At 45.5% G+C, this 72,089-nt stretch overlaps 2 long non-coding RNA genes across 2 annotated transcripts; one reads left to right on the top strand and one right to left on the bottom strand.

Moving 5' to 3' along the window:
- Positions 1-48,272: 48,272 nt before the first annotated feature.
- On the bottom strand, positions 48,273-49,026 carry LOC146789619 (uncharacterized). The gene is made up of 3 exons (XR_014969834.1): positions 48,933-49,026; positions 48,772-48,828; positions 48,273-48,691 (listed from the first exon to the last, which is right to left on the bottom strand). It is a non-coding gene; the product is annotated as an uncharacterized LOC146789619 (long non-coding RNA).
- A 1,643-nt stretch (positions 49,027-50,669) lies between these two features.
- On the top strand, positions 50,670-51,414 carry LOC146789618 (uncharacterized). Its single transcript, XR_014969833.1, has 3 exons — positions 50,670-50,763; positions 50,868-50,924; positions 51,005-51,414. It is a non-coding gene; the product is annotated as an uncharacterized LOC146789618 (long non-coding RNA).
- The last annotated feature ends 20,675 nt before the right edge of the window (positions 51,415-72,089 follow it).

Genomic DNA, 72,089 nt, shown 5'->3' with positions numbered 1-72,089 from the left:
CTAGGTGCCGATTCCTGCGCCCGATACTGGTTGCAGGAAGCCTGACATCTGTCAACCTTCTAGTCTATTAAAAATTCGAACCGGCTTCTCCGGCAGAGACTCGTTCGTCTCAACACTAGTTTTGTTAATACATATTTCCTTCCGAGGACTTCTAAGTTTATGAAAAGAAAGTGCGAGGTGCTACTGTCACGGGTTCACGAGTATCCATTTCGAGGAGGAACATAAGCTAAGCATTATTTTTGCTGGCGACAATAGGTAACCCTTTATCAGTTTAGGCGATGTATTATTAGTGAATAAGGTCATCAGCTGTTTCGTTCGAAATACTCTGAGGCGGCTAGTATAGGGCTGGGGTTATCTTGGGAGAACGGGGTGCTTTAGACATTCTATTTCGGGGTAATTGGGCGGGGGTGATTCTGGGCGGTGGAGATGGTGTTGTTAAAGCTCTGAAAAAACGGAAACCACTGACATATAGTCCCCGTGATGAGGGCCAAATTGGAAGACATCAGTCGTCTTACCTGTCCTTTCTTTTCTCAGCCAATTAAGCTCAATATTTGTAGAAAGGAGAGGTAGTAACGTGGCAAAGTACGGTCGTTTTGTTTCAGTCAATTTGTTCGAACACCACCGTGCTCCAGGCCAATTATACACTTACCGAGGAGGTATGTGTCGTTAATTTATTCAAAAAGAAAGAGGGTAAGAAGGCTTTTTAGTGAGGGAGGGAGTGAGAGAGAGAGAGAGAGAGAGAGAGAGAGAGAGAGAGAGAGAGAGAGAGAGAGAGAGAGAGAGAGAGAGAATGGTAGGTGTGCATCAAGTAGGCTATTTGGCATACATACGACACAAAACGAGAGAGACATGGGTAAGATAATAGGCCACTTGGTGCACACACAACATGGAGTAGCATGGGTCTGTTCCATGTAAGAAAACACAAGCGGGGGAAAGACATAAGTTCGGTGATCACGTACACACAAATGCCGGATAGGGTGTGACAGTACATGCATCAAGCGCGGAAACTTAAGACGGAGACTCAGGGCTACGTTGAGTATGGGGACCTCTCCTTTCCTGTCCTCCTTTCCTATGCATGCTGCGTACTTTCAGTATTTTGTAGTTTATCCTAGGGGGTGTCGGACCCTTTATTCTCCTCCCTTTGATCGGTGGGCGAGCACTTCAATCATACAGTGACGCTCTCTTCAAGTGACCTAAGCATGAGATGCATACATATTCATACCGTGTAATCATAGCACACACGCACAATCATGCCATACAGTTTCTCATGTTCTCAATGGTGGTCTGCACTTCACGCACTATCTCACAACGTTTGTCTAAATTTTCCCTGATATTGAACTCGGTGCGGTCCATGTCCACTTCATTCTTCAGTCGGAGCTTCGTCGTGACCTATAGAGGGGAAAAAGAGGGGAGGGGATGTGCAGTATTCAAAGTACCCTAGCGCGCGCAGACACGAAAAAGTTCTACTTACCACGTACCAGGCTAGTCGCAGGAATGGGTGATACCACAGACCTATTATTCTTTTTCTCCGAGACAAAGATGCTCTAATTTATTTCATTTCCTAAATTCGGGTTCCCTTGTCATACATGCATTTCTCAATCGGTCGTGTGTTAAGGTGCAAGATACCATACCTTGCGTTCGGCATATACCCTGAGCTATGGTTGACCATTGTTTAACAACTCTTGGAAAAGATAGGTGTGATGGGTACAAATTCCGTTAATCAAAAAGATTCAGGCAAATGGGGACTGCATTATCTGTTTTCTATTGCTTGGGAGTAACAATCATTTATTTCAAAAGAGGAAATCTTTATCAACCTATGTGATTAGTCATGACACTGATTCCGTAATTCTTTCAAGAGGCCCTTTATTTAAAATAATGTCAGTATATAAGATACGGGCCTACAACCGTTCAGGCCGGCCACGGTGTGAGAGGCGTCGAGTGTCATGAGCAACGCTACTACGGCATAAAATCGGTTCCCTCCCCGCCCCTCCCCGACCATCATGTGTGGAAGCATCGCATATATATATATATATCTCTCTTTTTAACACAAATGACACGTGACTGGAACACCACAAGGGTTTGTAGGCCTCTCCTACATCGGCGCCATCTTGGGGCGAGGTCGGGCCAGAGTACAGTCTAAGTCTTTCCATGAATTAGCTGTTGGACCAGAATTCCTTTCAGTAGTTCGAGAACTTTCGTTAGCGTCAACTTTGCGTCAGCATGGCGTCACTGCGACCTTGTAGCAATGCCATGGTTCGTTCTTGGGGCGGGGCAGCAGGCGGGTTCTTCCGCCGACGCTTTGAACCAGTCTTTCTCACTGCACCAAGCGGAGGCAAGGTGGCTGCCGCCCGGGGCAAAGAGCAATGGCGGCGGTTTTGTCCTTACCAGAAGTCCGCGGGAGTCGAGTGTCAAATGACTCCAGCCGATTCTGCAAGGCTGAGGGGAGCATTTTGTCAAGGGTGGGGCCCACGCCCAAGCAGACAAGCTTTCGAGTCCAGAATTGTCTCACGGTGGGCTTAGGCCTGGATCCGGAGGAGCCGACCGCCGGAGTCAAAAGGCAGCAGCAGTAGCAGCTCTTCGGTACAGCCACCGGAGAGGAGCCAACAGCAGTAACAACGGCAGTTCGGATGGTACTGCCACCGGGGTGATTCCAGTAGCAGCGACGACAGCAGTTTGGATGGTATCGCCACCGGGGTGGGTCCCCGTTTACTTGGCTGCGGGGGCCCACTCCTCGCGTCGGGCGCTAGTGGCGATCCTGGTGAACCCGTGCTTGGGCGGTTGTCCGGTGGTCGCGTGCAGCGGCAGGGTGCAGCTTAGCTGGCCGGCGAGTCAAAGACGGTTGGGGTGCCCTCATCTGCTGGCGAGCCTTCACCTGGGGAGGTGGGGGAGGCCCGTCCGCGTCGCTTCCCCCGGCCAGGGCACCCCTCCGTTATTGAAGAAAGAAGAAAAGAATGGGAAGATCCGCACAGCGTGTCAGGGTGCAACTCAGCAGACCGATGAAAAAGACGGCTGGGGTGCCCTCATCTGCTGGTGAGCCTCCGCCTGGGGAGGCGGGGGAGGCCCGTCCGCGTCGCCTCCCCCCGTCAGAGCATCAGCCGTTATTGAAGAAAGAAGAAAGAAAACGGGAAGGTCCGCACAGCGTGGCGGACTCCGCCTTGGTGTTGCCAGAACTTCGGCGCTTCGTATAGCCTCCGGCCTATTCGCACAGTCGTCCGCCACTGATGTCAATGGATTTTTGCATGGCTTTTATAGCCCAAAGTCAACTAAAAAGAACCGCCCAAAACAGGCCAATGTTGCAATTTCGAGGAAGGAGAGGCGAGGACGGTGTCACGTGGACGTTAAGGCTTTGGGATGGAGGTTGCAGCAGACTGTCATGTAAATAGTTGTTTTAAAACGTGTTTTAACCTGTTTACCCTGTTGGTGTGTTTGTTATATCTTATAAGTTATTAAAATGTTATAACTATACTACTTCGTTGGAGTGTTTGTACATATTTGCAATCTGATGACGAGCACAAGGAGGTTACTGTGCAATCGGAAAAATAACATAGCCCAATTGTGCGCGATCTAGCCCTAGTTTGGTGACGTCGATGGTGGGTGTCAGCAGGCTTCCGTTTGTGCAGGATTTTGTCATGCTTATTGGGCGGGGTGGGCAGTAGGGCAGACATGTTTAGGTAGCGAGAGTAATGGAGTCGGGCTACCTCGTGGCCGTCTCGACCGTGAGCTTGGCTCCTTCCCTTGGTTTCATATGTCCCACAAAGGGCTAACTCCTAGCGTTACTTTAGTTTTTGTAAGGTCAAAAAGGATCCCACCAGTGCCTTTACTATTTTGTCGATTCCTGTTCGTTCATCGTTCGTTAGTCGATTCATTCTGGTGGACTCTTTCTTTCTCATCTCAGGGTCATCCAACGTTATTGCCGACGTTGTGTTCAGTACGGGAGGCTCGGCCGGCGCGGAGGCCGTGAGGACCGAGGCCCCTGTACTGCTTTCGCTCGTGTTTGGGGGTTGTGGGTGTTGCACTATTGATTGGGAGGGTGCGTATGGAGGGGGCATGTAAATGATGGGAGGACCTAATAGTAATTCATCATTCGTTCGCTGCTTAGAGGATAACTCAGGGTAGAGCAAAGAAGGGGTCCTAACAGCGTACTGGCCTGATGTTTCGGGCTCCTGTCTTAGTTTAGTTTCCCTTCTCTCCTTTATTTCTTCTTCTAACTTTCTAGCGGCAAGGTGAGCTGCTTTTCGTATTTCCTTTTCTGCTTTTACTTCTTCCCTCTTTTTCCGTTGCGTTGCTTCTTTGCGCCACATGCCGATACTGTCAAGCATAGTAGGCGTCGTCTTATTGCTACGCAGAGCTATTTCTAGCACTTCTATCTTATGGTCGTCGAAGGATCCCATCAGTGGCCACTGACTCTCGGGGTCCTTCTTTGTATATTTATGCCATAGCTTGGTATAAGCTACGGCGACTAGTCCATATTTAGTGAACATGTCCTTATTAGGGGTGCCTTCCAGTGGAGCCGGATGGTTCACCTCTAATAAGCGGTCCGGGCAGAACCAACTACCAATCAGTGGGGAGAAGATAGGCATGACGGGTTTCAACGGGGACAAAAGTCAGCACTACCTAGCTTTTCACTGCTTGCAAAGACTAGACAGAATATCTCTATTCCTCGTTATTTGTAAGCAGAGAATACCTCCAAAAGAACCAATATCGAACAACTAGTGTTCGGACAATCAATCAATCAATCAATGGGGAGATAAAGATAGGCACGACGGGTTACAACGGGGACAAAAGTCTGCGTTACCTACCCTTCACTATTTGCAAAGACTAGACAGAATATTTCTATTCTACGTTATTTGCAAACAGAGATAATCTCAAAGAGCACTATTCTTCAAAACAATCAATGTTCGGACAATCAATCAGTGGGGAGATAAAGATAGGCACGACGGGTTTCAACGGGGACAAAAGTCTGCGTTACCTACCCTTCACTATCTGCAAAGGGAGAGAGAGAGAGTATTTCTACTCCTCCCCGTTTGTAGACAGCGAATATCTCAAAGAAAACAATCAATGAGCACAATCAATGAGCAATACTAGTATTCCAAAGCTTCAAACAATCAATCAATTATTTCGCAATTTGTCGTGTATCACAACCTTACCCGGACCGCGTGGACAGTTTCTCGTCTTCCGCCTCCAGCGCCCGATCGTCCTCTACTCTCCGTATTTGCCGCGGCACTCCTGATGGTTCCCAGTCAGGACCGTAGATCACTCGAGAGAGGTCTGCTCGGAACCAGTGAAGTTCGGATGATCGGCTGCCAGACGAGGGTCTATTGGGCAGGAGCTCTCCCGATCGTTGCAGTCGTTCACTCTGTCGTCGGGACCTCTCCCACTGGATCCACGTGTCGCTGATGGGCCCCACGTTTGGGACGCCAATTGTTAAATGGTAGCGGCAGTTTCAGTTGATAACCTTTCAAGTATTGCCCGGCGGTAATCGCCTCTCATACCACTCGATAATTTACCAATGAAAGAGGCAGGCGCCGGAGACTGGAAGGCAGGAAACAAAGTTTTATTCCGTCGGAGCAGAACACATCAGATCAGACAGCAAGGTATCGTCACGAGGTGCTCTAACTGCATCTCTGAGACCTGGTCTCTTATACACGGGTTTATTGCTTTATTACATATGGTACATTCTTGTTGAGGCTTTGATGTTCGGAAAGACATTCCTTGGAACCCCCACTTCAAGCTCGTTCCCACACATATCTACAGTAGAAGTCCCCACCCCACCCACAGTAGGAGATGGCTATCACGCAGCTGGATATTCCGCCAATTCCCGGGGGTGTGTGCAACCGGCCGGGTCTCAGGGGGTAGGGGCTTTGATCCACCGTAATCCCTTTGATGTGGGGTGTTTCCCTTACAGTAGGAGCAATAAACTGCATCCGCAGGGCTAGGTGATGGCCTGGGATCGGTTCGGACAATGGGGCGCAGAGGATGGGGGTTTATCAAAGAGGGGCATGACCATGTATGGGATGTCGGTCAGGTGTGAGATGTGGTCCCATGGCAGGGTCGCGCTGAATGAGAGGGTTTATGGCCCGTGTATGAGAGAGCGGGGGTGGCCGGCGCGCGGGGTATGCTCGCAGCGCCAGGGGAAAGCGCTGGCGATCGAGAATGAGCGGGGAGAGAGTGGGGTGCCTAAAATGGCGGCCGTGCATTCGCTTTGCGTGGCGCTGGGGAGAGGCAAGATGGCGCAGATAATGTTCAGTTTGCAAGCTAAATTTCCACAGTCCTCCCTTTTAACATATCTCGCCAGCTTGCCTGGCCGACATTTATCTTCGTTAACCTTCAGCTATAATATCGTTAATGTCTTTCGTACATTCCTTAAAGATACAGAGTTTTTAGGGCAGGCAGGAGTAATCTGACACATTTGCTTATAGTTACATACAGGTGATAAAGTAGGCGAGGAGGTAGTACATACAGAGTTACATCAGCTGTGCCGCATGTCAGGCCCAGGGACAGGAGATGGGGAGTTTGTTTGAGCACAAATAGGATACTGTAAAGCAAACAGGGTGTTTCTGGCAAAACAAGGGATATTTCATACATTACTTAAGGCCCAGACTTCGTGTGGATCGAAAATAGTCAGTATAGTCGTGTACATGGCTGGTGTTGTATGAATGTCACTATACAAAGTTACATTTTCTTAACTTCTCAGTGTACAGTCGGAAGTGATTGATGCAACATCATGAAAACTTGATAGGAAGATAGTTAATATAAAAAGGTGGTTGGGAGAGGATTTTCAACTTTGACATGGGTTCTTCTTTCCAGTGTCCTTTTTTATAAAGAGCCATCACTGGTAAGCTCTTATTGTTGTTCTTCTTTCGTTGGCACTGTTGAGCACCGGCGGTGGAGCTAAGGTCCAGCTCAAATCCAATTTCTCACGTTGCAGGGTGTGACCATTCACTGTTCTCCGATCACAGCCCTGTTCCTTAACACAGTTCACCATAGGTACTTTGAGACAGGGTACCTGCTTTTTGTTCTTCTGTAGGTAAGTCAGATTCATAATCCATATAAAAGAGGGTGAGAGAGAGAAGGGTGTGACGTGCTTCGGGATGCCGAGGGAAGAGGGGGTGGAGTGGGGGTCGGATCAAAAATGTGGACCAAGGGGAGCAGAATCTTCCAGCACTGGGCCCATCAATCGGGCCTGACGGGTTGAGACTTCAGGCACGCTGGTCAGTGAGCAGGGGGGCCTCGATGTAGCCCTTCGCGCTTATCATCCTGAAAATGGTGTCTCGTCTCACGCCCTTTTTGCTTCGTAGCTTCCCCCTTGGTCGATGTCATAGATGTTCCATGGTCTGCAGCCAGGCTGTGCGTCACGTCCGACCCCTCTCTTCCGATGGCCGTAGGTTATCTTTGAATGGGTACAGGAAACAAAAATCTTAGAGAGTTTGGCAGGGAAGACATTCACATACTTCATCCTCTCTTCCAACCACCGAGTAGTTGCGGAGTAGTTGCGGACATGCTTTTATCGGTTGCGGTATGATTGGTGTCTATTAACTCTGATGTTAGTGTGTGCGTTACTAATCTATTAATCATTGCTGTGGTGCAAGTTTCTGTGGGTGTCCCTGTCCATCGTCTGGCCCTCTAGGTGCCGATTCCTGCACCCGATACTGGTTGCAGGAAGCCTGACATCTGTCAACCTTCTAGTCTATTAAAAATTCGAACCGGCTTCTCCGGCAGAGACTCGTTCGTCTCAACACTAGTTTTGTTAATACATATTTCCTTCCGAGGACTGCTAAGTTTATGAAAAGAAAGTGCGAGGTGCTACTGTCACGGGTTCACGAGTATCCATTTCGGGGAGGAACATAAGCTAAGCATTATTTTTGCTGGCGACAATAGGTAACCCTTTATCAGTTTAGGCGATGTATTATTAGTGAATAAGGTCATCAGCTGTTTCGTTCGAAATACTCTGAGGCGGCTAGTATAGGGCTGGGGTTATCTTGGGAGAACGGGGTGCTTTAGACATTCTATTTCGGGGTAATTGGGCGGGGGTGATTCTGGGCGGTGGAGATGGTGTTGTTAAAGCTCTGAAAAAACGGAAACCACTGACATATAGTCCCCGTGATGAGGGCCAAATTGGAAGACATCAGTCGTCTTACCTGTCCTTTCTTTTCTCAGCCAATTAAGCTCAATATTTGTAGAAAGGAGAGGTAGTAACGTGGCAAAGTACGGTCGTTTTGTTTCAGTCAATTTGTTCGAACACCACCGTGCTCCAGGCCAATTATACACTTACCGAGGAGGTATGTGTCGTTAATTTATTCAAAAAGAAAGAGGGTAAGAAGGCTTTTTAGTGAGGGAGGGAGTGAGAGAGAGAGAGAGAGAGAGAGAGAGAGAGAGAGAGAGAGAGAGAGAGAGAGAGAGAGAGAATGGTAGGTGTGCATCAAGTAGGCTATTTGGCATACATACGACACAAAACGAGAGAGACATGGGTAAGATAATAGGCCACTTGGTGCACACACAACATGGAGTAGCATGGGTCTGTTCCATGTAAGAAAACACAAGCGGGGGAAAGACATAAATTCGGTGATCACGTACACACAAATGCCGGATAGGGTGTGACAGTACATGCATCAAGCGCGGAAACTTAAGACGGAGACTCAGGGCTACGTTGAGTATGGGGACCTCTCCTTTCCTGTCCTCCTTTCCTATGCATGCTGCGTACTTTCAGTATTTTGTAGTTTATCCTAGGGGGTGTCGGACCCTTTATTCTCCTCCCTTTGATCGGTGGGCGAGCACTTCAATCATACAGTGACGCTCTCTTCAAGTGACCTAAGCATGACATGCATACATATTCATACCGTGTAATCATAGCACACACGCACAATCATGCCATACAGTTTCTCATGTTCTCAATGGTGGTCTGCACTTCACGCACTATCTCACAACGTTTGTCTAAATTTTCCCTGATATTGAACTCGGTGCGGTCCATGTCCACTTCATTCTTCAGTCGGAGCTTCGTCGTGACCTATAGAGGGGAAAAAGAGGGGAGGGGATGTGCAGTATTCAAAGTACCCTAGCGCGCGCAGACACGAAAAAGTTCTACTTACCACGTACCAGGCTAGTCGCAGGAATGGGTGATACCACAGACCTATTATTCTTTTTCTCCGAGACAAAGATGCTCTAATTTATTTCATTTCCTAAATTCGGGTTCCCTTGTCATACATGCATTTCTCAATCGGTCGTGTGTTAAGGTGCAAGATACCATACCTTGCGTTCGGCATATACCCTGAGCTATGGTTGACCATTGTTTAACAACTCTTGGAAAAGATAGGTGTGATGGGTACAAATTCCGTTAATCAAAAAGATTCAGGCAAATGGGGACTGCATTATCTGTTTTCTATTGCTTGGGAGTAACAATCATTTATTTCAAAAGAGGAAATCTTTATCAACCTATGTGATTAGTCATGACACTGATTCCGTAATTCTTTCAAGAGGCCCTTTATTTAAAATAATGTCAGTATATAAGATACGGGCCTACAACCGTTCAGGCCGGCCACGGTGTGAGAGGCGTCGAGTGTCATGAGCAACGCTACTACGGCATAAAATCGGTTCCCTCCCCGCCCCTCCCCGACCATCATGTGTGGAAGCATCGCATATATATATATATATATCTCTCTTTTTAACACAAATGACACGTGACTGGAACACCACAAGGGTTTGTAGGCCTCTCCTACATCGGCGCCATCTTGGGGCGAGGTCGGGCCAGAGTACAGTCTAAGTCTTTCCATGAATTAGCTGTTGGACCAGAATTCCTTTCAGTAGTTCGAGAACTTTCGTTAGCGTCAACTTTGCGTCAGCATGGCGTCACTGCGACCTTGTAGCAATGCCATGGTTCGTTCTTGGGGCGGGGCAGCAGGCGGGTTCTTCCGCCGACGCTTTGACCCAGTCTTTCTCACTGCAACAAGCGGAGGCAAGGTGGCTGCCGCCCGGGGCAAAGAGCAATGGCGGCGGTTTTGTCCTTACCAGAAGTCCGCGGGAGTCGAGTGTCAAATGACTCCAGCCGATTCTGCAAGGCTGAGGGGAGCATTTTGTCAAGGGTGGGGCCCACGCCCAAGCAGACAAGCTTTCGAGTCCAGAATTGTCTCACGGTGGGCTTAGGCCTGGATCCGGAGGAGCCGACCGCCGGAGTCAAAAGGCAGCAGCAGTAGCAGCTCTTCGGTACAGCCACCGGAGAGGAGCCAACAGCAGTAACAACGGCAGTTCGGATGGTACTGCCACCGGGGTGATTCCAGTAGCAGCGACGACAGCAGTTTGGATGGTATCGCCACCGGGGTGGGTCCCCGTTTACTTGGCTGCGGGGGCCCACTCCTCGCGTCGGGCGCTAGTGGCGATCCTGGTGAACCCGTGCTTGGGCGGTTGTCCGGTGGTCGCGTGCAGCGGCAGGGTGCAGCTTAGCTGGCCGGCGAGTCAAAGACGGTTGGGGTGCCCTCATCTGCTGGCGAGCCTTCACCTGGGGAGGTGGGGGAGGCCCGTCCGCGTCGCTTCCCCCGGCCAGGGCACCCCTCCGTTATTGAAGAAAGAAGAAAAGAATGGGAAGATCCGCACAGCGTGTCAGGGTGCAACTCAGCAGACCGATGAAAAAGACGGCTGGGGTGCCCTCATCTGCTGGTGAGCCTCCGCCTGGGGAGGCGGGGGAGGCCCGTCCGCGTCGCCTCCCCCCGTCAGGGCATCAGCCGTTATTGAAGAAAGAAGAAAGAAAACGGGAAGGTCCGCACAGCGTGGCGGACTCCGCCTTGGTGTTGCCAGAACTTCGGCGCTTCGTATAGCCTCCGGCCTATTCGCACAGTCGTCCGCCACTGATGTCAATGGATTTTTGCATGGCTTTTATAGCCCAAAGTCAACTAAAAAGAACCGCCCAAAACAGGCCAATGTTGCAATTTCGAGGAAGGAGAGGCGAGGACGGTGTCACGTGGACGTTAAGGCTTTGGGATGGAGGTTGCAGCAGACTGTCATGTAAATAGTTGTTTTAAAACGTGTTTTAACCTGTTTACCCTGTTGGTGTGTTTGTTATATCTTATAAGTTATTAAAATGTTATAACTATACTACTTCGTTGGAGTGTTTGTACATATTTGCAATCTGATGACGAGCACAAGGAGGTTACTGTGCAATCGGAAAAATAACATAGCCCAATTGTGCGCGATCTAGCCCTAGTTTGGTGACGTCGATGGTGGGTGTCAGCAGGCTTCCGTTTGTGCAGGATTTTGTCATGCTTATTTGGCGGGGTGGGCAGTAGGGCAGACATGTTTAGGTAGCGAGAGTAATGGAGTCGGGCTACCTCGTGGCCGTCTCGACCGTGAGCTTGGCTCCTTCCCTTGGTTTCATATGTCCCACAAAGGGCTAACTCCTAGCGTTACTTTAGTTTTTGTAAGGTCAAAAAGGATCCCACCAGTGCCTTTACTATTTTGTCGATTCCTGTTCGTTCATCCTTCGTTAGTCGATTCATTCTGGTGGACTCTTTCTTTCTCATCTCAGGGTCATCCAACGTTATTGCCGACGTTGTGTTCAGTACGGGAGGCTCGGCCGGCGCGGAGGCCGTGAGGACCGAGGCCCCTGTACTGCTTTCGCTCGTGTTTGGGGGTTGTGGGTGTTGCACTATTGATTGGGAGGGTGCGTATGGAGGGGGCATGTAAATGATCGGGGGACCTAATAGTAATTCATCATTCGTTCGCTGCTTAGAGGATAACTCAGGGTAGAGCAAAGAAGGGGTCCTAACAGCGTACTGGCCTGATGTTTCGGGCTCCTGTCTTAGTTTAGTTTCCCTTCTCTCCTTTATTTCTTCTTCTAACTTTCTAGCGGCAAGGTGAGCTGCTTTTCGTAATTCCTTTTCTGCTTTTACTTCTTCCCTCTTTTTCCGTTGCGTTGCTTCTTTGCGCCACATGCCGATACTGTCAAGCATAGTAGGCGTCGTCTTATTGCTACGCAGAGCTATTTCTAGCACTTCTATCTTATGGTCGTCGAAGGATCCCATCAGTGGCCACTGACTCTCGGGGTCCTTCTTTGTATATTTATGCCATAGCTTGGTATAAGCTACGGCGACTAGTCCATATTTAGTGAACATGTCCTTATTAGGGGTGCCTTCCAGTGGAGCCGGATGGTTCACCTCTAATAAGCGGTCCGGGCAGAACCAACTACCAATCAGTGGGGAGAAGATAGGCATGACGGGTTTCAACGGGGACAAAAGTCAGCACTACCTATCTTTTCACTGCTTGCAAAGACTAGACAGAATATCTCTATTCCTCGTTATTTGTAAGCAGAGAATACCTCCAAAAGAACCAATATCGAACAACTAGTGTTCGGACAATCAATCAATCAATCAATGGGGAGATAAAGATAGGCACGACGGGTTACAACGGGGACAAAAGTCTACGTTACCTACCCTTCACTATTTGCAAAGACTAGACAGAATATTTCTATTCTACGTTATTTGCAAACAGAGATAATCTCAAAGAGCACTATTCTTCAAAACAATCAATGTTCGGACAATCAATCAGTGGGGAGATAAAGATAGGCACGACGGGTTTCAACGGGGACAAAAGTCTGCGTTACCTACCCTTCACTATCTGCAAAGGGAGAGAGAGAGAGTATTTCTACTCCTCCCCGTTTGTAGACAGCGAATATCTCAAAGAGAACAATCAATGAGCACAATCAATGAGCAATACTAGTATTCCAAAGCTTCAAACAATCAATCAATTATTTCGCAATTTGTCGTGTATCACAACCTTACCCGGACCGCGTGGACAGTTTCTCGTCTTCCGCCTCCAGCGCCCGATCGTCCTCTACTCTCCGTATTTGCCGCGGCACTCCTGATGGTTCCCAGTCAGGACCGTAGATCACTCGAGAGAGGTCTGCTCGGAACCAGTGAAGTTCGGATGATCGGCTGCCAGACGAGGGTCTATTGGGCAGGAGCTCTCCCGATCGTTGCAGTCGTTCACTCTGTCGTCGGGACCTCTCCCACTGGATCCACGTGTCGCTGATGGGCCCCACGTTTGGGACGCCAATTGTTAAATGGTAGCGGCAGTTTCAGTTGATAACCTTTCAAGTATTGCCCGGCGGTAATCGCCTCTCATACCACTCGATAATTTACCAATGAAAGAGGCAGGCGCCGGAGACTGGAAGGCAGGAAACAAAGTTTTATTCCGTCGGAGCAGAACACATCAGATCAGACAGCAAGGTATCGTCACGAGGTGCTCTAACTGCATCTCTGAGACCTGGTCTCTTATACACGGGTTTATTGCTTTATTACATATGGTACATTCTTGTTGAGGCTTTTATGTTCGGAAAGACATTCCTTGGAACCCCCACTTTAAGCTCGTTCCCACACATATCTACAGTAGAAGTCCCCACCCCACCCACAGTAGGAGATGGCTATCACGCAGCTGGATATTCCGCCAATTCCCGGGGGTGTGTGCAACCGGCCGGGTCTCAGGGGGTAGGGGCTTTGATCCACCGTAATCCCTTTGATGTGGGGTGTTTCCCTTACAGTAGGAGCAATAAACTGCATCCGCAGGGCTAGGTGATGGCCTGGGATCGGTTCGGACAATGGGGCGCAGAGGATGGGGGTTTATCAAAGAGGGGCATGACCATGTATGGGATGTCAGTCAGGTGTGAGATGTGGTCCCATGGCAGGGTCGCGCTGAATGAGAGGGTTTATGGCCCGTGTATGAGAGAGCGGGGGTGGCCGGCGCGCGGGGGATGCTCGCAGCGCCAGGGGAAAGCGCTGGCGATCGAGAATGAGCGGGGAGAGAGTGGGGTGCCTAAAATGGCGGCCGTGCATTCGCTGTGCGTGGCGCTGGGGAGAGGCAAGATGGCGCAGATAATGTTCAGTTTGCAAGCTAAATTTCCACACACCTGTACCAAAAAGTTAGTGTTGGATGAGATCAGTCTAGCAGGCAAAAAAACACTTTGGTCTAGATCAGTGATACTCAAAGTATGGCCTGGGGCCACTTGCGGCCCTCCTGATCTGTACATGGGGCCCCTAGTCAGAAGCAGCACCGGGCTGGTGTTTACTTTACAGAGCACTAACATTTAGAAGGATGTTGAGTAGGCCTGGGCGAAGCACTACGCTACGCTCGCGTAGTTTGCGAAGTTCGCACTACTTCGCACTACGCGAACTGCACGTAGCACAGTGCGAACACGCGTAGCGTAGTGTTGCGTAGTGCTGCGGTCATTTTTTGCTTGCTCGCGGTCCTCAACGTCAAGTTGGCGACCGCGAGCAAGCAAAATGACATCCTGGCGAGACTTTTTCCTTGTTCGCGATCGCGAGCATGGAAAATAAACCTCCCGGCGAGATTCCCAACGCGAGAAGGTCAGGTTTCTCATTGCGAGGGGTCGCGTATGCTCGCGACCGCTCGCGATGAGAAACTACCAGTTTGCGTTGAGAAAGCTGCAGCTCGAGTAAAAATCTACTCGAGCAGCAGAAAACTACAGCTCGCACTGTGCAAGATGCCATTTTCAATGATTGCACAGTGCCGGTTGCTTGTCCGCACTGTGCAATCATTGAAAACAACATCTTGCACAGTGCGAACATGTTACTTCGCAGTTCGCGAAGTGCTACGCGTAGCTCGCGTAGTGCGAACTTCACTTTGCGTAGCTTCGCGAAGTGCTACTTCGCGAACTACGCCCACCCTTAATGTTGAGTAAACTGGCAAGCACTTTTTTTACATGTTACCTGCAGTTAAAAAAAGGAGAGTAACTAAGTTGTCCGGAACCATTTAACTTTAGGAACTCCTTCATTTTTAAAGACATCTTAGAAAAAACATTTAAAAAATAAAATAAAGTCTCTTCAAAATGTAAAAACGTGTATTTCATTAGCATGTAGCAGTGTTTTACCGTAGTAAATCAGATCAAATTGCTGATTTGAGAGGTTTTTAAATTTTTTGAAATGATAATTTTCAAACATGTATATAGAAACTTCTTGCTTCCACCCACCCAGACCACAATACCAAAGGGATCTAAGAGGCAAGTCAGTTGTCATGTGCATCCTGTGGTTGGCCTGGAGTGCTATTAAACATGGACAACATTATAAAGTACTAAAACTTAAGAGAAGGTTTTTTACTGCACATATCCTTAACTCATGTATTTTGAGGTTCTCTTAAATGTGATAATGAAGAAAAAGGAGGCAAAGTGAAAAATATAATTGCCAAGGATCACACAAATTGATCAAGTGGGAAAGCCAGGATTTCTAATTTAAAATTGGGCAATTCAGCCACTAGATGTGCATGCTTCGCTTCACCTACACCCACCTTACGCACATTCCTCACACCGACCTACACCTTGCTGGCATCAGTGGGCCCCTCAGTCACTTGAGACCATACTTGGTGGCTCTCAGAGAAATGTTTGTGAGGACCCATGGTCTAGATGGATCAAAGATTGTGCTGGGGGGCTAACTTGTCCATGATGATTTTGGTGAAGATTTTGTAGTCGCTATTCAGCAGGATGATTAAGGGATAGGAGCCTGGTTTGTCAGGAGCTTATCTTTTTTCAAGAAACTAGTAATCACTGCTTCCATAAATGAACTGGGTAGCTCACACCCTTCAAAAATTTCATTGCAGAGAATGACTAAAGACTTAGGGCCTAATTCTAAGTTTCGTGGTTCAATGGACTGCCAAACTAGTGGTGGTGGTGCGGCTACCGCTGCACCGGCAGTCCGACCACCATATTAAGATTTGGGAGGTAGGACTGCCATAGGACTGCTGCTACCAATAGGGATCTATGATCCGTGGTGGTCTTGCAGCAGTCCAAGGTAAACAATATGCTGGTGGTGTCGCTGCAGCACCACCAACCATAGAACCAGTTTCCTCACTGCCACAGTTTTCATGGCAGTGAGCCAGCCATGAAAAATGTGGCAGTGAGGAAACTAAGGGGGCCTTACACGGCCCCCTGTTGCCTCAGGGGATGCATGCAGGGGGGCACCCCCAGTTCCTGTATAGCATAGAATTAACAGTCCATGCTGTGCAGGAATGCTCTGTGACAGTCCCATGGCTCTGCCTTTCTAAGGTTCACATACAAGCCTTTAAAAGTCACTGCTCTGGGTCAGCTGCCGCTGGACCACCCAACCTGTATTCCAATCAGAATTCGGCAGGTGACCAGACTGCAGGTTTGGCAGTCTTGGAGCGGGGTACTGGCATGGTGGCCTGCTTAAAGACTGGCAAACTCGTAATCAGGCCTTTAGTCTCTAGGGCTTCGAATACCTTATAGGTATCGGCCAGTAGGCCATCCCATCCATAGGCTTTAGCATTGGGGGAAGATTTTATTGCATATTGTACTATAGCCAAAGGAATAGATGCTGTGGCAGTAGCTTTTAGCTTGCTGGATACAGCCGGTAGCCGAATGGAATGCAAATTATTCCCCAATACGTTCAGGAGAAAAACTGTCAGTTACAGCGTATTAGCTTGTATAGTGGTCAAGGAAACCTTTCCTATCAAATCTGGTTGAGATACCACTCGGCTCTCCGCTTCATCAAAGATTGCCTTCATAACCTTATTAATCCTTTTTAATTCTTGAGGCGGAGTTATAAAATTTCGAGAAACACATATACTCTCTCCCTTGAGTGTAGTCGACCCACCAAGGGTCCAATTAAGTGAAATCGATGCACAATGTAATCAACAAACGCAATGACCTTGGCATAATTTTCTGCTTTTTAGTTTGTGAGCAATCCAGTTTGATATCATGGATAATGTTGAAACCCAACCCTAATTCTACGAGTCCCCTGAGTGATCGCATAAGATTGTAGACTTCGCTAAGAGGAAAATCGTCATCTTCAATAGGACCATAATAACTCATAAGGTCGAAAAGCTGGTCGCAGAGCCTCAGGCTCACAAAATACACCATGCCCTAGGATCTCTTAGCAGCTGTTGCACCTCACAAGAGAGATCTTGTGAAAGCAGGACCACCACCCCCTTTATTGGAGCACTGGCAGATGCATAGCACGTGTGTGAAATAAATCCAGGGACACTTGGTTGTTTAGCCGAGGCATTAAGATGAGTCGTTTGAAAACGAATGATCTGCGGTTTTGATTATTTGAGCCACACCATAATGCACCTAAATTTGGTATGAATAATTATTCCATTAGCGTTACAGGATACAATCCTCAAGCACCTGGTATCTCTGGTTTCAGAACTCATTGGAAGCTTAATCTACCTTCCCCAAGACCTCCTATGGCCCCACATGGTGAAGAGCTCGCTACATCAATGCATCAATGGCACCTACAAGGAAAAAATTGTATGGACTTTTCTACCTGAATTGTTCTGATCTGCAGTGACCCTTGCCCTCCCACAAGGCCCTCCTACCTTCCTCCAGAGCCAAAGGACACGGGCTCCCTATGAAGCAGTTCCCCACGACCCATGATTGCCCTGAATCTCATCCCTGGAACACCCTTTCCATAGATGAGTGCCCTGACATGGCACCCAGGTGACTGCTACAGAGTATGGTCGGGGGCTGTCCCGCTTGCTGAATCGCCCTACCATCATGCCAAGGTGTCTTGCAAAACAGAGAGCTGCACCTGGACTAACATAAATGTGTAAATCTGAAGACATATTGAAAAAACAGGTATTCTTATACAACTGCCCAGGTCACCTATGCCCAACCCACCCCCCTTCCACATCAGACTTTTGGATAGATTGCAGGAATCCCTTTGCCTGTTCCACAGTGTGAAAGATCCGAAATTGGCCCTTGTAAAGGACCTTCAATTTTGACTGCTGGACAATCTCTTCTGGCGCCCCTTGACTCTTGAGGCTATCTATCATTAATTTGAACTCTTTGTGGTGCCGTGCTACGTATAAGGACATATCAGTAAAGGTTCTGAATGAGTAATTATCTTGTATACAGTAATCTTTGTCCCTTATTGCATTGGACGGAATCAGTTCTTTCACACAAAAATCATTTAAAAAAAAAAAAAAGTATTTTGAAAACTATAATGTAAATGCAAAAAACTTTAGGGGAGACTGATTCTCCAATCCACCTCTCAAACTTTATGGCTTCAAGCCATTCTTCTCTAAGGAGGTGTGTTTATTGTAGTATGAATATATCCATATTTAGGAATTTGAGATACTCAAACAATTTTTGTCGCCGCCCTCTCATTCTTAACCCGTTCACATTCCATGTCACTATTTTCAAGTCATACATTGGATTTACGCTTTCCCTGGTTTAGGCTTCGACCCTGGTTGCTATACCATTTACATATCGGACAAATATTTTTTTTTTGTTTTTTCCCTCTATGCTCCCCACCCAAAAATACAAACCAAATGTTTAAAAAAGAGAAAAAAAAATGTCCAAACTTGTGAATGTCCCCACCCTGGAGAATCCTCCCCATTGTCATGAGCAATCCTAGTTGCCCAGTTTGAGAATCGCAACCGAAGGCATGTTTAATTAGAAACAATTAGGCTCATTAAACTACTTTTCCGTATTGGTTTTCATGCGTTCCAAAAAAAGTCCACTTCTTTTGGGTCTCTTATATTGTAGGTTTTGTTGCACCACATTATGCGAAGAAGGGCTGGGAATTTCATCTGTACAGTGGCTCCTTCTGCCCTGAGGTCTTGCATATATTTTCCCAAGGCCCATTGCCTATCAGCCGTAGCCTTGGAGATATGCGAGCACATTTTATAGTTATACCCATCTTTGGACAGGATACTGGAATTTAAGGCCTTATTCAGGATACGTTCTTTTATTGAATAAGATTTAAAATTGACTAGGATTCTTCGCGGGTTTTTCCTATCCCTGTTGACTCTGAATGGATCTCTATGGGCCCTTTGTATATCTCCAAATCTTTTTCGTCCAAGTCAGGGACAAATTCTTTTAAGAGGTTTACTAAAAAGGACCTTATATTTTGCCCTTCTTGGGCTTCCGGGACGTTTAGCAGGCGCAGGTTGTTCCTCCTAGAGTTATTTTCTAGGATCTCAATTTTATCTCTAAGCTCTCTCTCTGCTGCCGAAGCTTTTTCGTTATTACTCTGGCAGAGCCTTACTTCATCCTTAATTTGTTCCAGGGTCGTTTCCACTATCACTACTCTATCTACAAGTATGTTGATTTTCGTCTCCAAAGTCTCGCAGGTGGCCTGAATTTTCTGCTGATTTTTCAGATTTGTCAAATCTCATTTTCATCTCCTTTAATAATGAGGCCACGAGGTCACCGATGTCACCCCCCAGGGGAATATCCGTATCTCAACCACTACATAGATCTGTGCAAGGGTTTTGGGATATTGAGGGCAGTGTATAGCCCACAGACTGTGGGGGCCCTTCTGACACCTTTTCCGTGGGAAGCTCGTTGTCTTCTCCCAACTCTTTTGACATGAGTGCTTGGTATTTATTGGGTGACTCCATTGTGGTCAACGAAATTGAAGATGAGGGTGAGGGTGAAAGCATTTCAATAGCTAAACCCCTCCCTGATGCTGGCTTCTCTTGTATTTTAAAGAAGGAACACAATAAAGGGGTAATTTTTATATTTGAACCCTTCTTTAGTTGCTCTTTTTTTGTTGTTTTTGCAGCCCTTATAGAGACCACCGCTGTAGTAACTCCTTTCGTTTTCTGAGCCCTCTGTCTTTTACTGATATGTTTGGCTAAACCCTTAGGCTGTGGTGTATCCAAATCCTCCTCTTGTTCCAGAGACAGCTCAGGAGTCTCATTAGACAGTACAAAAACTTCACCCCCTGACGCCAGGATCAACCCTTGAGCGCCATTTTCTAGGGTGCTAGAAGTACCATTAGCGTCAATAGGATCAATAGGGTCAGAATTAATAAGATTAATGGGGTTAGAATTCTTGTCCCCTGTGGGCAACACGGATGACTTAGATAAGGAGGGGCCCCTCTTCTTGCTGCGACCCTTTTTCCTAATTGAATTCATGCAGGCAACGCCCCTTAACTCATTGTCAAGATTAACGGGAAGGTATAAAAGTCAGCTGAAAGGGTATTTTTAAACCCTTTCAAAATATTCGAAATATCTCGGACTCGTTCACCCGGGGTGTAGTTTGGGTATCCCCAGAGATGTTCAGGAAGTTTATGAGGGGCCCCCTAAAAGTTTGCCTTGATGTTACCCCTCGCAACTGTTGGTAGGAGTTGGCCGCCTTTGCCCAGAAACCACCAGCTTTACTTTTTAATTGGTCTTTGCAGCCACTGTCACTAAGATGCCACCACGCAGCCAGGGGAAGCACGCTTCCAAATGTCCCACCGGGTGCCGGCCCGGCTACCACACTCCACTCGTCACGGCGACCTCGCACCGACCAGGACAAGTTTTCTCCCCCTCACCCCCCTGCTCACCCGCTCTCCAAATACCAATCGTGTAATACTAAGGGTGTTTCTATTATTATTGAAAAATCTCCACATTGTACATTGGTAGGACAAATCGTAGATTCAGGAGGAAGGTGGGCCATAGCAAACATAAAATACAGAGATAGTGTACTGTCGGTAGTGGGTTACTATGGTCCGAACACAGATGATCCCGCACCTCTTCAATACTTGTACGTGCAGTTGATATCACAACATACACCAATTATATTGGGAGGTGATTTTAATATCTTGTTAGATCCCAAAAAAGATCGACACCCCCTGGTAGAGTTCTTAACTTACCTAGAATGTGACAATGCTTAAATAGGCTTAAAGAGGACTTGAACCTAGTTGATATTTGGAATTCCAGAGGTGATCAAGTTAATAAATTCATCTATAGGAATTACAAATATGGTCATGCCTCAAGAATAGATTATTTTCTGGTCGATAAACTTTTAAGCAATAAAGTCAGGAGAGTTCAGCATATGCCTGCACACCTTTATGATCACTCTTTGGCCCAACTAAATATAAAGTATGAGACAGCTCAGAGTGAAAAAAGGTGAACTTTAGATCGGACACTCCTGTTAGACCAACAAGTTATCGATACCTTAAGATTAACAACTGAGAATTACTTTAAAGAAAATAGTGGGGGCGAAGTCTCAGATAAGATAGTGTGGGAGGCTTATAAACCAGTCATTAGAGGAATGTTAGTTGGCATAGCATCAGGCAAAAACAAACTGAAGCGACTCAAAATATCGCGATTAGAAACCGATTTACTAGAAAAACAAGCAGAGCTAGAACTTTCAACGTCAGAAGAAGACCAAAACTTAAAAAGTGAGATTATGAATAAGAAACAGGAACTGTCCCTTTTTCTGGACGAAAGGATAAGGAAGAGGTGGCAGGCTAGCTCTTTGTCAAATTATGAATGGGGTGAGAATAGTGGTAACCTCTTAGCCTGGAAGCTCAAAACTGAGTCTAACCGAAATAAGATAACTGCTATCCATAAGGGAAACAGCAGACATATAGTATAAGATAGAGTAGGCATTGAAGAAGCATTTGAGCATTTCTTTCAGTTACTATATGAAGAGGACCTATCCCCCCCACTCATAACAGTTGACGCTTATTTGAATAGGTCACAAATCCCAAAATTAGACCGGGACTCCTGTGGAACTCTAAATGCTGAGATTACACAGAAGGAGGTTTTAGATGTAATAAACAACCTCAGAAAGAGTAAAGCAGCAGGACCTGATGATATACCAAACAAATTTTACATAGCCTTGAAAGACCACCTAGCCCCTAAACTGACTAACCTGTTTAATACTATTTTCCTCGAGGGGGCAACAATTCCTAAATCCTGGAACGAAGCAACGATTAGTTTGATCTTAAAACCTGGCAAAGATCCTTCCTATTGTGAATCATATAGGCCAATCTCGCTTCTTAATGCAGATTATAAAATCTTTACCCAGGTTTTAGCAAAAAGACTCGGTTCTCTCTCTGGTAAACTAATACATGAGGATCAGAAGGGCTTTATCAGAGGGAGACAGTTGCATGATCTTACACACCAACTGATTGGAGCCATGGACATCACTATCCATGAGAAGGTACCCCTAGCAATATTTACCTTTGATGCGGCCAAGGCTTTTGACCGAGTTAACTGGTCTTATTTACAACAAGTCATTACACATAACAACTTAGGTCAACATTTTTCCAGGGTAATAGCAAATATTTATTCAGCTCCGACGGGGAAAAACTGGTTAATGGTTCCACAACAAATAGTTTTCAAATCAAGGGAGGTACGAGGCAGGGGTGCCCTTGTTCCCCTCTACTCTTCAATTTATACATAGAGCCGTTGGCCAATATGATTAGGATCTCAAAAGAAACTATTCCTTTTAGTTTTAATATCTGGGAGCTAAAAGTGGCGCTATTTGCTGATGACTTAATGGTCTATTCGAGTAATCTAAATGAGACATCTAATAGCATAAATAAATTGCTAATAGGCTTTGGTGAAATCTCTGGTTACCAAATAATTCAGCAAAAAACCAAGGTTCTGCATTGGAATATATCCGCTCCTCAAATCGAATCAAAAAATGAAATAAGATACCTTGGGATCCAAATATTAAGAAATATCAATGATATCGCTCAGGTTAACCTGCAGTTAAAAACTATAGAGTTGAGGAAATTATTGAAATCTTGGAGCTGTCTATCTTTATCCTTTATAGGGAGGGTCAATGTAATAAAAATGACTATTCTACCCAAGTTTACTTTTGTTTTCAATGCAATTCCCTTGGAGTTTAATTCACTACAGATAAAAAAGATACAAAGCGAACTGAACACTTTTATTTGGTCGTCAAAAATGCCCAGGATAGCTTGGAAGAACTTGAGCCAGAAAAAACCTTGAGGAGGGATAGCTAGCCCAGACCTCCTGATGTATTATAAAGCCTTTCATTTTAAGAATATACGGTATCTCTTTCGTGAATATGATTCATATCCCGTATACTGGAAAGCAATAACAAAACTTAGTCACTGCCTTTATAAGTTCGGCCATCAAAAGTTCTTCAAAAAAGTTAAATTAAAGGTCCTAAGATCCGCATTTAAACTTTGGTCAGACATAAGGAAATTATGGCAGTACCCGTACTATAGCCCGCAAGCTCCGTTATGGAACTCCCCAGGTACCCCCGAATGTTTGCAGGACTCTTTAACTCTCCCTCTGAAAAGGGCTGGAATAACAAATTGTGGAGATCTCCTGGAAAATGGTAATTTAAAATCATAGTAGTAACAGCGAATGAAATCTCGAGGTTTCAATTTTATCAGTTGGCTAGCTGGGCCAAAGTTCAAGCTATTTGGCCAGATGATGTCACGAACTTAGAGGGTGAATTTCATAAAACTACTGGGAAGAAAGAAGTATCGAAATGGTACTGGTGCCTAGTGGAGAAGAAGAAAGCAGACTACGATATAACAGACCACAAATGGAAGAAGATTTTTCCAGCTGAAGACTTGCAACAAGCTTGGCAAGTATCCTGCACTTACTTATGGCACATTATAATTTCTTCGCCTCTGAGGAAAAATCATTCATTTACTTTGTATAGATCGTATTGGACCCCCGAAAAGCTCTCAAAAATGAATATCCAGGTGACGAAAAAATGCCCAAAATGTGGTGAGAAGGAAGCAAACGATATTCACATGTTTTACTCCTGTCACCAACTTGACCTGTTTTGGAATGAAGTTGGTAAGATTATTGACAAAAGCTTAATCTCGACTATCAAGGTAAGAGCTTTTATTATCATCTTTGGTGTTATGGGTAATAACAATGTTATTATTAATTTAACCAAAAAACAGAAACACCTTTCGTTTACATTTATGCTCCTGGCTAGACGTGAGATTTGCATAAATTGGATACTTCCTTCTCCCCCCTTGATCGATGATTGGGTTCGTTCAGTAGAAAAATTTAGAAATTTGGATAGAGCCAGAGGGGATTGTAAACGAACAAAACATTGGGAACTATGGGATAATTACAGGCGGTAGTATAGGGAGGGCTGTCCAATGATTTAAACACCGCGATCAAAATAATCCATGAGACTATAGGGGCTGTAACAGTATCATGTTGGCTCATGGAATCGTTGGATTCAAGGCATGGCTTCTACCTCTGCTCCTAGGGTGGTCAATTTGAGAGGTGACCCGATTGCTTAATCAATAAGATCGCATAAATGAGGACAAAAAAAACAAAACTTGAGGGGAAATGTTTTAATTTTATATTTACATCTATTTCAAACATTTTTGAAATGTTGTTTGATTATAATATGAATATTTTTTGTATATTTATACGGTATTGGTTTATCTATGAAAAAATTGTGAAAACTTAAACAATTATCACATTTTTATTATGTTTAATATTTGAATAAGTGCTGTTGTTGAGAATATATTTTTTGTAAATTTCTTTAAATAAAAATATTAATAAAAATGTCTCTTAATAATTACGATAATTATGATTGTTATTTTTGGAGAATGATATTATTTTCCTATTACCTTGAAATATCAGGATGGTAGTACATATTTTTATTTATAGATTAATTATTAATAGTGATAAGAATAATCTATTTTCTGTAATTTTTTAATTATGAATATGTAGTTGTGTTTCTTGGGTTAGTAATTTTTTTAAAAGTCATCTTTTTTTTCCTTCATAGTTAAAACATTATGGGCCCGATTCCGATCTCGCTAGTAAAGCCCTGCGTGTGACTCGGATCCGTAGGACTTTACGAGCGATTCATGCAACTGGAGTCCGAACGAGCGAGTATGAAAGTATTCTTATGCTTACGGACTCGGTTCGCTCAGACTCGAATTGAACTCTAAGGTAGCCTATATACTGGACTTGTTCACAGGCTCCCATAGCAAAAAGGGGTGGGTGGGGAAAAGCCTAAACCATGTGGCAGGCACCCCATGGTGCCCAAGACACTGTGCATGCATGGGAAGGGGAGACCCACGGGTACCCCCACGGGTCTGAATTGGAGGGCTCCAGGTGATGGTGGGCCTGCTACGGGCCCCATAAGAACGATTCCAACCGCTTTTTCGATCCGGACATACTGAATCATGAAGGCTGTCCGAATCGTGCATCGTACTTGCTTGCTCGGAAACAAAGTCCATAGAGCTGTACGAAACATCTGGGTAAGAGTCATACGGACTGGATCAGGTTGGGAGACGATTCGCTCGACGCGTAAGCGAACTTCGCATCGTAGTTGGTCGTTTGGACCAGTGTACGAATTGGTCTGGAAAAAGGTCTACAAATCGGATCCGTTAAAGCCAAATCCGATTCGTAGGCCTTCCGAGCGAGATCGAAATCGACCCCTATGTGTGAGCATGGATTGTTAATTGTGTATGTAAATTTTTTAGTCTGTAGTGCCTTGCACAAAATCTTTTAAAATGTAGTGCAAATGATAAAGGTTACCTTTTTAGTGTACAACACTTTCTTCAAAATAGTTTTTTTTATAGTCGGAATAATAAATGCCACCCCTTTAGTGTCCAACATCTTCTCCAAATTGGTGTTAATTGGAGTGGGAATAGTATATGTCACCCCTTTAGTGTCCATCGGCTTCACCAAATTGGTGTAGATTGGATTGGGAATAGTTTAATGTTACCTCTTTCGTGTCCAACACCTTCCTCATATTGGTTTAGATAAAAGTGGGAATAGTAAATGTAACCCTTTTAGTGTCCAACACCTTCTCCAAATTGGTATAGATTGGAACGGGAATAGTTAATGTCACCCCTTTTAGTGTCCAACAACTTCCAAAAATTGTTTTAGATTGGAGTGGGAATAGTGAATTTCACCTCTTTAGGGTCTAACACTGCCCTCAAATTGGTTTAGATTGGAGTAGGAATAGTAAATGTCACTGATTTTGTGTCCAACATTTTCCTCAAATTGGTATACATTGGAGTGGGAATAGTAAATGTCACCCCTTTCATGTTTAATATCTTCCAAAAATTGGCTTAGATTGGAGTGGTAATAGCAAATGTCACCACTTTAGTGTCCAGCCCCTTCCTCAAATTAGTATACATTGGAGTGGGATAATAGTATGGGGCCCATTAGGATGTCGGGCGGTGGCACCACCGCGGTGCAAGCGGTGCGGAAAAATGCTTTTTTCCGCCCGCGAGCACCAGTCCTCAAGTCCGCCATATTAGTATGGCCAAACATAGGCCATTTCCCGACCGCCGCGGTGTGACATGCACCGCCATCAAAGTGCGCCTGCCACCGTGGCGTTGGGAGCCAATGGAGACTCACCGCTGTGCAGAATGACGTCCGCCCCGCTCCTCAAATTAGGATGACACAAGCAAGCAGACGCACCGCAGCGGAGACACCGCCCAACCAGAGACGTCAGAAGCTCGCTAGCAGAGCGCCAAACCAGAGTCCCGGTCACGACCGCCATGGACCCAGCACTACATGTCTTTCCTGTGCTGTACCTGCTACATCACCAGGAACTCATGGACCGCCACGGATGCCGCCGCAGGTGTGCAACAACACAAACACAACACACGGGCTGACACAGGGTCCAAATCCACATCAGACACCCTAGGGGGGACAGGGACACATCCACAAGGGCACCCACACATCACCCACCTGCCAGTAAGTCACCCCTCTGCATCCTGGACACACAGCTACCGCCACCATGCAGCAATGTCCCGGTCACATCACCGCAGTGGCGAACACAAGCAAATACATGCACACAATGCAGAAGGCAGGGCCTGTGCCAGGCATGGGCAGGGCACAAAGACCACATTGCCACACCCCCTCCCACCACACACTAGCACACCCCATGAAGGCACATGCCATGTGCCCCTCCTGTGCACCCCATGCACAACAACAAGCCAGGTCAATACACACCCTGCATCACACAACTAACAATCATGGAGACACACACTGCAGGAGTGGCTGTACAGAAACACACAACACACAGCACAGTAGCACAGGGCCAGGGAAACACACACAACACCACACTCAGGGAAATATAAATGAGGACAAGCAACAAATGAACACATATGAGGAATTAACATCCAAATGGACACACAGCCTGCGCAGTCACACATAAATACCACAGAGTGACACATACACACATACACACCCCACATGCCAACAGCAATGGAGCACATCAAATATGGAAACCAAGGTGGGCTGCACACAAATGGAAGGCCATGGAGACACACAACAAGCATGTGTACATCACATCAACACAAGGAACAGAGAATAGCACCCTCACACCATCAAAGCACACATGGCTGGCACAGTCAGTGAACTCAAACCACAGACAGCTCAGTGCAACATCACAGGGAGACAGCAAGGCAAACCACGTACAGGCACAAGGATGAAAGGAAGGCCCTGAAGTCAAACTGTGAACAGCCACACATACATACAACTACTTCACAGGAGTACACAAGCAGCACTACACACACGGACCATCTACACACCTCAGGACCGACAAACACCAGTAAGAATCTACACACATACCCCCTCACACCAGCAGCACACAACACCAGTGCCAAACACACTGAAGGCTGGAAATACTTGACAGTCAATACACAAAAACAACCATCACACTGGGCTCAGCCACAAACATCACACACACACACACACACACACACACACACAGGGATGCCACCACAAATGTGGAAACAAATACAACAGACAAACATATAACCCAACAGAAACACACACAGAGCCACAACAACAACAACAGACATGCCCTGTGCAGTTAAACTGGGGAAAGGCAATAGGAACACAGACACAACAGGAGTGCACACTAACATCACTCAGGAGCAATGCACAGACAACATACCACAACACACACAAGAAGTGCATCATCACAGAACAACACAGCCACAGGAAAAAAACAACAGATGTGCAGGCAGAACAATCACATAGCAAACAGAGCAGGACATCAGGGGATGCACACCAGGCAATCACAAGGCAACATACACACACAGCACTGCATTCCCAACAAGATGTGTGTGCACACCAAGCATACCAGACACACACAGACATCAGTGACAGAACAGCAACCCACACAACATCATACAGCACAGCACAAATACAACAGCACACCCAGGAAGTGAAGCAATAATACAAACAACACACATACATCCAACACAACACCCAATAGATGCACAAGTCTGAGACACAAAGGTGGAAACAACTTGACCAGAGGACTGGGCAGCACACACAGTTGAACTGCATAGGAGCAACCATGACTGACAAACAGCACCAGAACATCACGCATGACCCATTGGGGAAATGCCCTGAGTGACACATTGACCCTGGCAAAAGAACTACACCACACAGCACAGTGTCACAAATGAAGTCATGGGGAGGCACGCACACATACAAACCAAGGGGACAGCTCACACCAAAGTGAAGTGTACTGCATGTCAGCAGGGGACATGGCAGGAGTGTACCATACACAAAGAGAGGGAGTGCAGACCCACAATGGGTAAGCAGCTGAAGCACAGATAGGGAATGGCATGACAGCACACACAACACGCCACACTGGAGGCAAGAAGGCACCATGTGACAGCAAGGCATGAGAACCACAATGGCAGTGTGGAGCAGCAGGTCTGCACAGTCCCCACAAACAGCCACCAGACACATGGATGTGCAACAAAACACAACACTGACTTGCCAGTAACACTCTCTGCATACTCACAAGTGACAAAAACAACAAATAGGAGTCAGCCAGAACTGCAAGGACACACCAACACACTGCACAGTGCACAACATACAACTCACACATGGTGTCGGAGTTGTCAGTAGCGCAAGCGAGAAGAACAAGCCACTAACCTTAACACAACAGCCAGCGGGGTCGACAGCAAGCAGAAAGGCCTCCCTATTCTCTAGGGCACAACCCCCCACAGTGTAGTCTATGGGAAATAGCACTCCGGGGAACAGGGAAGGGAAGATGAATGAGGCAGTGCAGTGTGTCTTGTAATTCTGGGGGATGTGGCAGGTTTAGGCGTCTTCTATCGACTTACTGCAAAATGACAAAAGACAAAAGGATATTCAACTACCCGGGGTGTTTCTAAGTGACTGTTACCCCCATAGACATACCCCTTCGTTTACTCACAGTGTCATGAAGAAACTGGCGTTTCTTCCCGTGTCCTGTTCTCTACCTCTCCCGATTTAAATCCATAAGCCAATACACATATCTTGTACTTGAAGTCAAGCCGCCTGGCTGTTATCTTCACAGCAAGCGGTAAACAAATGTTTCCCCATCAATAAAGTCACATATGCTTTAAGCACAATAAGTACCTCTGAAACAAGGTTTGTTCCCTCTGAAAAGGAATCCTTAGGAAGTGTTTTTACTTTAGAGTTATGAGCCCTCGCGTTTCCCAGCGCATTGCCCTTTAAGGCAAGGCAAATGTGGAAAGGCCGAGGAAGGAGGTGCGGTAATGAACTCTTTACCTGAGCAAGGCGGGGACTCTTCTCTTCGACTCTGAGGCGGGTAGGAAAGCGTCCGCCCTCAGAGCCCCCTACTCACTCCGAGGCGGAAAAGAAAGCGTCCACCCTCGGAGCTCCAATAAACATGTCTCGTGTCCTCAGGGTCCGGAATGACGCGCGACGGCGCCCGGCGGAATGTTGCGGGGACAGAATTTCCCAGCGGGAAGGCAAGCGTCCGCGATCCTCAAGCTTGACAGGAAACTGCAAATAGGTTGTGAAATACGAGGAGGACGGGAAGCGTCCCCTCGCCGTCAGCTACAGTGGAGGATTGTCAAGCACCCTCCCATTACGGAGGCGTGCTTAAGTAGGGAATGCCGCCCACGGGAGCCGTGTTGTTGCACGTCAGGCCCCATTGCCTCCTGGGAGTTGCAGTCCCGTAGGTGCCCTGACCGCCTACGCCATCGCCCACAGCTGCAGGTGGACTTGCGGGGGTGCGAGAGGCCCGGACCATGCCGGACACAGCCTATTACCGTCACACATGGGCATACAACCACATACACAGAGATGAACAATCAAAACAACAGGCACACAACTCCTGGGTGACGCGTGTGTAGTTGACATTGCAGAGGCATGTACATATCAACAGTGGCGGAGCACACCCACCGTGATCTTCAAAATAGCATCATGTCGCCACAATCATATCTCCCATTGGCTGGAAGAGCATGCTCCATGGTGGTGACACAACGCTGAGGCCCGGGGTGCGCTACCGTGAAGGTGCATCTTTCAAATGCAGCCAATGTCCACCTCCGCGGTGGCAGAGCACGCCTACCACGATCTTCAAAATTGCATCATACCACCGCTATCGAGCTTCGCATTGGCTCTAGGGCAAGCTCCATGGTGGTGACACAGTGCTGGGGCCCGGGGTGCGCTACTGCGATGGTGCATCTTTCAAATGCAGCCAATGTCCACCTCCGCGGTGGCGGAGCACACCTGCTGCAATCTTCAAAATTGCATCATGCCACCGCTTTCGAGCTTTGCATTGGCTCTAGAGCAAGCTCCATGGCGGTGACACACCTCAGGGACCCGGTGTGAGCTACTACAATTGTAGCGGCAGAGCATGCCCACCGCCATGTCTCCAGCCTATGACTACCGCACTTGTGTGAATGGGGGTGCTGGTAACACACCGCTAGGGCCAGGCAGTAGCTACAGCGATATGGGTGGCAGAGCATGCCCACCACCATTTCCCCATATCTCCATGTCTATGACTACCGCATTTGTGTGAATGGGGGTGCTGGTGACACACCGCCAGGGCCAGGCGGTAGCTACCGCGATATGGGTGCCATGCATTGACACGAGGCACCGCGATTTGGGTGGCAGAGCATGCCCACCGCCATTTCCCCATGTCTCTATGCCTAACACTACTGCACTTGTGTGAATGGGGGTGCTGGTGGCAGGCAATCGCAATGCCCATCTGTCAAACATCAACAGGGCACAGTGCCAAGATGGTCAATGGAACATCACTGTGCACACGAGGCCAATCTCCCATTTACTCCACTGATGGCTACACATGCTATGTTTGTGTGTGTGTTTCGCAGATTGGCCTGTACCCACTCACATGTCACTTATGGATTTGATGTTGGTGTAGGCAGGACAGGGCTGTTCTGGACTCTACAATGTGTGCACATGTCAATGTGTTGAGGTGCAGTGACAATCACAGCGATGCGCATCTCAATGAATGATGAACTATGTTGCATTGCCTCTCATGTTTGCTCATGCGCTCATTCGTCAGTCCTGCGCCGACTGTGGTCACTGTGTGGTGGATGTGTGCCAGGTTATAATGATGCATTGAGGTGTGACAGGTACAGCAGTTAGGTATGAGACAGTGGGTTAGATTAGTTACACATTTGATGGATGCTATACTCCCAGGTGTGCCCATTTGAAATGTGGCCGTATCCCTATGTGCATTCACATTGACCAAGGTGGTGTTTGAGGTACTTGTCTTGTGTAAGTTGACAGGTGTGGCCTTTGTGCACATGAAGGTGTCCCTACATGTGAGCTGGTCTGTTAGTCAAGGTTGATGTCAGTCATTGTTTTTGTTGTGTCATCCAGAATGTGATGTGCTGTGCACATCTCATGATGTATTGCTTTGACATGTGTTCACTATCATATCCACTAGGAGGAGGCCAAATTAGATTTGTCACTTGACGGTGCTGGAGCACATGGAGGCTGTTGAGATCATACGGAAATGTCACCTGGACAGAGCCACCCTGAAAACCCTTTGTGATCTGTTGGAGCCCCACCTGCAGCCCCGCAGGACATATCCATCAGCGTTCACCCCTACTTATAAGGTGATGGCAGCCCTGCATTTCTTTGCCACTGGATCGTTCCAAGAGACAGTGGCCAGCGCTGGTGGGATGTCACAACCGATGTTCAGCATGGTGCTGCATGATGTACTTTCCTCCATGATGCTATACAAGGACAGATAGATTCATTTCCCCAGGGGTACTGAATTGCCAGCTGTGAAGGGAGACTTCTGTCCCCTTGGACACATCCCCAATGTTGTTGGGGCCATTGATTGCACCCATGTTGGGCTTGTACCACCACAGGCAAGTGAGCACATTTACCGCAATCACAAGCATTGCCACTCCATCAATGTGCAGGTGGTGTGCCTGGCAGATATGACCATCTCGCACGTGTGTGCCAAATTCCCCAGCTCGGCCCATGACTCCTACATCCCTCAGAACAGCATTGTGCCCCAGCTGATGGCTAATCTTCTTCCCGGGGATGAATGCGTTGTCTCCCGTGGGAGTAACGTCCTTTACTCAGCACTCCGTTATTATCAAAATTCAAATAATGATGATCCAAGTGTTAATAAGTTGTTGAGCAAGATGTTCTTTAATTCAAGTTGTATTCAGTTTCTTTGACATTCATACTATTTCTTGCATAGTATTGCCCATATTTATTTTCAACAAATTCGAAGTGTTTCAACCCGAATTCAAATTATTTCAGCCCTATGCATTTCGGGCGAACCCTTCTTCAGGGGACTTACATTTCTGAAAGCATAAAACATTTTATTCAAATAACAAGATGCAACACAAATTTCATGAAGAAAATCAAAAATGTTATACTAGCAACCATATTTGATGTTTGAGAAAGTACAATGGATTGTGAGCGGAAGAGTACCGGACTGTGAAGATGTTAAGTTCATGCATTAGATGGTGGCGAACACATTATGTGGATGTCTATATTGTGTGTGTTTGTGCGGGAACTATTTCGAAAAATTAACGTGAGCTTAAACTGTGACGGCGTGAAAGAAAGGATGGAACGAAACTCCTGTTGAAAAAGTATTCGTGCGGGATAAAAGTAAAAAAACGAACTTAGGTGCTGTGAACGGTAACAGAACTACCGGGTGAATCGAATCGGGGTTTAAACTAACCTGTCATGAGGTGAGCATCAAATTCTATCAATCTGTCGTGGCAAACCACAGGCATGGAAAATGATAGACGAGACTGTCTGAAAAGAAGATTACAGGTACTATTCAGTAAACGGGGAATGCGATAAAGATTCTGAGAGCTGTATTGACTGTGAAAACGGTTGTTTAAAATCTTACCACGATGGGAATTCAGTCAGGTGGCGTTGTGAAGCCGTTCGTTAGTAAACGGGAAGTGTTTACTTCCTTGTATATTCGCGGTACAATGAGTCACTCATCACGTGGTAATGAAAAGTGAAAAAAGACTGTGCCGTCGTGGATACGAAGATGCGTGTCTAAAATAATGTTTAGATAGCAAAAACGTGTGCTGACTAAAACTGTGATTGCCAATGAATTGGCCTTTAGAATGCATAAAAATCGGCGGTAATGTGTAAATGTTCCGATTTTTGCACGGAGAGTAATAAATGTCTATCTGTTTGTTCAATAAAGTTTTGGGATGATGAAAAGGGGAAAAAAAAGGAATGATAATTGTGTCTCCTACGTGTAGATGTGGGAGACATCTACAACACGATGGCCAATGATGAGTGCACTGAATATTTGAAAAATCGCCGTTCTGGTGCACCACTTAAAAAGGTACTGAAGAACTGTGATAGCGCTCCCTTATCCATTAATGACATACGAATGAAATGTGAAAAGTAGTGGGGGTGGGTACAGTGGTGATAATGTGTGCACAAATGTCAAATCCCATGATGTTAAAGGATTGTAAAAACAACGATAATAGAAAGAGATCAATGTGTTATTGCTGAAGGGTAAGAAGCAAAAAAATACTTGTATCTTGAGACTTTTAACATCAATGTGAATCTGAAAACTGGTGGTGATGGATATCTCCATTATTTAAACGGTATCCATTATATCAGAATTGGTTTACAAAAAACAGTGTAATTCAAAACGTTCATTTAATCCTTTCGGTTGAAGCGTATTCAGATGGGTCATCCAAAATATTTCTCTTCTCAGAAGGTGTTGAGAATTGTCTCTTCCAGGGAGAATAGGTACCTGTTCTAATATGCAGAAACGCAATTGACTGGGATTATGATGGTGTTCAGTGAAATGTAAAGCGACCGTGGATTTAGTATTCTTGAGTCTGATGTTACTTTTATGTTCAATGATTCGGGTTTTTAGTTTTCTTTGTGTTTTCCCCACGTAGGATAGACCGCACGGGCATTTCAACATGTATATCACGTTGCTGCTGTCGCATGTACCTGATACTCGTAGTTTTATTTTCGTTCCTTTTGTTGGATGAAATATTTCCCTGCCCTTAATTATGGCATTGCAATTACTACGATTGTGACACGGTATAGTTCCTCGGTACTTTACATTGGTAACCTCTTCTTTGGGTTTGAGCAATTCCTTAAGATTGCGGGTACGTTTGTACGCGAATCTTGGGATGTTGTGAAAAATTCCTCTGAAATCTTCTTCTTGCGTGAGTAGTGGCCAGTGTTTCAGAATAATTTTCTTGATGTTAAAACTTCTGGTAGAGAATTTAGAAATGAATACTGGTCTTTGTGTTTCGTTTTTGTGTTGTACTGTCAGTAGCTGTTTACGTTCGAGTTTCCGGACTCTTTCCTGTGCGTTATTTAAGGTGGTTTCAGGATATCCTCTTTGTCTGAATTTTTGAATGGTAGTAGTTTTGGATTGATTGTAATAATCCGGATTAGAAGAAATTCTTTTGAGACGTAACAGTTGTGAAAATGGTAGATGATGCTTCAGTGAAGGCTGATGAAAACTTGAGAAATGTAAAAAATTGTTTTTGTCAGTTGGTTTGGTAAATACTTTAGTGTCAAGATTGCCTTCATTGTTAATGACCAAGACGTCTAGAAATGGTATTTCCCTTTTGTTGATGTTATACGTAAAGCCAATTCTGTCATCGACTTGATTCAATTCTTCAATAGCTGTTAACAGTAGAGTTTCTGAGCCATTCCACAATACAAAAATGTCGTCAATCTTCTTCCCGAGCATGCATGGATTGTGGGTGAGTATGCCTAGTCGTGTGGCGTGCTGGGTGTGTGACCTGCTGCCCTCAGCCTCTGCGACATTGCAATGTCTATTTGTGTTTGTCATACCTAGGTGACTCTGAATATCCCAACCATCCCTGGTTGCTGAGCCCACTGCGGAATCCCAGGTCCCCGGTTGAAGTCCGCTACAATGTGGCCTATGGGAGGACACGTCGTGTGGTGGAGCGCGCTTTTGGTCTGCTCAAGTCACGTTTCCGCTGCCTGGACAAGACCGGAGGTGCACTGGCATACTCGCCCAGGAAGGTGTGTCAGATTGTAGTGGCATGCTGCATGCTCCACAACCTAGCCATTCGCAAGGAGATTCCCCTGCTCCTGTATGATGGTGAGGACCCAAGGCCCCAGCCTGCAAACCAAGTCCCGTCCAGTGATGAGGACAGTGGAGAGGAGGAAGGTGTTGACCTGCGTGAACAGCTCATCACCCGCTACTTCACTTGAAGGTGGGTGTCAATGTGCAACATACCCATTGTCTGCTGATATTGCTGTTGACGTGAAGGGGCATGTGAGAATTGTAGCAGCAGCCAGTTGTAGACTCAGTGGTGGCTGGCAATGTTTCTGGGACAGGTCATCTGGGAACATCTACAGGACGTGTATGTTGACACTTGTTGGCCATTGTGACATGTGCATGTTGGGTTATCCTGATGGTCGGGGTTGTGTGATGTCGGTGATGCTACACCCAGACCAGTGGAAGTAGTTCTGTTGTGTTTCCCTAGGTGCCTTCGACTTCTCCTTGCCTACATACAGCCCATGCTCCTGGTACATTGTGATCATGTTGAGGACTGTACATCCTGCAATAAATACGTAGCAGACATGGCAACATGTGTGTAAGGATATTTTATTTGCAATGGTGAGATACGAGGGGGGTGTACATTTCCATTGGGGGTGGGGTGGAGAAGTGAGTTGACAGTTGTGGTAGATGAGATAGTCAAGTAGTCACCACATTGCTGTGGTGACGCAGTCCAACAGACAGATGGCATTCACAAGGCAGTGTGGGGAAGGACAGTCCAAAAAGTCAATGCAGAGGTGGAGAGGGTTGCCATCATGGCTGGCTCTGTGACTGGCGTCTGGCAGGTGCGTGGCCTCCAGATACTCCCAGGGTCCTCTTGGGATGGCCCCTTCGTCGTTTAGCAGGGGGGGGCCTGCTGCAGGGCCAGTGGGGTCTGAGGACTCACCCCTCTCTGTGGGCGCAGGGGAGGATGGTGAACTCATCGTGCGGCCCACCAGAGGGAGGTAGAGGTGTCTGTGGTGCATGCCTGTCAGTACCGCCACTTGCTGGCCCAAAAGGTCCATGATTTGTCCCATGCACGTGTCGATGGACCTCATCAGCAGGATGAGCTCGTGCAACAGTTCGTCCAACCGGCCCGTTCATCCCTAGGCCTGTTCTTATGCGCCCAGGACTCTGGTGATGTGTTCCAGGGAATGGGTCCCAGCCTCCTGGTGTCTGTGGGTGACCCTGCCCCTTTCACCTACCCTGCTGCCACGGACCTGTTGCCTCATCACTGTGGGCACCCGCATCCTCTCCCTGCCCTCCTCCGTCGGTGGTGTGTGCTGGTCATCCTCTGGGACAGGGAGAGTGTTGCTGGCAGCACAGGTGGTAGTGGTGGTGGTGGCGGTGGCCACACAGGCCGTGACAGCAAGGGTCTGCTGTGAAGTTGTTGTTGGTGAGATGTGGTGGGGGTATGATGGGGTCCTGGGACCTGTTGCTCCCTGGCACACCAGATGGGCCGGCCTCAAGCTCATCGTCCATGGAATCCTGGGAGTCAACATCCAAGAGTCCAGGTACCGGGGGGGATACTGGCACTGCAGGTTGCTGGTGTTGTCCTCTGCAGTGAGTTCTTGGTCACCTGTGGGTCAGATGGGAAATGGTCATTGTAGTGCACCCGGCAAGCTTTGTGTTAGCTGTGTGTCATTCACTTTTTGTAAACTGCACAATTGACAGATCATCACATTGTTGACTATGTGCACTACTGTGCTTCCTGACATGATGCAGTGGTACAGGCATTACTTGTCCATGGTGTGAGGTGTCAAGGCATACCATGCGACCCGTGCACAATTAAGGATTACAGGGACTTGTTGCCATCCAGGGCCTGGCACAACATGTGTTTGATTGAGAACTCATTATTTATTTGTCTGACCTGGCAGACATTACATCTAGCCATGGACTGGCCATTGTCATCTCCTGCATACCTTTGTCCTGTCATGTGCATATCTTGATTTGTACCACCACACATGCTTTCATATTTTTCAAATGGTCCTTGTTGCACTTGCCCCATGGCGATGCACATATAACTAGGTGCTGTGCATGATTGTGCCCTGACCTTTTTCTACTTGTGCATTGGTGTGTCACACTTTGGTGGCTGTGACAGTTTCCTTAGCTTACCTGTGTGCACACTGTACTTAGCAATGTAGTAAGTATGCCTCTTTGTGCAATGACAGGGCTGGTGTTGTCATATGGCACCATTTAATTTGTGACAAATGGGTGGGTGCATGTACTGGCTACTTACCTGTAAGTTTGTTTGGTGTACTGTGCTGGCTTCCAACTGCTTCTGGGTTGGGTGGAGGGAGGGCTCCATCCTGCTCAGGTGTGGGACAGAGGGAATGTTGGGAGTAGTAGTGCAAGCCTCCCACCCACAAACACCCTCACTGTGAAGATGGATATCTACCTGTAAGTTTGATGAGGGTGATGTAATGGCTTCCAACTGCTGGGGGGGAGGGCTCCATCCTGCTGAGGTGTGGGACAAGGGGCATGGCGGGAGTAGTGGTACAGGCACCCCACTCCAGACACCCTCCCAGGGAAGATGGCTACCTACCTGTAAGTTTGTTTGGTGTACTGCAATGCCTTCCAACTGCTTCTGGATGGGGTGGAGGGAGGGCTCCATCCTGCTCAGGTGTGGGACAGAGGGAATGTTGGGAGTATTAGTTCAGGCCTCCCACCAACAAACACCCTCACTGTGAAGATGGCTACCCACCTGTACGTTTGATGAGGGTGATGTACTGGCTTCCAACTGCTGGGGGAGGGCTCCATCCTGCTGAGGTGTGGGAGAAGGGGCATGGTGGGAGTAGTGGTACAGGCCCCCCACCCCAGACACCCTCCCAGGGAAGATGGCTACCTACCTGTGAGTTTGATGTGGGTTGTGTAATGGCTGACAAATGCTTCTGGGTGGGGTGGTGGGAGGGATTCATCTTGGTAGGCTGTGGGACAGGGGGCATGGTGGGAATTGTGGTGCAGGCCTCCCACCCCAGACACCCTCCCAGGGAAGATGGCTACCTACCTGTGAGTTTGATGTGGGTTGTGTAATGTCTGACACATGCTGCTGGTTGGGGTGGTGTGAGGGATCCATCTTGGTAGGCTGTGGGACAGGGGGCATGGTGGGAGTAGCGATGCAGGCCCCCCACCCCCAGACACCCTCCCAGGGAAGATGGCTACCTACCTGTGAGTTTGATGTGGATTGTGTAATGGCTGACACATGCTTCTGGGTGCGGTGGTGGGAGGGATCCATCTTGGTAGAATGTGGTACAGGTGGCATGGTGGGAGTAGTGGTGCAGGACCCCACCCCCAAGTACCCTCCCAGTGAAGATGGCTACCTACCTGTGAGTTTGATGTGGGTTGTGTAATGGCTGACACATCCTTCTGGGTGGGGTGGTGGGAGGAATCCATCTTGGTAGGCTGTGGGACAGGGGGCCTGGTGGGAGTTGTAGTGCTGTCTGCCTGTACACATGCCCCCATGGTAATGTTGGTAGCTATATTTGGGGAGAATGGGAGTGGGTGAATGTTGGATCTGTGAGCCATGTTTTTGTGAGTGTGTGGTGCAGATGGATGGTATGTGTCCTAGGTGGGTTAGCTTTGTAGTTGTGCGAGACAGAACATAGCAGAGTGGCGGTAGTCATTTGTTTGTACTTACCAGCCTCCACTCCCTCGGCTACTCCTGTGAGACTCTCTGGATGCAGTATGGCAAGCACCTTCTCCTCCCATTCTGTGAATGGTTTTTGTGGAATGGGAGGGCCACTGCCAGTCCTCTGAGCCAGCTCATGGTTCTTGCTCCTCCTCTTCTTGACCACCCTCATCTGATCATGCCACCGCTTCATGATCTCCTTTTTTAATCTTGGGGTGGTCCCTACAGCATTGACCCTTTGGATTATCCTTGCCCACATTTGTGTCCTTGTGGCTAATGGTGTCTGTTGGACCAGGGTACCAAAAAGCTGTGGTTCCACTCTGACTATCTCATCTACCATAACCTTCAACTCACTCTCAGTGAATTTGGGCATTTTCTGTGTGGCCATGGTGTGTGGTGTGCAAAGTGGTTGTGGGTGCAGGGGTGTGAGTGGTGGTTGTGGATGTGCTGTGTATGGTGTGTGTTGTACAGGGGGGTTAGTTGTGCAGGTGTGGAGGTGGTGGTGGGGCTGTGTGTGGTGTGGCTAGTGATGTTGTGTCCTTTGCCTCTCCTGTCAGCTGGGGTATGTGTCCCTTCTCTCCTGGGGTATTGCAAAAGATTGTGGTCAGGGAAGGGACTGGTTTTATACCCAGCTATGTGGGTGTGTCCAGTTGGGGTGTTACTGTCAGGTGTGTTGTCCTGGGATATGTGTTTTTCTGTTTGCCCTGTGGTTGTGTCATTGGGGTTGTTTTTTGTGTATTGGGGGGGCCTGGCTAGTTTTCTGTGTGCACATTTTGGCCTTCTTGTGGGTTTTTTGCTTCGTCCGCCATATTTTTCACAGATCATCCGCTGCGGTGGTTGTGCTTCAGCTCTTCCACTGGCTCTCCCATTCATCCCAGTGTGCGACCGCAGCAGTCGGAGACAGCGGTACTTACCGGTGGACCATCGGAGATATCCTGATTTCCGGCGCGGTGTCTCCGCTATACTTGCGGTGAGTTGGTGCTTTTCCACCGCGAATCCGACTGCCGTGGATGGATTTTTTGGCCATCTCTGCCCACGACAGGCGGTTTTTCTTGGCCTCGTTCCGCTGCGGTCATCTTTTTTGGGCGGTTGATCCTAATTTGGCAGCCGGTTTTCCCATGGTGCCGGCGGGCGGTTGTTTTCCGCTTCCATGGCGGTCGGGTGCTTTTCCGCCCGCCATCCTAATAGACCCCTAAATGTCACACCTTTAGTGTCCAACACCTTCTGCAAATTGGTTTAGATTGGAGCGGTAATAGTAAATTTCATCCTTGTTGTGTCCCTTACATTCCACAAACTTTTGAAGTGAGAATAGTTCATTCATTTCCTTTAGTGTCCAACACCTTCCCTAAATTGGTTTACATTGGATTGGGAATAATAAATGTCACCACTTTGGTGTCCAAAAGTTTATTTAAAATTTTTATGTTGGAGCATGATTATCTAGTTTTATTATTTTAGTGTGAATCACTTTGTTTCAATTGTATTTGTATGTATAATATATCATTTATGTTATTTAATTGATATTTTTGGTGTTTAGAAATGTAGTAAAAAAAAGCTTGTTTGTAATAAATAATATTGTTCATTACATATTTTATAGAGTAAAAACATGTAACATTTCTTTAATTTTATTTATGTTTTCAAAGTATATTTAATGAGTAATTCAACATTTTTAAACATATATTTCAACTTAAAAATAAACTTTTATTTATAGGTAAAAAATGTATAAAGTTTTATTATTACATAGAAATGAAAATAAAATTTAAATAGTATTGTCTGTTGTACATGTTTCACTTTTTTTCCATTGATTAACATTTGTTTTAAAATTTCTTACATTGTTTGATATGCATATTTTCAACATAATTTTAACATGTTTTTCAGTATATATTAAATAATTGTATATATTGTATACTATTAGTTAAATTATAATTTACAAATTATGCTACACAATTGCTCTACTTTTTTCAGCATTTTCTGACATGTTTTACATGTTTAATTATTTTTTACATTTTTCAATACATTAGTTCAAAAATTTTGAATGATTTCCCATGTATTTCTATAGGAAGATAGAATTTGTTTTAATTTCATTTAGTGGTAATTTTTTTTACTGCTACCTTATAGTTTATTGGGTGCAAAGAAAGAATATCAAGGAAGAAATATCGAATCGCACAAATATCGAGGTAAAAATATTGTAGGTCTGGAAAATCGACCGAAAAATCGATTTTAGGTAAGTAATATCGATTAAAAAAATATCGAAGTATTTACTATCGTTTGTAAAAGTAACTTTGTTAAAAATATATATTTTTAATTGATGTTATGTATTTTAGTATATATTTTATATGTGTGTGATTTTTTTTTATAAGAATTCTTTGTATTTTTATTATATGTGTTAAAATGTTAGTAGCTGTTAATTTTATTTCAATTTTATTTTGCGTTTTTAGTTCCGTAGCGGGTTGTGGGTTTATAGGGGAATAGGGTGGGAAGTAATTTAATTATATAAAGATTATTGATTATTGATAGTAGTTATAACTTTTTTTATTGAATTTTGCATTTTAGATGCGGTAGCCGGTTGTGGGTTTATAGGGGAATAGGGTGGGAAATAATTAAATTATATAAAATGTATTGATTATTTATTGTAGTTATTATTATTTTTTTATTTGAAATTTGCATTTTAAGTTCCACAGCAGGTTGTGGGTTTATAGAGGAATAGGGTGGGAAGTGATTTAATTATATAAAATGTATTGAATATTTTTTTTATTAATATTTGTGTTAATTGTGATGTTATAGTGTTAAATGTGTAAATTAATTTATTAGTTATAGTTGAATTTTTAGTTGTTAATTAATTTAAATTAATTGATTAGTAATTAATTATGGTAATTGTGTAATTATTTTAGGTGTGTGTTGTGGTGTTTATAGGTGTAAATGGTGGGAAGGGTGAGAAGTACTTGATTTTGCCAGAGCTTCATATTCCTTGTACATTTCTTGAAAATCCTCCTCTCATCATCCCAACAAGAGTTGGTATGATCTTCAAAGTGATGACATCCCATACCATGCTTACACTCATGAGAATAAGATTGAATTGAGATTTTATTGCAAGTCAGCTCCTTACTCTTCATCACTATCATCATCATTTGGCATTTCAGGTTCCTCACCGGGTGGCTCTTGATGGTCTTCCTCCTCTGCGATATAAAGGATGTTTCATCACATTGCTATCTTGTGGAGCATGCAGCAGACGATGGTGATCTCACACACCTTCCCGGGTGAGTAGAGGAGGGCTCCCCCAGTCTTGTCCAGACATCTGAATCTGGCTTTCAGGAGCTCAAATGTCCACTCCACTGGCCACCACATTCTTCCATGGGCCTCATTGAAGCAGACTTCCATTGTGTACTAGGATTCCTCAGTGGTGCCAACAACCATGGCCAGTTGGGGTACGCTGAGTTTCCTAGATGGAAGACAGATAGAAGTGCAACAATGAGTTAAAAACTTTCAGGTCATACTACCTGAAATTACCCACACAAAGTTAGGACAGATTAAATTTACCTACAAGCCAGGCCTTCTCCAGTAGTCGTTGTGACATCAGCTGGGGTATGGTGCTGTTCCACAGTACGAAGGAATCATGTGCAGATCTTGGATGATACTCAGTCAGAAATGTGTGCATTCAAGCCTAAAAGCACATTCATGCCCCTGGTTTCTCATAAATTCCTTGATTCCTTTGAAACCTTGATTCGTAAAGGATGGAAATTACACACGCCAACTAAAAACAACTTGAAGAAACACGAAGTGGCTATTATCAAACAACTAGCCAAGGACGACAGACTTACATTCAACTTGCAGATAAGGGAGGAGCTTTGGTCATTATGGATAGAGCTTTTTATGAATACAAAGTATCTCTTCACCTTCAAGATGAAACATTAAACTAGACCAAGATCCAACTGCAATGATACAAGAGACCCTCTCTCAAATACTTAAACAAGTGGAAGAGATGTCATGGATTACCCCTAAAATCCGGAGATTTCTGTTTGTGTCTTATCCTAGAAGACCCAAACTATACATGCTCCCTAAAGTTCATAAATCTTTACATGATCCGCCATTCAGACCTATAGTCTCTGGTTGCGATTCCATTTTCATGCCAGCTGGTCAATTTGTTGATCATTTCCTCAAAAAATTTGTTCAAACGTGGAAGAGCTTTGTCAAGGATACCACTCATTTTCTCAATCTCCTTAACGCCAATGAACACTTCTCAGAATCGTGGCTACTTTGCACCATTGACGTGACATCTTTGTACACATCAATACCATTAAAAGAAGGCATTGAGGCCAGTGAATGGGCCTTACTTCAATTACCAGAAATTGGTGTTAATAAAGTTTTTGTGTTGGAACTCCTTACATTTTGCCTGCAGCACAGTTACCTACAATGGAAAGAGGATTTTTATCTTCAAACTAGTGGAACTTCGATGGGCTTTTCTGGTGCCCCAGCCTACGCCAACACATTCATGTCAAAGATTGAACATGATCACATCTTTTCTAACCATCTATGGAGCTCGAACCTGGCATTTTATGTCAGATTCATTGACGATATATTTTTAATTTGGAAAAGCTCCAAGAACTTATTGGAAACACAAATTGAGGATCTGAATTTGAAAAATGCCCGTATCAAGTTCACACACAACATTAGCGCAGATAATCTATCATTCTTGGACGTACTCATCACTAAAAACAATAATGTTTTATCTAACTCGGTGTATTCCAAACCTACTGATAGGAACAACTTGTTGTTGTTTTCAAGTTTTCATTCTCCATCGTTGATTCGCAACCTTCCCTATTCGCAGCTACTCAGGATCAAAATAATTGTATCAGATACCAATCAGTTAGAATCAGCCTTGCAGACACAATGTGATAAATTTAAACAACGTGGATATCCTGACAATGTGTTGGAATCAGCTATGATTAAAACGCGCGCCAAGAAACGCATGGAGCAATTATCCACCACACCTAGAAGTAGTCAAAAATGTCATGTTTTCGTATCTACATATTCAACCAATTCAGTTAAAATTCGCAAAATCATTAAAGCAAGATGGGAACTATTTAAACACACGAAACTGACTTTAACGACCTGTTTGCTTATGACCCCTTATTCACGTATTTTAACAAACAATGGAAGGAGTACACCCTCAAAGGTAATTCAATACCTCAAGAATAAAGAGAGGTGCACTGAAAGGAGAAAGTATAACCTTTCTTTTAGAAGACCCCTCACTCACCAACTTAGTTGGTGACATGCTTCATCATCGGGGTCCCACCCGGAGAGCCGAGTGCCATCCGGGTGTGCTACGACACCTGACTACAGTGGAGCTGGTATTTTTTGTGTGTGGTGCAAGTGCTAAAGGTGAATCAAAAATTGGTCAAATTTAACTCGCTATCAAAATGTTTTTTTATTCATGGAGCAATTGAACAATGTTAAAAAATAGATTGGGGATACCATATGAGGTTAGATTGACCTGTGGTATCGAAAAAAGTGTGAAGTGAACAAAGTGAAGTAGGTCTACATGTTTCAACCTTAATGGAAAAAATCTCCAGGTTTTCTTCAGGACCGATGGTGCTAACCCGGGCGGTCTACACACGCTAAGGTGTATCCTACCCTTGGTTAGATGAAAAAATACCCTCCTGTATTTACAGTGGGACTATACTATTGATGCGGGAAGAGGGTGCCTCGAGGATGTCGAGGTCACGTAATCAAGTAATCAAGTTTCACCACAATTTAGTGGAAACTAGGATCAGCTCTTCAGCCTACAACCGTAACCCGCAACCGCGTCTCAAAGGTGATCGAGACACACGGAGCAAAAATATCAAAGACATGTTGTCTCAGAGCAGTACAGCAAATAATTATCAGTTCAAGGGCATGCGTAAATGTTACAATTGTGTAAATTGCCATAACGTTATAACTGGCAACACTATCCACCACCCTCATTCAGGTAAACCTATATCACTAAGATACAATGGGGATTGCAATAGTAACAATGTCATCTATATAATCAAACGCCCATGCGGCTTACTGTACTTTGGTAAAACATCCCGCAAAATCAAAGTGAGAGTCTCCAAACACAAGAGTTCTATTCGCATAAAAAGTTTAAAATCGGATCGTCTATGGAGTTAACATTGCAGGACGTCATGGGCGCCATCGATGAGATGAAAGCAGCAGTCGGCCAGCAATTCGACACCTTGGCCCATAAATTGGACACGGTTTTGATCGACGTTAAACTTGTCAGAGCGGACCTTTCACAAACCAATGAGAAGGTCAAATCCTTGGGTATGACAACGTCGAGCCTGGCAACGGACGTGTCTGACCTGCAAACCGAGGTTCGCAATCTGCGGACGTCCAATGATGTGTCTGTCCGTCGGCTGGAGGATTTTGAAAGTAGGGCTCGGCGGAATAATGTGAGCATAATTGGGGTACCGGAGAAATCGGAGGTCCCTGTGGCTGACCTCTTCGTGGAAGACCTCGTGATCAACCATCTCGCACCCAAGGGATTGAGTAAATTCTTTGCGGTCGAACGGGCCCATAGAGTTCCGGGTGGTAAGCCGAAACCGGGCGCTCCTCCACGGCCACTCATTGCCAGAATTTTTCATTTCAGGGACAGAGACGCTATCCTGCAGGCCTCGAGGGTGAGTGGGCCGACGAAGTTTGAGAACACTAATATAAGTTTCTACCCGGACTTTACACAATCGGTCCAAAAGCAGCGACAGGGGTTCATGGGTGTTAAACGGCGATTGAGAGACATGGACCTGAAATATGCGATGCTCCTTCCGGCCAGGTTGCGAGTTGAGTTTGAGGATCGGACATATTTTTTCGATCGGCCGGAGGAGGTAGGAGATTGGCTTGATACCCTGCCCCAGCGGCGAAGTCGAGAGGAACCGACCGAGGAGAACGGAGTGGGCCTGGCTGGACAGGAATAGACTTTGGTTCCCGGTGACTGAACATTGCGATGACACTTCCATATTTTGGTTCGATGTTTTTACTCAGTGCCTTATCCTTAAATGCCCGGGGTTGTGGGGTGCTCAGTGAGGCTCTTTCCTCCTCTGGGGTTTCCCCTTTTTGTAGCTTAGTTAATGCTAGGGCGACAGGCACACTGCAAGTTGGGGGGGCTACACAGGCTCACGCAGGGGTGCAGGGAGGGGGGAGTTGTAACTGGAATGTTGGAGGGGAGGGGGGGAGTTGGGGACTGTTTGAATGTTCTACAAGGCAACGTAACGCTATACGACTGGTGGTCGGGTTCGCGTACTCTGGGGGGGGAGTTGTGTGCGGGGTTGGGATGGGGGGTAGGGGATTGAGAGTACTTTCGTGGAATGTGAATGGCTTGGGGGATAGGATTAAACGTGAAGTAGTGCTGCAGTTCTTGACACGGCTGTCGCCAGACATTGTCTTTCTGCAGGAAACGCATCTAATTGGGAATTCTTGCCATGCTATGAATAGGCGGGGGTACCGTCTTGTTGCTCATTCTGGTTTCACTTCTGGCTCGCGGGGGTTGGGCATCTTGATTAGAACCTCTCTCCCGTTGGAGGTTGGCGACGTGATTCATGATGCTAGAGGGCGGTTTGCTGCACTTGTAGGCCGATGGGAGGGCAGAACCGTATCGCTTGTTTTTGTATATGTCCCACCGGGGTTGCAGGCCCTAACTTTCGCTGATTTGGGGCGAATGGTCTTGGGGCTCCCGGGGGGGTTCTGGTGATGGGGGGGCGATTTTAATTCTGTCGTATCCGGTAGGGCGGATCGTCACCCTCCCAGGGACCTCCCGGGGGCACAGGCCTGGCTGAGTGGGTTTATAGATACCCTCGGGCTGATAGATTGCTGGAGACTGATGCACCCGGGGCAGGCGCAATACACTTTCCACTCAGGGGCTCATGGCAGTTTAGCGAGACTTGACTATGTCCTTATGCCGGCGGCCCAAGCTGTGATGATTAGGGAAGTAAGACATCTGGCCCGGGGTATTTCTGACCATTCCCCAGTGCGGTTGCACATTGAGGTCGTCCCCGGGGCTGAGGGGAGGGTAGCACCGATTAATCCCTGGTACCTGCGTAATCCTAAAATCCGAGCGGACCTGGTCAAGTCCCTTGAGCGCTATTTCAATGAAAATGTGGGGTCAGTGTCATCTGCTGTCTCGTTGTGGGAAGCCTTTAAAACAGTGATCCGTGGGCAAGCACTTTCTCTAATTTCCCACTCCAAGAAAATCAAAACTGAAGAGGTGGTTCACCTTGAAAACGAAATAGCCAAGTTGGAGGGGGACCTGGAGTTGGGTGTTACGAATGATAAGCTGCATGTTCTCAGTCTCAAGCAGCTTGACTATAAAGCGTTGGTTACTGATGCTGCCAAAGTGATGAGTAGGGAGCAACAAGAGCGCTTATACGATGTGGGGGATAAGGCTGGAAAATTGATTGCATGGTTGGACAAGAAGGAGAGAGCGAGTCGAGTGGTGCCGGTTATTGAGAGAACGGATGGCGTGCGTGTGACTGACCCTGTGGAAATTGTTGAATGTTTCGCGAATAATTTCCGCGAGGTGTATTCTCCAGTCTCGGATGGCCTTGAGGATGACTCTCATCTGTTGCTGAGAGATATTGCGTTGCCGTCTTTGTCAGAGGCGGACAGGGTACTGATGGATGCGACGTTGTCGCCTGATGAGATTGATTTGGCTATTCGCTCGGTCGCTTCTGGCAAGGCCATGGGTCCCAACGGCCTTCCATTGAACTGTATAAGCTGCGCCCGGACAAGATGGCGCCTCATCTCTGCGACATGTTCCTTGAGGCACGTGACGTGGGCTCCCTCCCCTATGATCAGCGTCTGACAAGGAGGGGAAACCACGGGATTGGTGTATTTCTTACAGGCCCATCTCATTGTTAAATGCTGAGCCTAAAATTCTGGCTAAGGTTTTGGCTAATCGTCTGGTTAGGGTCGTTGGCGACTTGATCCATCCGGACCAGTCCGGTTTCATACCCCACCGTAATACGGCTCTGAACCTGCGACGTCTTCATGGAGTGCTCGCCAGAGCGGCGTACATACGTGAACCGGCCGTTTTGGCGTCTTTGGATGCCACAATGGCATTTGATACCCTAGAATGGCCGTATCTTTGGGCGGCGCTCGCGAAATTTGGTTTTGGCCCCGGGTTTATCGGTTGGGTGAAGTTGCTGTATGAGGAACCGTTGGCTCAGGTAGTGGTGAATGGCAGAGCGTCGGCGCCCTTCGAGTTGGGAAGAGGCACGCGGCAGGGTTGTCCATTGTCGCCCCTCCTCTTCGCACTTGCATTGGAGCCTCTGGCTGCCTGGTTACGATGGGAGCCCTCATTGTGTGGCATTAGGTGGACACCTGAATTTGAGGACCGCATCTCTCTTTATGCGGACGACATTCTCCTATACCTCACATCTCTTCAGCAGTCTTTGATTGTGCTAGTCGACGTTCTGACCTCATTTGGTCGTAACTCCGGTTTGGTCATCAACTGGGCCAAGGTATGCGTCTATGTTCTCTCTGGGGATGCTCCTCTCCTCCCGAGTTGTTATGTTTCAATGGGGTAACCCGATAGACCACTGGACTCGGGTGTATAGATTGGTATATGAAAAAACAGTCACAGTGGAGCAGTTTATCTTAATAAAAACACAAGTATGTGAGTATACACTTAAATCGAGTTATGACAACACCTTATTGAGATACACAAATGACCTCATTTAATCATATTCAGCATAGAAAAGGGTCAACATTTCAACCTATTAAATAGACAAATGCATGTCACAATCATCATTTTCAATTACTACGGGTGTAAGTGAAGTGAAAAGTGCAACATAAATCGGGATAAGTGCAGACAAAGTGAAGGGGAAGGTCGTGTGTTTTAGAACATCCAAAATGAATTTGAAGACCTAACCTGCCACTCGAATGGCAATAACACAAATGCAATAACATTAGCAAGAAAAGCAGTTGTACAATCACTGTCAGTCTTGTGTATTAAACAAAGGGAAAAGTCGTCGACGTTTCGACCCCTAATCGAGCCAGCAATTAGGAAATCTTGGAAGCGGGGTCTTCTTCAGGACCAGCGGGGGGTAGGGAAGAAGGACTTACACCTAGAGATAATGAGTAGTATTAATACGGTGTGTCTCTAGGATCATTAATTGTCATGAGGTAGAAATAAGATGATATTTACCAGCAACAGCAAGGAAAACTCATGCTGGATTATTTGTGGAGTGGGCCCGAACGGCTCCTAAAACAAAACAAAAACAAAAAGACGGAACAAGGGGAGATTGTACATCTGTATGAGGTCTCAATTGGGGCCTGTTGGCCAAAGCAAGATGGTGTATTACTCACCATTCAATGTTGAACAACCGGTGCTATTGATGGCAATATTCTTGTCGGTATGTGATGAATCACAGTGGGCAGTGGTTCAAAAGTAACCAACGCTGGGGGGGTAAAGAAATTGAATTTCAAATCACCACTTAGTTTGAAGATGTACCAAAACCAAATAAGGTACAAACATCAAAGGACCCACACAAGTGACGGGAAAACTATGGGGGCAAATGTATCTAAAAAGGTCTAAAAAGGGAGTCACCGTGAGGGGACATCAAGGGTAACTATGGGCAGCGCTGCGGGGTTTGGAGGATATGAATCCGCTAAATTTAAGAAGAACATCCAGCGTGTTATGGACTTAACACGTAACAAGCCCCAACCTCTGAAAGCCCGGACAATAAGTATGAGGCAGGCGAAGATGAGAGATTAAGCTCGCAGCGTTTCACAAAATCAAAACTTGAAAAAATATATAAAACCGCCTAACGGCTCTAAAGCATGGAAACTAATTACATATGGTTCTTATTATAACTCAACCCAACTACGATGTGGCCAACAACGGAAGAATAGCAAATGGAGAGGTGAAGAGGGGCAGCTTCTAATCTCTTAGTGGAGCAAAAAGAAAGTGAGAAGCGCGGTGAATTGCAATCTCTTGGAAGACGCGCGCTTGCTCCGCGGCATGACATACCTCTCAGGTAGCGTCGACAACATCTGACAGCTAACCCTGGGAAGTGTCAGGTCGCTCATTAAGTAACTGACGAAAACAAGTACGTCAGCCTCTATTTTATATGCTGCTCTATGATTTGTTTTTCATGTTCATGGTTTTCAAGCTGACGTACATTTGACTAAGTGGCTTTACCTATTTTTTGCATTAACGCACAACGCTGAAAATATTATGCTTCAATGTTGTAAACAAGAAACTTAGAGTGTAAGCTGTAACACAGCAGTTTCAATTGACACATTTAAGTGCCCTTCGCGCGCCTTTGAACGCTGTCTGTCGATCACGGGTTAACACTTTCAGTTTTGCAGCATCTGAGCTTTCAGCTGCGTTGTTACAGACACACCCCCTGCCCCGGTCCAATGGGCTCGTCACGTGCCTCTTGCTGACGTACTTGTTTTCGTCAGTTACTTAATGAGCGACCTGACACTTCCCAGGGTTAGCTGTCAGATGTTGTCGACGCTACCTGGGAGGTATGTCATGCCGCGGAGCAAGCGCGCGTCTTCCAAGAGATTGCAATTCACCGCGCTTCTCACTTTCTTTTTGCTCCACTAAGAGATTAGAAGCTGCCCCTCTTCACCTCTCCATTTGCTATTCTTCCGTTGTTGGCCACATCGTAGTTGGGTTGAGTTATAATAAGAACCATATGTAATTAGTTTCCATGCTTTAGAGCCGTTAGGCGGTTTTATATATTTTTTCAAGTTTTGATTTTGTGAAACGCTGCGAGCTTAATCTCTCATCTTCGCCTGCCTCATACTTATTGTCCGGGCTTTCAGAGGTTGGGGCTTGTTACGTGTTAAGTCCATAACACGCTGGATGTTCTTCTTAAATTTAGCGGATTCATATCCTCCAAACCCCGCAGCGCTGCCCATAGTTACCCTTGATGTCCCCTCACGGTGACTCCCTTTTTAGACCTTTTTAGATACATTTGCCCCCATAGTTTTCCCGTCACTTGTGTGGGTCCTTTGATGTTTGTACCTTATTTGGTTTTGGTACATCTTCAAACTAAGTGGTGATTTGAAATTCAATTTCTTTACCCCCCCAGCGTTGGTTACTTTTGAACCACTGCCCACTGTGATTCATCACATACCGACAAGAATATTGCCATCAATAGCACCGGTTGTTCAACATTGAATGGTGAGTAATACACCATCTTGCTTTGGCCAACAGGCCCCAATTGAGACCTCATACAGATGTACAATCTCCCCTTGTTCCGTCTTTTTGTTTTTGTTTTGTTTTAGGAGCCGTTCGGGCCCACTCCACAAATAATCCAGCATGAGTTTTCCTTGCTGTTGCTGGTAAATATCATCTTATTTCTACCTCATGACAATTAATGATCCTAGAGACACACCGTATTAATACTACTCATTATCTCTAGGTGTAAGTCCTTCTTCCCTACCCCCCGCTGGTCCTGAAGAAGACCCCGCTTCCAAGATTTCCTAATTGCTGGCTCGATTAGGGGTCGAAACGTCGACGACTTTTCCCTTTGTTTAATACACAAGACTGACAGTGATTGTACAACTGCTTTTCTTGCTAATGTTATTGCATTTGTGTTATTGCCATTCGAGTGGCAGGTTAGGTCTTCAAATTCATTTTGGATGTTCTAAAACACACGACCTTCCCCTTCACTTTGTCTGCACTTATCCCGATTTATGTTGCACTTTTCACTTCACTTACACCCGTAGTAATTGAAAATGATGATTGTGACATGCATTTGTCTATTTAATAGGTTGAAATGTTGACCCTTTTCTATGCTGAATATGATTAAATGAGGTCATTTGTGTATCTCAATAAGGTGTTGTCATAACTCGATTTAAGTGTATACTCACATACTTGTGTTTTTATTAAGATAAACTGCTCCACTGTGACTGTTTTTTCATATACCTCTCCTCCCGAGTGGCTGCCCTATCCAGATTTCGCAGTCAGGGTTTAAGTACCTGGGGGTATTCATATCCTTAGACCCGGTGGCCCGTTATGAGCGGAACTTACTCCCCCCACTCCAACGACTGAGGGTGGACATCTCGAGGTGGCGACGGCTCCCGCTTTCGCCGCTCGGATGCGCGGCGTTGTTTAAAATAATGTCGCTACCACGATTCCTATATGCACTGCAAAATACACTCGACGTCAAACCGGCCCGCTACTTCCGTGAGGTGGAGAGCTTGCAGAGGCAGTTGTTTTGGGACGGGCGATCACGAATCGCTCTTGCAAAATTGACACTCCCTTGGTATGATGGGGGTATTGCACTCCCCGATATCAAGCGATACTATTGGGCGTCCCAATTGGCGGCGGTGAACCACGGGATGTACGGACCGGCCCTGAACCCGGCGTTCGAGATGGATAAAATGCTATTGCCTGGGGGGGATTATAATAGAGCACTCTATTCGCAGTCACCTGGTGTGCAGTTGACCGGCCCAACCAAGATAGCGGTACGTGTGTGGCATGCTGCTAATGCCGCGATGGGTTGGAAGGACCGCCTGACTCGAGCGACCCCACTGTACGCTTCAGAAGGGCTGGGCTGTTTGTGGAGAACTAAAGGATTTGAGAAATGGGATATGATTGGCATATGTAAGGTGAGTGATCTCTGGGTGAAAGGGGAGTTTAAAACGTTTGAAATGCTGAAAGCGGAATATAAGCTGAGCGATAGGGAGTACTTCCGGTATGCTCAGGTCCGTCATGCGTTGTGCTCGGTTTTCCCTGATGCTACTGCTATCCCGGAAAATTCCCCACTGGAGGACAGGGTGCTCGATAGCTACGTGCCTGACAGCACAATCTCCTCGATCTATAAAAAACTTATCAACGACCGGGCAGACCTGTTGACCCACTTGAGGGAGATCTGGGTGGTTGATGGTTTGGAATTAGATGATGAGGACTGGGTCTCGGCAATAGCCTCCCCGAAGGAGGTGGCAATTCCGGCCCGCCTTCGGTTCGTACAACTAAAGATACTCCATAGAGTGTATGTCACTGGTTTCTCCGTGGATGGGATGTGTATGCGTGGCTGTGGTTCGCTGGGTACTTTCCTTCACGTTATATGGGAATGTCCTGAGGTGGCTCGCTTTTGGCGTCGGGTGCATGCTGTAATGGAAGAGGTCACTCATGTTGCTCTGCTTCCAGAAGCTAGGAGATGCCTGCTGAATGTGTGGGAGCCCAATGATTATAATGTGGTGCAGACGCAGTGGGCGACTTTGGGAAATATGGTGGCTAAACGAAACATCGCACAGTTGTGGGGTTCCCAGAGGTCGCCCACGGTCTCGGTGTGGAAGGAAAATATGGATTGGTGCATGTTTAGGGAAAAGACGGTGTATGTAGCGAGAGGCAAGCCTAGGAAATGGACTGGGGTGTGGGGTCCGTGGAATTCTTATCGCGGAGACATCTGTGCCCCTCCCCTGGCTATTGTATCGGATGTCCCTTTGTCCCCCTAGCTGACCATTCCTCATCCGTTAGGTTATGAGTAGGTTACAGTTTGATTTTTCCTCGGTTCCCAGGCCCCCCTCCCTTCTCTGCCGCAGGTCAATGATTTCCTACCCCGGGGAGCGCGTCCTGATATTCACACTGCCTATTGCCTTGTTTGTGTGTAATGTTTATTAGTTTTAAATCGAAAATTGAAACCGTATTTAATATTGTCACTCAACTACTGCTTCTGCCTTCACTGGGAGTACTGATGGACTGACGGGATCCTCGGATTGACCAATCTGTATAACGGTGGAATGAGACATCTCATGCTAATTAGTGGCCGGCCCAAGGGGTTGTAGGCCCATGTCTGTAACTCTTTGAAGTCAAATAAAGGTTTCTTTTAAAAAAAAAGAAATTACAAAAATTAAAAAAAAGTTTAAAATCACACTTAGTCATGCATTGGTTAGAACACCAACACACTATTGCCCAGCTGAGATACACCATTCTTGAAATAATTCCTTTGAATTCTGTAACCAATAATGACAGATCACTATCTCAAAGAGAAGTATGGTGGACCAAGTATCTGCAGACTTTACTGCCAGATGGTTTGAACAATAAATTAGAAATGCAATGTTTCTTGTAATTTTCCAACAGATTGTGAGTAGGCTTCCTTCTTAGCAATTGTCTTACTATTCACCACTTCAGTTCATTTTATTTGTCAAATGGGATTTTTTTCATTTTTTTATTTCACACGTTTCACACCTATTTATCTACCAGCATCATTGTGGATTTTATTTTTTTTTAAATTTTATCTTCGCACTCATTTCCAGCATTTTCACCATACAGGTTTTCTTCATTTACACTTTTTCATTTTATTACCATCCATTCATCTTTATTCTTTCACAGGTTGTTGGGTTATTATATTTCACTCGTGGTTTTATTATCGTCCTTTTACACAATTGCATCATACAGTTTTTATTCACATGACATTTTTTTGGATCACCACACATTTTTTGTTTTTGTCCTTCGTTTGTCACACTTGTCCAGTGGGTCTATTGTTATTTCTTACATCATTCCCTTCTCCAAGATGGCGCTCATACAAGTTAGCGTTCAGTCCTTTTTTTGTAGCCACAGCTTGCTCCACGTGACATCATGACACCTACGTGATCACGTCTTTATCTTTTGTTCCATTTTGCCGATTTTTTTACATTTCCTCAACGCGCGTTCTCCAAACACGTTTGAATGGTTCTCATCGCCAACTATCGCCAACTATAGGTAAGCGTAACTTGTAGTCTTAGTTTTCATAATCCTGCCTACCACCCTTGTATTACATTATCTTCCCTTCTTTTCCTTCTTTTTGTTTTCCTTTTTTTTAAGGGCAGAAGTCTTCACCGTGTTTACACACATGCAAGTTCGACCCACCACTTCTACACTCAGTGCTAAGATGCAAGTTCAGTTGCATTAATACCGTCACGTCTTCGAGTGTATTCACATTTCCCAGGTATCGTATTACTGCTTCACGGTTCCACAGTATCATTCTGTCAACTTTTAGCATGTCTGATATACTTTTGTTTCCCCTGCAGCATTCTTTAAATGGTCCCTGGTCTCCGGTTCTTTCTACAGCTTATTTCTGTGCAGTAAGTCCTTTTTGCCAATGTTCACCATTTTCGGTTTCCTACATTCTAATACCTTATTCATCATCCACTGTTTTCTTTCTCATAGTGATCGAGTCAGCGCTCACGTTGCCCTTGATAAATAAGTCCTTCAGCTAGCAGGACCTTATCTAAGCGTCCTTTCACCAGTAAGCTTTTTTTGCTCGTTACTATCATGTTTCACTTGCACAATGCTTTACACTGAGCACCCTTTTTATAATGTAGTTTTCTGCATGTCACACATTCGTCACAATTTTTATTTTGTTTTTTCATCACAATTTTATATTTCTGTTTTTAGTGGTTCACCAGTCTTTCGCTTCCTTATTTTTCACGGCTTTCTTCATTGTTCTCTGTTGATCATTGCTATGAGTTGGAAGCTCACAGGAATTGTCACACTTTTGGCTATGGACCTTGCATCTTGTACATTGTTTATGTTCACTGGCTATCATGTGATTTATCAATGATGAGATTTTCTCAAATTGCATTTTTATTTGTTTTTCACAGCGGCCCCTGAAGAAGGGTTTATCTTAAATCCCGAAATGCATTGGGCAGATTTTCATAAATTGATGTACATTTTTTCAATGTGTGATTCATTTATGTACCATTACCCACAAGTGTGATAGAGTCTTCTTTGTACTTTGTATGCACAATTCAAATTCTGTCGCTGATTGATGATTATAAAAGCCTTTTGTTTAGTCACTGGTTGAATCATTTGAATAGAAACATTTTTTCAATTATCGCTTTACTTTTTGTACGTTTGTGAAAAATTGGTTGCTATCTTTATTCTTTCCATTTTTGCTGTGCACTCAGTACACTGGTGGCAGTCCACCAGATGTTCAGTTGTTCTTCCGCAGGTTGGCTACCTGGTCTCTGAGTTGCACGCTATTCTTATGCTTACATTCATGATTAATGACGATTGTGTCTAACATTAGGAGTGCGCTAACTACCTTATACTTTTTATATACCATCAGAGTTAGCCACAGTGAAATGAAAGGAACCTGTGGCCAGAAACTGCAATACTGACATGAGTTTCACAATTGGTGTGATAGATGTAGGATAAGCGATGTGAGGAAGGAGGTTAGGCTCCAACTGATGACATAAATCCAATATTGTCCGGTGATTCAAACAATATTTCTGGATAGCATGTCTTTCGTTCATGGTCTGCAAATCTGGAAATGGGCAGTACAATGGAGGCTGCTCTTTCCTCTCTCTTCAAGGGCACCAATGTGAGTAGTAAAAATAAATTTGTAAAATGGATCACAGTGTCCAGAGTAACAAATATGAAGATTAAGCCATGAAGCACATCACCATTGTCTACTGTCAAAGATCCACCAATAATCCCCAATGTGGCCTTCATATGTCTGTAACCAAACTTTGCACATCATCAATTCAGAAAAGTTAAATTTGCACTATGTAAAGGTTTTCATGACATTTCATATCAAATACCGCCAACCGCAGTGTACAGTGCAACACGTACATTATGCCTTTATGCACAGTTACACACTACACAGATGATGTTTTGTGCTAGACATGACATGTTAAGGTTTTTTTTCTAATTTAAACGTTAGGCCTCATTTGTAGTGATGGTGATTCACATAACAGTCTCATTTACTGTATTTCCAAACGCTAAATTCGTGGATGCTTGATCTCACATATAGGGCATTTAGGACAAATGCCACTGATAGAAGTCAACCGTGTGGTTGCCACCATGGTGGACACAGCCATAGGGTAACGTTGGTGATGGTCGTGGTCCAATCACTCTGTGTCTACGCTGATGACCGCGTACATGGCGTACATGTACGCTATGGTTTGAAAAATACTCACTTGCCTCCTGACACTACTGCTATCAACACCTTCTCCACTTTAGCCACTTTTTGCCACCTCTTGAATCAATCATGCTCTGCCAAGCAGGTGATAGGATCCATTCCTTCTCTCCACAGGAGCTGGAGACCCTGGTTGAAGAGGTCCTTCCCCTGTATGGCCAGCTCTATAGCTAATCAGAGGAACAGTTAACTATCTCAAATACAGTTTTCTACTCTGTTCAACGTCTTCCTTTAAATTCCAATAGGTCACTGTGTGCTTTTGAGTCCCAGAGTTTAACCATATTGTGTTGTTTGATGAAATGGAGTGGTCCCTACATAGAACAATCATGTGATGGATTATGAGGCATTGTACTTTGTGGAATGGACATCAGCATTGTAATGTGTGATAATCTCTATGTTCTACTTATGCTACATGCATTGTTATATGAATGTCTACATTTCATTGTACCTATAATGATTTCCCCCATCACATCAGGGTGTATGTGCCAAGATATGGCTTTAGACCATGAGCTGTGTCTGTATACTGTTAGGAGCTTTTGAGAATGATGTTAGCCCTGTGAGCAGTCTCACAAATCACTCAGCTCACATCAGGGATAGCAAAACTGTTGTAAGGGGGGTATCTATAAGTCACTGACCCACACAACCTTATGGTCACATATTAGATGGGCAGAAGATTAACTTTTCTTAATTGAATTGCTGGAAATGTGTGGCTCATGTGGGATCAGTATGCACACCCTGCAGAGAGCAAGGCCTGACAATGAGTTGTGGGCAGTCTTGGCCATGGCCCAGGCTGGGGCAGAGATACTATGGCAAGACAACTGATGCACAGAGTAATCTCCCCGTAGACCTGCGGATCCATGGACGTTCCCAATATGAGTTTTCTTTGCCGCTAGTACCCCTTATAGCTGTTTTATGGACTATATTTGGTCCTGATCAGAGTTGAGGTGAGTCAGCAGATGACCAAAAGAGTGCATATTCATGTTTTAGTAGTGCATTTTCACATATATTGTATTGACTCTTGATGAATGTTTGTGCTAGGTGTCAACAAAATGTGTATCAACCATACAGATATCCTAAAACGTCCAGTTACAATCTGTTTCTACATCTATTGCATCCATACAGTTTAATGTCCATCTAAAGAAAGCCATTTGGAGAGCCATCGCCCAGAAGGTCTGGACCCTGGGGGTCTACTACTGGCATAGTGCCCACTGCAGGAAGAGGTGGGAAGACCTAAGGAGCTGGACCCTGAAGATTGTGGAGGTCCAGCTGGGGAAGTCCTCCTAATGAGGAAGGGACGCCCGCTGGACCATGACCCCCACGGTGGCCCGCATGCTTACGGATTCCTAATTAGAGCTTAATGGGCAGTTGAGTGCCTAACAGCAGCTACAATGAGGTTAGTCCTGGCCAGAGTCATACATGTTACTTTGCCAACTTTGAGTGTTACAGGTAGGCATTTCCAGAACAATATTGGTGGTGGTCCATGTGCCACACACAAGATGAGTCATTGTTTGTGTAGGTCTGGTAGTAGGTACCTGCTGCTATGCTGTGCATATTGTCTTTCTGATCAGGAACATAGCAGAGTCCTGTCCACATCCGATTTTCTTTTTTGAGCAGACATCTGGCTGAGTGAAGTATCTGGATGAGTGAAGTGAGTAATCATCTCATGTTGTTAACCGCAGTGGCAGTACCAACTACTCAGCATAGGGCAGGCACACCGGAGTTGGATCTGTTCGGCCCTGTGACTGCGGAAGATGTACGAAGTGTGCTGGGGAAATTAAAGAGTGGCTCCCCTAAAGACCCTGTCCCGATGCGATTTCTAAAACAGGCTGCACCGACAATTGTGGCCCCAGTGACCGAGTTGATTAATCTATCTCTGGCACAGGGAGTGGTGCCATCGGGATGGAAAGGAGCGGTCGTCAAGGCCCTCCTGAAGAAGCCGAGCCTTGACCCGACGGATCTGGCTAATTTTAGGCCGATTTCACTGCTCCCGGGTATAAGCAAGATTGCGGAAAGACTGGTTAACCACCAGCTTTCTAACTTTTTGGAGACTAATGGCTGGCTACGGGATTCCCAGACGGGATTCCGCCCTGGACAGGGGACTGACACTGCCCTGCTAGCCGTGGTGGAAGAAGCCAGGTGCATTCTGGATTCAGGAGGGTCAGTGGCAGTGATCCTCCTGGACCTGAGTGCGGCTTTTGATACCGTAAACCACCAGGTACTACTCGAACGGCTGGAAGGGCTGGGTGTCACAGGACTGGCTTTGAGATGGCTTGCCTCCTTTTTAGGTGGACGGTCATTTGAAGTGTGGGAGGGAAGTGGGAAGTCACCCTCCTTTGCCCTCCAGTGTGGGGTCCCTCAGGGCTCGTCGCTGAGCCCTACCCTATTTAATGTATATATGGCCCCACTGGAGGATGTGGTGTCTCCGTTCGGCTTTAACATCATCAGCTACGCGGATGACACGCAGTTGGTTGTGGGGCTCTCCCAATTAGAGAAGCAACCGGCGATACTTCATTCCTGTTTGGAGGAAGTGTTTAGGTGGATGACGACCTCATCCCTTAAACTGAATGGGTCAAAGACGGAGCTCATGATCTTAGGCCATACATCTTTTGCTCTGTCTCCCAGCAGTTGGCCTGACTGCATGGGGGTTCCTCCCAGCCCAAAAAAAGAGATCAGGAGCCTGGGGGTGTGGCTGGAGCAGGATCTGACATTTAGAACACACGCCAAAAAGACCGCTGGTGTATGCTTTGGTATGCTCCGGTCAGCCCGCAAGATTCTGCCACTCCTCCCAGACACTTCCCGTAAATTACTGATACAGGGGCTCATCATCTCAAGGCTGGATTACAGCAATGCAATCCTCCTGGGCGCGCCGAAATCTACGTTCAAGAAGCTGCAGCAGGTGCAAAATGCTGCAGCCAGACTGCTGACAAATGTCCCCAGAAGGCAATCCGCCAAACCGGCTCTAAAGACGCTGCACTGGCTCCCGGTGCGTGAAAGAGTAACCTTCAAAGCTCTCTGCATGGCACAGAAGAGTCTGCAGGGGAAGGGGCCTGCAATCTTGAGGAACATGATCCAACCCTATAAAGCAGCAAGGGCCCTCCGTTCGGATCATAAATTCCTCTTAAAGTCTCCTACAGTAAGACGAGCCCGTACGGGAGGAAGAAGGTTCTCGGTGAACACGGCCGCTGCGTGGAACGCGCTTCCACTTGTTTTGCGAGCTGAGATTTGTACTCGGCGTTTCCGCAAACTTCTGAAAACCTATCTCTTCCCAGACTAGCGTGTCACGTGTTAGCCTCTGTTGGTCCTTCGATTGGCGCTGGGATGCTCAAGGGTAACCGTGCGCGTTATAAAACTCCAATAATAATAATAATAATAATAATGTTGTTAGTTGTTCTGGGTGACAACTGAACTACACTATCCCCTTGTTTTCCTTTTGTGAGTAGTGATGTTTCCTCCCTACTGTCTCTCATGTGATGTGGCCCTTTTACATGTTAGATGATGGAGTGCACTGTTCATGCAGTGACTGTACAACGGTTTTCATTGGCAAGTACTGGTAATACTGTGACATGAGTGTGCAAACATCGTTGGTGCCATCTGCATTAGTGCCTACATGTTGGCCAATAACATAATATGTGTTTTTGTAAAGTGCACGTTCACCCCTAATGGGGTATCTGGCGCTGAATAACAGATGTTACCCAACTCAATGGTACTCATTTTATTGACCTTCAGATGGATGAAAAGCTGAGTGGACCCGCCGGTATTTTTGAACCTGTGACCATGAGGTCGAACATAGGCCCCTGCAGTGGATGCACTAGTCCACTGAGCCACCAGACCCGGCTTTGACAGTTGATGGTTCATCTGCAATAGTATTTCAAAACAATTATTCACTAACTGGTGACATGCATAAGGGAGTAAGATGTACAACTGTAGATATCATATGTGAGTGTCTGTACACTAATCTGTACAAGGCAATCTGAGTTTGCAATACCAAAGAGTGCTGTGATATGCCATCCCATTGGGACTCTAGGGATCCTATAGCTTAGATTTTCAGGTACACCACAAACTTCAAAGGTGTATTGGCTTGTAGGTATACATTATATGAATGGCGTTATGACCTGTACCAATCAGGAATGGGGATTGTGGATGTTCATATGAAGTCTTGTGCTCTGTGAATTCTGAGTATCTTTCTCTCAAATGTTTGGACCTCAATATTTTAAGGCAACTTTATAAGCTGCATATGATACATAGCTAAACTACTTCTGTACAACTGCCATTAGACTTTTCAGTTAATGGGCATATGATGTAATTTGGAAGTCAAAGTCACTTCAGTGTGCAATGAGCATTTGCATGTGACATGATGGCTGTCACAACACTAATTGATGGTATATTAGTGTTTTGCTTGATCTTCATGGCATCATGATGTATTATGAGGAATAGATAGATCTGTTGAACTCTCTGCCTTGTGTGAGCATTGTGTAAATCTTTAAATTGTATCCATCCTATTTGGTATAATTGTACAATGGTATACTACAAGTGCCAAAGCATGCAAGGTGATCAACTATCCTAGTATGGACATAAGGATGGAGTTTAGAAAACTCCATAACTGGAACCAGCCATTTGCAGGTTAGGTAGCCTGCATATATGTGCTCATGCTAAATTTGAAGCCTATAGAGTGAACCATGAAGCTGTGTGATACATGCAGTTTATCAATGTTTTCTGTTGGTTTGTGATAGTCAGGGGTGGAAACGCAGTTGCACTAAACTCATGTTACATTTCATTTCAGATACATCCAGGGCAAGCAAAAGAGAAGGGGCCAATGACATTGGGGAACAGCTTCTGACAGTGGTTCTGGGCATGATACATCAGACACTGAGAGACCCAGTGACCAGGAGGGTGTGGGGAGTGCCGTGGTGGACAGTAGCTCAATTTCATCATCATAAGAGTCATCCTCTGGTGTACACTGCTGAAGGGTGCTGGATGCCACAGGATCAGTACCACCTTCATCCTTGTCCACCATCACCAGTTCCATTACCACCCTCTCTGTTGCACCCCCAACAAGTTATCCAGGCCTGCTCCTCTCCTTTTCTTCAAGCACTTCAGTCTCTGCCCCTGTTACCTCCGCTGCCGTGAGTGAGGAGGCTATTGATCTTCTGAGAACAGTCTCTGTGGGTCAGAATGCAGTCCTGAATGCCATCAAGGAGAAAGGAAAGCAGCTGCCACTGATGGTGGCCTACCTAGAAGGCATTCACAATGTAATGTCTTGCCAGAGAGGTCTTTTAAGGCTCTGGCCTCCAACCTAAAGGCATCCTTCCACCCATCTCAACCTTCCATCCCAGCTCCTGCCTCTTTCCCATCAAAATTCCCTATTCCAATTCCTCTCCCAAGCACACGCACACTTAAGCAAGCACACACTTCATCAGACACAAGCCCCACACACAAACACAAAACATATAAAAAAGCAAACATGCACTCACTCACACCCTCACCATACCCACCACACTAGCATACCTCCAGGCACCACACCAACAGGCACAGATCCCTCCATACCCACATGTAGATACTCAGGCAACACACCAACAGGCTCAGATCCCACCACAACCACATGTAGACACACAGACACCACATCAACAGGTACAGACACTTCTACACCAACATGCATAATTTGAGACACCACACCAACATGCACAGATCCCTCCACAGCCACATGCATACCCTTAAACACCACACCAACATGCACAGATACCTCCACACTCACAATTATACCCCCAGACATCACAGCAACAGGCACAGAACCCTGCACAACACCGAGCATGTCCATATCCATAGAAGCAAAAAACGCAAACACTCAGTCACCCACACAACAGACACAAGCACAATGCACAGTTCCAACAGCACACACAGTTCACACTTCCACTCCCCCTTACTCTACCTCTCCCTCTACCTCCCAAACCCAAACTCAACTCCATCCCGAACATTCTACCTGTTTTCCCCGTGAAGATGTGTTGTTTGCCCTTAGTACTGTGAAACCAGAGCCCACCCCTCCCAAAGTCCCAAAAACCTCTCCCAAAGCCCAACCCATCCAATCCACATGCCACTCCACCCCTGAGATACCGGCCCCCACCCAACTTCTCGCAAGAAATGCGCATGCGCGGGCGTCCGCGCATGCACATTTGTCAGAAGAAGTTGGAAATGAGGAAGAGGGAGCGCCGGAGACGCCGCGCTTCAGGTAAGTCTCTTTAATTTTTATTTATTTTACATGCGGGTATGATTTAAAAGGAGGGCGGGCGGGAGGTGGGTGGCACGTAGTGGGGCTACGCGGAGCGCGTAGTGTGCGTAGATTTGGGCACACTACGTGCTGCTTCACGTAGCCGCACTACGCCCACTACGCCCACCCTTATGGACATGTGCCCATTTTCCTGTGTGTACCTTACATCTACCGTATCAAGATGTGTGATAAATGCTGCTAGTGCTGTGTTTGCTGTCATGACTTGCACGTACACATTACCTACACATGCATGAGCCTTGGTTATGTTATTGGTTGTCCCTGATATACTTCAATTTACATGTCCTGTGCACATTGAGGTTTTCAGGCATGTTCAAAATGTACTGTACCCCAGGTCCCTAGCTGTTCAGGCTTCCCCCTGATAGAGGCACACCTATTCTGCAGAAACTGTTTCCATTGTGCCCTAGAATGCTTCACACTCTGCTTTTTCGTAATCCTATTTACTGACATGTGGGTAATGGGTGAGCTTCCAATACCAAGTTGTAGCAGAGAAGGTGTATTTCACTTTAATGACACATCCGTAGATATGTAGCTTTGACATCAAAACAGGACCAGTGATCTATGCAACGTGAGTGTGTCACAGAGATTAATAGGTGTAATATTGAAGAGGAGGTGCTGTTGTGTGACACAATTTAATGCACACATCACTATCACTGATTATGAGTTGTAAACACATGTCCATTTGTGTACAGTGTTCCCGTGCAGTATTAGTAATTTGACCAAGAAGGGCATTACCAGTTGTATTTGGGATATACATGTAAACCAATCCCAAACAGGGTCCCAAAAATATGTTTGTCCAAAGGATCCTCACACCCATGCCTGGTACATGGCTGGGCATCATTTTGCTGAGGAGTCTATGGAAACAGGGTATGACTTGCCATTGGTTTCGTCCACGATGGTACAGTGTGGGCTTTGAATGTGATCAAGCAGGTACAGCAGCAGCAGGACGTGTACGCTCGACTCCATGGCAGCACAGGACATGTAGAGGTGAATTTCAGCCTTCCCTCGCTTTTTTCGTCTGCTCAGATATGGTGGTTGAACTGCCATGGTCACGCTGTTTGTAAGACAACTTGGAACTGAGCTGGCAGTTACACTGGCGGTCCCAGCCTCCAATAGTCTCATTGGCCTATTCTGATGCCACAGCGGTCCGATTTGCCTGGTGGTGGGACTGCGGCAGTCTTTTGTCTATGTAACAGCATGTCTCGTAATACGGTGGTCAGACCGCCAGTGGTCGATCCGACGCCATGGCAGTTTTGGTATCACCAAACTCATAATCAGGCCCTTAGTGCAGATTGTTGGAGGTATCTCAATATTCTTTGATTGAAATGGTAGTAACACCCTTGTATGGGTGTGCATGGGAACATTTTAAAAATGGTTTGAAGTTTTTGTTGGAAGTAGGTATTAGTTTTAATTTTAATGTGGTTTGAGTTCATACTAATTTGCTGATTTATTTATTCAGTAATAGGGCATATATAAAAGGGATATTTGTGTTGAAATATATGAGTGAATAGTTTGAGACACAGCTTGGAGGTCCATCCATCATCCAGGTTTGACAATTGCTTAGTTTAATAAGTAATCTTCTCTTTTTCTTTTTATAAAAGCTTTTCTTCCAATGTAGCCACAGGTTTCATGAATACTTGTATCCTCTTATGTTGACATCCATATAGTCATTAATTGCTTATACAGTTCCAGCCTCTGTTGGCATACAAATCCATTCAAAATTGTGTGCCCGAATCCCGCCGAGCAGCTTTGTGCAGCCAGAAGACATTTAATGTATAAGCAATTAATGACTATATGGATGTGAGCATAAGAGGATACAGGTCTTCACGAGAAAAAATATACTATAATTGGTCCTCGAAAACAAGGTGGGAAAATGATCCACTAACTGACTGATCATCAAACTAATACCAGTCGACACAGGCGCCATTACATCACAAGTTCTGAAGAAGTCAATCAATCAATCAAATACTTTATTCGACAACTTAATGTCATAAAAGTGAACAAATCGATCAATCATATAATACAGTTAAAAAATTAGAAGTACAGGATATCATCTACCAACTCATGGAGAATTACTAAACAGATTAAAACAAAAATTCAAGATAAAAACATACAAAAAAATATTAGGGATCAAAACTGCCATAACTTTTCCTATAATTCATCTTGTATGGTTAGTGCTTTTCTGGGCATATATAAATAGTGCAAAATACAACTAAGTTTAGGAAACAAGATTTCACGTTACCTTTCCCATGATACATAAAGTGCTTAGTGCATAGTGCAAAAGACGCATACAGAATAAAGTGCAAACATATCAATCAAAGCGATCATAGGGTATGCCGAAGGTAACCCTTTGAGCAGAAGTGCATCAAAAAACGTGCTATGTGCAAATAGGCCAGGCTCAGAAGTTTGGGGTGAACAGCTAAATACACAATATATTATTATATTTCTAAAAATGATCCTTCAGTCGAACTTACAAATACGCACAGCTATATTTACATTATATCATTTAAAAATCTAAACAATCAGATATCGGGAGTCTGTTTCTCTCCTTTTTGGACCGCATAGCTGCGACCAAACAGCTGGCAATATTAAAAATATCCCATGGTGAACTTAATGACTGGAGATAAAGTAGTGCTGGTCTAACCTGCAGAAAACCCTTCCCTTTCAGAATTGGGATTAAATACGTATTCCGAATAATGGAATAAAAGGGACAAACCATCATAAAATGAAGGGTATTCTGGGTAGAGAAATTGTCACACTTACAGGGGTTGAATACTCTGGATTACACCACTCCTGGAAATCACCTAATAAAAATGGAACTAAGTTAAAGCGAAACCTGGTTAAAAGCCAACGATGGTAGGGAATATTAACCATTATCAAATAGGGTTCAATACAAATATTTGTTTTCGTTAAAAAATGAGCCCTTACAAGAGGTTTCTGCAACTCTAGTTCCTCCCGTTCTGCAGACAACAAGTTCTTAAAATTATGTTTCACCCAAAGAACATCCTCCTTCCGTATCTTTTCAGGGGCTTCAAATAACTCAGGCCGCCCCAATTTAATTAGCCCGCTTTTAACATAGGTCAACCACTTGATTTTGTTGGAGTTGTCCAACTGTGCACAGTCACTTAGGATCTTATGGTTCAAAGTCAATTCAGGGTTTAACCACACTTTGAGCCAGCAGAGCAACGGAGCTAGGCTCAAGGTGTCTGAGATGTAACCAATCCCAAGTCCCTGATGTATGGAGAAGACTGGCGTAGATTGTGGAACTGATAAAAGGCTACGTAAAAATTTATTTTCGGCTATTTGAATGCCTGGTTGTTCTTTGATGCCCCATATAGAGGAACCGTAGGTCGCAATCGCGACGCACTTTGCGCTATATATTTTCAATATGCTCTTAATTGGTCTTGCCCCCAAGCGTTTAGCAAACCCCATTAATCCTATATCAGAACGTGTAATGGAATTCTTTTTAATTTTCTGCTGCGGGGTCCAGGAAAACTTCTCATCAAAGACTACCCCTAAATAAGTAAAAGAGGAGACCGAGGTCACCTCTTGACCATTACAATGAAAAAGGTGGGGTCTTCTTGTTTTACTACCGATTGACAGGATATGGGACTTGCTATTATTCACGACTAGGTCTAGCGACTGCATGTAGGCCCCAAAATCATCTAAAAGCCACTGAAGAGCAACCGCTGTGCGTGCTATAAGGACTGCGTCATCCGCGTATAGGAGAACCGGGATAGAACAGTTTCCTACTCGCGGAATATCCAAAGTCGCTGTTTAAAGGGATCTATCTATATCATTAATATATAAGGTAAAAAGAACAGGTGCCAAAATACACCCTTGCCGAACACCACGAGCAGATCTAAAGGAACTTGTGCATTTACCATCCCGTGAAATTCTGACCGAGGCAGAAAGATCTTGATGAAGATCGGCCAGAAAATACACTAAGGGAGGATCAAGACCTTTTTCCAGCAGGATGGTCCACAGCTTTGACCTGTTAACCAGGTCAAAGGCTGAGGATAAGTCCATAAATGCCATCCTTATACAGCCTTCCTTAGAAACGGTATATTTGCTGATTAATAATGACAAATTAAGGCACTGGTCAATGGTACTTCTGCGTTTTCTAAACCCATATTGTAAATCAGAAATAATATTCATCTCAGTGGCCCAATCTGAGATTTTCATTAAAATTACTTTACCTAAAATCTTCACAGAAGAATCGATCAAGGATATAGGTCTGTAGCACCGCGGGTCCCCTTTCTGACCCTTCTTGAAAATTGGAATAATAGTTGAAGAGGACCACGATGCAGGGAACCCTGGGGAGCCAGAGACATTAAAAACATTAGCCAGGATCTTCGCCCAAAATTTAGGTTCACTTTTCAATAGATCAGCTGGAACAGAATCAGGGCCAGGGGCCTTATCACTAATAGTTTCCCTTATAGCTTTCTCAACTTCGTCTTCACAGAACACAAGTGGAGCTCGGGGTTGAGTAAGTGATAAGCTAGGGAGCAGGTCCGGGTTCTCAGGGGAGGCATATATTGCCTTAAAATGAGACAGCCATTGGGCCTCAGTAATATGGCAGTCCTGAGTCTCATTTTCCGAACAGGAAAAAAAGGAGTATTAATGATTCCCCAGAATTTTGAGCTGTCCCTAATTACATCTACTGATAGCAATGCATGCCACGCCTCGGCCTTAATCTCAGATTTCCGCTTGTAGATTGCGGATCTGCGTACACAGTATAAGATGGCAATCAAGACCCTATCTCGGGGTTTAATTTTCAATGCATCATTTAAAAGGCGATGGGCGTGTGAGCAGTTACTGTCAAACCACTTTGGACCATGTACCACTCTCGGTTTATGCTTAACTGTAAGATCACTGGCAATTTGATTACAAATACCCTTGAAAGCTCTAAGAATGGCGTCTTTTGTGCTCAAGGGATTGACACAAGTTAAAAAGTTCCCCTCGCACTTCTTACAAAGTTCATTAAAAAAGATGTCCGGAATCACGTTGGGCCACCTAAGTCGTCTCCCTTGGTCGCAGGTGGATACAATGCAAGGTGCAATTTGACTCTTGCCACTGGATAGTAGGCTGCAGCTTATATCGAGTTCCAAAATGACAGGGTTATGGTCACTAAAGGACAATTCCCTGGCATTGTAGAAAACTACTTTATCCAACAACCCCGGGGACAAAAAGATATAATCTATGATAGTATCTTTAGTATTAGATTTAAATGTCGAGCACCGATCAAGGTTATTAGCGAAACCGGGTTCGAAGAGGTCAGCATCAGCCAGGAGAGACTCTAGGGCCTCCCCCTCCCCAGTATGTTCAAAATGGGGTGTTGAGGCAAGATTATGGCCAAAACCGTCGTCAATACAACAATTTAGGTGACAAGGATGGATGTTAAAATCGCCCATAAGCACAACATAAAACAAGGTAGTTTGCAAAACCCTATATTTTTCTAAAAAGGAGTTCAAATTGATCAGATGTTGATACCTGTGATCAATTTCCCCAGAGTGATAAAAATTCACCAAAAGTATCTTAGGATGGGTGGTAGAACAAATTTCAATTGCCATGCAATTAATTGAATCTGTGAGAATCCTATTTATGGGTCCCTGTATGTTCAAAGATAAAAGCAACATAAGTCCACCTTTAGCTCTTCCAGCTACGGTGGCTTGCGCTGGTAGAAAAAAGGAGCTAAAACCATCCAACCAAAAATTCTCCCCCTTATCCCAGGATTCCTGAATGGCGATTATATCAAAAGATTTTAAAAATTCTAGCCACTGGGGATTATCTCTTTTACTTCTTAAGCCCGCAATATTCCAGCTAACAAGTCTGCATTTTGGTGCATTTACAACACCAATAACTGCTTCCGGACAGATAATGCGGGGCCTGGCAGATAGGCAATTTTCACTCTCAATGCCTAAACCCTCCAAGTCATTAAGTGCAGGTGGGGGCGGAGTGACCTCTGGCCCAGGGAGTCAATCATTTGAGTCCAACATGCTTAGAGGAGAAAATCTATTAGTCAAGGGTAAACCCCCCTCCTCAGGCCCTGACCGGGCATTTATAGTATAAGGAGACGGGGGACCAACTCCTCCCGATCTTGCAGAACTAGGAACTCTGCTTACTGCTCTAGGCCAATGCTGGGGCAGATGGGGTTTAATATTGACATGTGGCCTACTGAAGGGGAACCCTGTGTTTGAGGGAGGATAGAAGTAGCCCAACGGGACGGCCCTTATACCGTCCGCTTTAAGAGCAGTAGCATCACAAAACAACCTATCCGCTATATCAGGTTTGTTGAAATTTACTATTATACAGTCTCCTGCAATAAGTTTAGGCTGGTTGCCCACCCACGACAATCGTCTAGCCATAATAATATGGTCTGAAATTTCAGAAGAACCCGTACAATAGTGATTGCACCAACTTTTTGTTTTACGCAACAAACCATGTGTTGATTCTTGATCGGGGTGCTCAAGAGAGGGAACCCCTACAAGAACCGCGACAAGAGAGGTAGCTTCAGGGGGGAGATCAATCCTATTATGGTTGTTAGAAATGGAATTATTATACAACTCAGAATTCTCCCTTATTGCTATAGTTGGCCATCTAGGTTGCGTAGGGTCAGTACCTTGGGGGACATTGGAAACATTTTGCCTTACAATGGGAGAGAGGACCATCCTATCCCCCAAATTCACAGAACCACCCTTCCCCAAGGAAGGCGACAGGGCACGCGGTTGATTAAACCCTCTGGTAGCTAGCCCAGTTGCTGCTGGTGTCACATCAATATTATTAATCGGAGGACGCAGAATGTCTCTCAAACGGGAGTCCAAAATAGAGTTTAAGTGGTCACACTTCTTTTTGAGGTCAGCCACACAGGAAATCATAGTGTCAATAATGTCCTTAGCAATAGTGGACAACATGGATTCAAATCTTGTACTAAAGATATCCTCAATGAGGAACCGCAAGGACTGCTGAATGGATTCATCGATTCCTGGATAAGCACTAGATGTATTAGCCTTCGAGCCTTTGCAACGCTTTATAGATTTTTTCCTTTGAGTGTATTTTGCGTCAGACAGCCCTACCATAAGGCCCCTTTCACAAGGGGGGCTATGGCGACTCTGTGGGCTAGGCGGGCCGCCCAAGTTACCCAAGGTGGGCGCTGGAACATCAGTCATGATTCCGGAGCATTAATCACTACCACAGGTTCCAGTGGTACAGGAGCCGATTCCAGAACAGCTGACCCATCCCTGGGAGCAGCACTTGTGTCCAAACCTAATTCTTTTTTGGCGTTAGCTATTTCTTTGTTCAAAGCACCCACAGTGGAGGTTAAATAGGAGATAATGGAAGGAGACTTTCTGGGTATTTTGGCTTTTAAACCCCCCTTATCAGAGTTAACCATGTGCTTGCGCTTACCCATCTGAAGGTGTTGGAGGGGTGGCCCAGCCCAGGCTTATACGGGCTTAGACGGGCGCGGACGAGCCCGCCCTTGGCCCGGGCTTTGCCCGGGCACGCCCGCGCGCGTCCCGCGCTGCGTAGGTTCAGTGCTGCTTAAGAGGGCCTCCGGCGCCCTCTGATGACGCTGATTGAAGGCGCCATGCAGGGAGTTATGGGGGATGGAGTCCCTTCGCCACCAGAAGCCGTTTCCCTCACGGCGGGAGCTGGGAGTCTTCTCGCCCAAAGTACCGTTCCCCTCACGGCAGCGGGATCTCACAAGATAATAAAGCGTCAGCCCAAGATGTAAGAGTTCAGCAGTCGCGCGTCACAAGCTCTGAAGAAGTCTTTTGTTTGAGGCAAAATGCATTGGCTACACTGGAAGAAAAGCTTTTATAAAAAGAAAAAGAGAAGATGCAAATAAAAAGAAGCTCTTAAAGAAAAAAATGGATGGAGTCCGTGCACAGTGTTTAACTAAATAATGTGAATCTGACGCTTTTTACCCACAATAGATGGTGTGTGCTGATATTTCTCATATAACAATAATTTGGAGCTAGACTCCTTTGTAGAAGATTAGGGCATTGATCTTCCAGAACTTTGTACTTCCTATAGCTGGACTATGAGAGGTCACTAGAACTGATAGGTTCGATTTGTTTAGTGTCGAACTCATTCTCTGTAAATCACTACTTATATTATACCTACATGTATGTTCTTTTTAGATGCTTTACGCAGTTTTGCAGTTTTTCTTTTGGGGGTGTTGTAATGTGGAGCAGGTGCTTTCTTTTCTATTGGAAGAAAAAATAGTGTCAGTTTCATTTTAAGGGGCTTATTACGAGTATGACAGTCTTGGGACCGCTGTATTCACGAAGTCAATCCGTCCGCCACCACCCTAGTGGTCTGACCACTGTATTACAAGTGTGGCGGTGGGACCACCACGAAACCACCACCCATGCCGGGATCATGGATCCCACTGCGGCTGTGGTCTGTAAAGGACATGAATATGCTTGTGGTGCCGATGCCAGCACAGTCAAGCATATAACGATCTGCATTTCCATTTCCCGTTTTATGGTGAGGACCCTGCCATGACAAGGGTGGCAAAAACGCAGGTGGGGGTCCCAACATGGCCCCCAGCTGAATCTGGCAATGAGGTTGCAAGCAGGAGGCACATGTTGTGGCCCCCGGGATTTGTGCCTACATTCAGGCACGGTGTGGCATGCATGACATGGCACATGCCACACTGTGCAGGAACATGCTGCAGGCTCTCTCACAGTGGTGGTGTGCTTGTTAGGCTCTCCTTTGACCCTAACATACCGCCCCTGTGTGTCCCCCACCACACTGCCCACCTGGCAGGTGGGTGCACCATGGACTTGGCTGTCTTTTTGGGACGCCACAGTGGCAGTCCCAGACGAAGACCGCCAACCTCGTAATAAGCCCAAAAATGTTTATTTGTTGGTAGTTTGTAGAGGATGAGGTTGTTAGTTTTGTTTTTACTCGCTTTTGGGGTGAGTTTATAATTTTTAATAATGTATGTATAATTACATTGATATATCTTTTTGCTGGCTTGTGAACTGTGTTTTTTCCAGCAGGTAATCACTTTTCAAAGTTGTATTGTTTTTGTTAGGAAGTACATGCAGAGAAATAGAAGATGTTAAATATTTGCTATTTTACATTTTTTATTTTATTTACCAGTAAGTTTTAGTTTAAATATAAATTTCACTTACTTGATTTGGTAGCTGTCCAGATGTATATATTTCTTCTTTAAGGTTCTGGCCAGACAATCTGGAAGAATTTCCAGCGTTTCTCATTTTGAAAGTACTTAGCTGATATAATTAGAGTGCCTTTTATATTGTTGATTTAATTATTTGTCTAATTTTATTAATCAAGATTGTTTAT

The sequence above is a fragment of the Triturus cristatus genome, chromosome 10 (genome assembly GCF_964204655.1).
Source record: "Triturus cristatus chromosome 10, aTriCri1.1, whole genome shotgun sequence".
Classification (NCBI taxonomy): Eukaryota; Metazoa; Chordata; class Amphibia; order Caudata; family Salamandridae; genus Triturus; species Triturus cristatus.
Note: the sequence above shows the minus strand (reverse complement) of the source record. Positions and strands in the feature narration are given on the sequence as shown.